A 69,973-nucleotide genomic window follows, 5' to 3' on the forward strand; every position below is an offset into this window, starting at 1 on the left:
GAGGGGTGCAGGGGAGAGGCTGTCTCCCACTCCTCCTCCCACTGTGTGACCTTGGCATTGTTTCTGAACCTCTCTGAGCCTCGGAGTCCAAACCTGCAGGATGGACATGGATGTCTGCCCACCCACCATGTTTCAGGGCCTTCGTGAGGTCTGGCAGATAAGAGATTCGTATCGGTGCCCAGTAGAGGCAGGCTATGTTTTCCAGCTGTTCTGGTTCTGCTAGTGGGAGAGGATCCCCACTTCCTCCTGTCCCTGCTCTTGGGAGCGCAGGGGAGGTGGCTGGAGGGCAGCACTCACCGTCCAGGTTGAAGGCGGGGGCTTCCTGGCTAAAACCCAGAGATGTATTCAAGATACTGCCCCGGCCACTCGAGGTCCCTGGCATTGTGCTGGCTGAATTCAGAGGGGCCAGTGCTTGGGGGCGGGGAACTGGGGGCTTTTCTCAGACGAGAGTCCTCCTCTCGGCTCCCTGCCAGGCCCTGCGGTGGCTGCCACGGCCGCGACCCTGTCCCCTTGCCTGAGCGTTGCCTCAAAGCAGGACTTCTCTCCGTACAGCCGGCATAGAGTCTGTTGGGGCGGGCCCCGCCAGCCCACCCCGGAGTGCATCAGGCCTCCTTGGAAGGTTACATCAGGCCTGGGCCCCTCTGGTGAGGGCCCCGGAGGGTCCCCCCCACCTGGCCAGTCTTCGGCTCAGCCTGGCCCCTGCCCAGCACAGCCCACACCCTGCTCCGTCCCCAGGGTCCCGTCTTCCCTCCGAGGCGCTTCCACCTTCTAAGCCCGACGTGACTCCACGGCGTCCATGTGCGTGGCTGCCTTGTCCTGCGCAGGGCAGCGGGCTGCAAGATGTCCTTCAGCCCCCACCCGGGGCAGCCGGCACCTACCCTGGAGCGCCCCCAGGCTGGTGGTCCCGCTGCATCCTGGCCACGGCCGTAAGTGACGAGGCTGCTGTAGTGGGGGCTGACGGAGCACAGGAGCCTGGGGCCGCCTCCCTGGACTGCGGGGACCCTCAGCAGGTGCCCAGCCGGCTCGCTCCTCTGCCCTGCCCCGTGGACCGCGAGACGCCACCCTGAGGACGTCTCTTCCTGCCCCTAGGGCCAGCCGTGGGCATGGCGGCCCCTGCTCCCCACCCCGCCTCCCTGCAGGACCCGGTGACCTTCAGTCCTTTGCTCACCCCCTCTCCTCTGGGAAAGACAAGAGACCTTACCTGGAGCCACCCTCCTGGCATGGTGCTGTCCTCGGTTCTGGGGTTCCTGCATCCCCCAGGTTCTTGGACCTCCTGGGCTTTGAAGGTCTCCCAGCCAGGGAAGAGGGCTGGCCCAGAGGGTGCTGGCATGGGGCGGGAGGGGCTTTGGCCCCACTCTGTCCTTGGCTGGCAGTTCCAGGTCTCAGGGTGGGGGCTGGGGCCTTGCTGTGCCGGGTCACCTGGGCTTTGAGCTGACCTTAGTCTGGCCGCTCTGTGGCCCCCTACCCAGGGGGCCTCAGTTTCTCATGGGGGGAGGGGCCATGTGCCGACAGACTCGGGGACTACGGGGCGGCCGCGTGGTGTCTATGGCTGTGACTGTCATCCGCGGTACATCCTTGCGTTCAGCACAGATCCTGGCCCCCGAGATCGATCTCCCCAGCTGCCTCACTGGGGCTGGAAACAGCCCCTCCCAGGGCTCCCTGGCCGCAGGGGCACGGGGCCGGGGTGGGGGTCGTGGCCGTCCCACAGGAGCGGGCTGTGTGTGCGTTTCCCGCTGGCCCCTACTCATAAAGCTTCGGATGTTCTGAAGTTCAGCCTTCGACTTTGAACCACGTGTCCCTCTGCTTCTGACCTCTGGCCTGTCCCTTGGGAGGCCCCGAGAGCCGCAGGGAACACGCTCACGTCCAGGGCAAGACGAGCTCCGTGTCCTCGTCTTGGGTCCAGATGGCGTGGAGAGCGAGAGCGAGTCTTGGGGGTCAGCTGGGGAGAGCAGGTGTGCATGGCTGGCTGCCAGCTGATTGGTCAGACAGCGACCTCCCACCTGCAGGTGTGTGGGCACAGGGCGGGTGAGGCTCCCTGGCCACGTGGCACCCGGAGCCCCCAGTCTTGGCTCTTGGGGTCCAGTCTCAGGGCCAAGTGCTCAGACCTTCCCCTATGAGCATGGCCGTGGATCGAGCTCAGCCAGTGTATCTGCTGGGCTCTTTAATAGGAAGCAACACCCAAGACTTAAATCCTTTCTGAAAAAGGTGCACAAGCTGAAAATTTAAATAACTCTGCTGAAACAGCGAATACATTGCTAAAGAATGGCCTCTCTGAAGGCCAAAGGGAGGGGCCCCAGGCCGGAAACAGCTAGATCTGGAAAGTACGGGGAGTAGGGGCTTTCATCCAGGCGTGGATGGGCAGGGGTGCTCCCCAGACCCCCTCCCTTCCTTCCTCCCTCCCCCTCCTCCCTCCTCAATCTGTCCCTGCTCATGCAAGTCAGAGGCACCCATGAGATTCTGAGCTGGGCACCCCACCCACATGGCTCACAGGTGGTGGTCACTGTGTTTGCCCAGCCTTAGCAGACCCAGACAGTCACAAGGCTAAGGCATCAGAGGCTAAGCCAGAAAGGGCTATAGCTGAGGCGTCTGGTTAACGTGAGGGTGGCATGTCCTGGAGAGCAGGCTTGCCCCACTGCAGGTGACTGATCGAGGATGCTAACCCGATTCACCTGTGACAGTTACAGAGGCTCTGGGTCTTCCTACATTTGCAGTTTGCTAGGTTAAGCTGCCGGCAGGTAGGGGATATCCCTGGTGGTCCAGTGGTTAAGAATCTGCCTTCCAGTCTAGGGGATGCGGGTTTGATCCCTGCTCAGGGAACAAAGATCCCACATTTAAGCCTGCACGACACAGCTATTGAGCTCATGCATTCTAGAGACTGCTCTGTGATAAGAGAAGTTCTCATACTGCAACTAGAGAGAAAGCCTGCATGCCGAACTGCAACGAACAGCCAGCACAGCCAAAAAATGAAAAAAAAATTTTAAAAATATGTATATACCTACATACACATAAAAGAAAAAAAGATGCAGGGTGGTCAAAGCAGGATGGTTGAGCCTCTGGGATGAAACTTCCCACCAGTTTTTGTCCAGTTTGGACCGATTAATTCCAGGGTGCGGTCAGATAATACTAAGTGGCCTCGGATGCCACCTAGTGGCTGTCCTGGGGACATGCAGGAGTGTCTTCCCTCTTGAGGGGCAAATAGGCCTTAAATCCAGATTAAAGAGAAAACCTTCGAGAGCTGTGTGTCTTTAGGTTCAAAAGGACCGGCTCAGTCTGGTGAACCTCAGTGTCCTGTGGGTGTCTGCCTGCTCCTAAGAGGTCATTGATCTCACTCTTTGATCAGGACGGTGGGAAGACTGTGAGCACCCTGGAGGCGGGGCCACCCCCGTGTGTCTGGTGACGCGTAGGTGAAGGCTGGCTTCCTGAAGCCCCTGAGGCCTGGGGAGGAGGCCGTCCATCGCTCTGGATGTTCAGAAGTTACGGCAGCGAAGTCACAAAATAGACCTCAGTGTTTTTAAAGATAATAAGCCTTGAAGAGCAGGCTGTCTGCAGGAGTGTGGGTCACGTGGCCCGGGAGTCCTGAAGCGGGAGGGTGTTCCCAGGTCACAGTCTACCCCCACCACCCTCTGCAGGCCGGGAAGCTCAGAGGCATAGGGGCTTTTTCTTGGAGCAGCTTTGGTAATTAAGTGGGACATAGACAGTAACACGGGCTTCCCTGGTGGAACAGTGGTAAAGAATCCACCTGCCAATGCAGGAGATGCCGGTTCAATCCCTGGGTCGGGAGGATCCCCTGGAGGAGGAAATGGCTACCCACTCCAGTATTCTTGCCTGGAGAATTCTGTGGACAGAAGGAACCTGGAGGGCTATGGTCCATAGGTCACAGAGTCAGATACGACTGAGTGACTGAGCATTCAGGTATGCATATAAATATGAGTATACACTGTTATGTGTAAATTATTCTTATTATCTAAAAAATCCCCACTTTGCTGTATACCTCTTTTCCATTCAGTTCAGTTCAGTTCAGTCGCTCAGTCTTTGTGACCCCATAAACTGCAGCACGCCAGGCCTCCCTGTCCATCACCAACTCCCGGAGTCCACCCAAACCCATGTCCATTGTGTCGGTGATGCCATCCAACCATCTCATCCTCTGTCGTCCCCTTCTCCTCCTGCCCTCAATCTTTCCCAGCATCAGGGTCTTTTCAAATGAGTCAGCTCTTCACATCAGGTGGCCAAAGCATTGGAGTTTCAGCTTCAGCATCAGTCCCTCCAATGAACACCCAGGACTGATCTCCTTTAGAATGAACTGGTTGGATCTCCTTGCTATGTGTGCAGATCAAATCTCCCAACCGTGACCTCTTTTGCCCTGCTCCTCTATCTTGGGAAATCTCTTTATTTCATTTTAGCACAGAAAAGATCAGTGCGTTTTGGGTACATGAAGCTTGACACCGACAGTAGCGGCTGGATTCATAAAAGGGCATAATTTGATCCATGAGCAACTTGAGTTTTCATATCAATATTTATTAGATTAAGAGACAGCCATTTTCCACTTTCTGTCCTTTGTCAAGTTTGGGTGTTGACTGAACACTCCAAGTTAACTGGCAGATGTCTCTGCCAAGTCCCTCCCTGGTTCCTGAAAGTTTCAAAGAGCCGCAGTGATGTGTGTGGGCCCCCAGAAGCCCCGCTGTCATCCTCTGAGCCAGACCACTCCCCACCCTGTGCCGGGCCTTCTCCACCCCCTGCCCGTTGTCCAGGAAAGACTCAGAAGGGAGAGCACAGGTTTATGCCTTTATTGCTGAAGGAGGAGCGGCCCCGAGCAGGAGGCCCCAGGAGGAGCCTGGAGGGGCCTGGGTCCCAGGAGGGGTGACTGAGGTCCTGGTCCCTCCTGGTCCCCTGATGGGGGAGGCGGGGGTGACGTCGTCTGTCCCCAGAGGGGCCAAGGCTCCCGGGCCCTGAAATGGACATGGGGCCCGCCTGTGATTCCTGGGGCACCTGGCAGACCCTTGCCAGCCTCTCCGTGGCTGGGGGTTCAGGATGGCTCCTCCTCGGGAGAAGGACCCCCCGAGCCTCCCCCTTAGGTGCCCACTTCCTGGGCCACCACCTTGGCCCTTAGCTCTGCCCAGAAGGAGCTGGAGGAGGTCAGCGCGTGAGTGAGGCCAGGTCACAGGTCACAGGTCACCCCACAAGAGTGGGCACGCGGCCAGCCGCTCTGCAGTTGGCCAGGAGGGACCTCAGCTTCTAGCCATTCCCATGGGGGGGGTCCCAGGCCTAATTGGGGGTCCCAGGCCCCACCAACAGCCCCTACCCCATGTGTGTGCCCAGGATGTGGGGCAGGGCGGGCAGCTTACCCCAGAGGCGCTGGCAGCGGCTCACCTAGACGTGGCACTGCCCTGTGGGGGAGGGAGAGTCGTGGGGGGGTCAGGATGGGACTGGACACCTCGGGAAGAGGGGCCTGGCAGGGGGTGGGGAGGGGGCCCCCACGGGGTGCTGCACCCCACCCCCTCCTCCCGGGAGGCCTGGGGAGCTGGGGGTCACCATGGGAGGAGGTCGTCCTGGGCCAGGTGGCCTCCTGCCCTGGGGAAGGGGCGGGGCCTGGGTGCTCACCCTCCAGCTGGGTCGGGTTGAAGGCGAGCCGGATGTGCATGGGCAGGGCCTTGAGGGCTTTGTCGAATTTCTCCAGGGCCTCGCTGTCCACCTCCGGGGTCCTGACTGTGGGGCAGGGACGGGGGTCAGTCCCTGCTCCCCAGGGTCGTCTGCAGGTCTGCCCTTGCCCTCCAGAGCACCTGCCCTTCCCCCTTGGCCCAGTCCCCTTCCCTTCCTCCCAGGGCAGTGCAGTGGGTCTGCAGGGTCACAGGGGGAAAGCCTGCCCCCCACCTCTGGCTGTCCGGGTCCCTTCCTCCCCCTGGGCCGGCTGACACAGCCAGGAGCCTCCACTCGCCGATGCCCGCGCCCCCCTGGCACAGGGGCCCTGAAAACGCCCAGTGGGACTGCTATAGCACAGAAAATGTCACCTGCCATTTGTTTTCAGGACGTGATAGTTGAAAGATGGCTTTGTACCTGAGTTCTTATTTTGAGAAATAATTGAAACTCCCCGGTAACAAAGGCTGTTAGATTCACAGTGACCGCCGGCCCCATCGCTATGGTCACACCAGTCATTGTTCTGCAGCCCACCCGTCTCCCAGCCTGTGTGTCTGGCCCCCATCCCCAGCCACCCACAGGCCTACAGCAGACTGGCTCCCGGTATGTGACCACTCTCTCCTGGCGGGACTCGGGGACCCCCCACCCCTCCTCCTCCTGGGGATCAAGCTCCCTGCTCCCACCCCCCACCCCCTGTTGCAGCAAGGACCACACAGCTGGTCTCCCTGGGCAGCCAGGGTTGGCACCCACCCAGGCACTGGCAGGCCAGGCTTTGCTCGGGCTCAGCACTGTTTTCCATGCAGAAGAGCAGGTACTTTTTGTAGTCGGTGTCCAGCACAAGGACTTTGTTCTCGTTCAAGGCTGGAAGCGATCAAGACGGGAGGAAAGTGAGTTCCAACGGGGGGGGGAGGGGGTTGCTGGTCAGCCCCCAGCACCCCCCACGACCAGCGGGGCTCCCCCAGGGTCACCACCTGGCGAAGACGGGGTGGGGAGCGCCTCTGGCATCCCCCACCCCCGAAATGGTGCTTCCTCTTCCCTGCTGCCACTGCCAGGCGCATGGGGCCCAGGAAGCCCTCACTGTCAACTCTGGATCCGCCAGGGACCCTCCACCACCTCCTGGACTTGGGAACACTCACCACTCAGTCTGAGGCCCCCTCCCCCAGGGACCGGAGTGGTCAAGAAATAGGGCTTCCCCCGATCTCGGGTGGGGCTGGACACTGCCCAGCAAGGGAAGTGGGGTGTGTCCTGAGGATGGGGGCATTGTGGGGGGGCAGCCCTGAGCGGGGGCAGCTGGGGCTCACCCTGACCAAGGCCAGTGGGCAGCCCCGGCTGCCCTGTGGTGTCCAGGCAGCCTGGGGGCACGACCAGCACCCAAACCCAGTGCAGCTGGATGGCACCAGAGACCCTGGGCTGGGCACCCTGGCATCAGTCAGTGCAGGGCCTCCAGTCAGAGTGAGTCCTGAGGGGGCCAAGGGCAGATGTGGCCCAGGCTGCCCAGGAAAGGGCAGCCCTGAAGGAACCCCAACCCCCCCTCGAAGCTTTCTCATCTCGGATTTAGGACGAACAAGTGAATGAGCAAGGGCGGACAGAGTTTGTCTCCAGGAGATGAAGGAGCTGTGGAGTGGGCTGGGGTCGTGGGGCCCCTGGGCCCCTGGAGTGGGCAACGGCTCTCGGTTACCCCTGGGAGGGCACAGGTACCTCCTGAGCTCAGCCTGAAGGCCCTGAGCACCGCCCGCCCCCCAGCAAAGAGAGCTCGGGTGTCACCCTGAGGGGTCAGAACCGCCCAGCCGGGACCTGCCCACGGCCACCGGCCCCAAGGCCCCGGGCAGGTGGCGGGGAGGCAAGTGAAACAGAGGTCACGGCAGTGTCTTCATCACCACCAGCCCCTTAGCATCCCAGGGCCCGATGCCAGCCCCTGAACCTGCCCACAGTCCCCGGGGGCGGGGGTGGTGGGTGTCCCCCAGGGACCCGGCACTCACCATCGATCTTGAACACCGCAGGGATCTTGGTTTTTTCTGCAATAATCTTCTTCTGAGCACACTCGCCATTCTCCCTGAAAGACAGCTGCTTTCTGAGCCATGGGCATGGACCATTTTCATCAGGATGAACTGAGGGCCAGGGGCAGAAGCTGGCCCCAGGAGGGGCTGGAGGGGGGTGGCGTGGGCATAGGAGCCAGCTGGCCAGCTAGCCTCGGCTGCACTCACTGTCACCTCTCAGGCCACAGGGGACCAGGTGGATGGGCCAGGAGAAGTCAGATGAAGCCAGAGAGAAAAGGTCGGGGAGAGCCTTGACCACAGGCACCCCCAAAAGGCAGCCCTGGGGTTCAGGACCCCATCTCTGCACCCCACACCCACCCAGCTCTCTCCTGCACCCTGACCCCCATCTGAGGGTGGACAGGGCTGGTAGTGGGAACTGCCTGAGCCCCGAAGACCCAGGTCTGCTGCCTCCCAGCAGCCTTCACACGGGCCTATCCCCACACTGCTTCGCTTCCAGGACATCTTGTTCACTTTAGACACTGGGATGTTCAGACTAGGAATGATGAAAATGTCTCTCTGTTGCTCAAATGCACTTGTAATCCTCAAACTAACAGGGAATTCAGAACACCTGCCTCATTGTATGTATCTTTCCTATGCATTTCCACTTCAGTGGATTTTATCTCCCCTTCCAAGTAAACAAAAATGATGTTTTATGTTCATTTGTTTGATGATGTTCTGAAGCATCAAATTAATAAAAGTTAAAAAAAAAAAAAGCCCTGGGTGGGCAGCCTTGGGTGGAGCGCCGGGTACCAGTAAACTCTGAGCCCTCTTCCCCAGCCCTGGGGCCCTGGTCCCTCCTGCACCCCACCCCCCGGGGGGTCCACAGCCCTGGGGAGTGGGGGTTCTATGTTGGGGAGGGACGCCCACCATTTCTGCAGCAGAATCTCCAGGTCGCCCTCGGGGGTGGGCTTCAGCTCCTCCACGTACACTCTCAGGGGGGCACTCTGGGCGTCCAGCAGGGAGATGTCGCTGGCCGCCATAGCCAAGGAGTACCAAGTCCCCGCCACCTGGAGAGGGACCTTGAGTTGCACTCCAGGGGCGGGAAGGGGCCCCCAGCCCCACAGTGGGCTCTCTGTCCCACCCCGGCCTGGGCAGCCCTGAGATACTCCCCCCAACTCTGCACCCTGGGGAATGCTCTCCCCAGACTCACTCTGAGCCCAAAGAGGGACCCAGATGAGACCCCGCACACGTGGCAACATTTGGATTTTGGGGAGACATGGCTGGAGGTGGGGAAAATTTGAGGGGCAGAGAGACTCTTTCAGGGGCTGAACTGTGTCCCACTAATCCCCAGAACTTCAACACATGACTCTGGAGACACGGCCTTTAAAGAGATGACAAAGGTCGTGTGAGGCTGCACAGGCAGGCGTGTTTCCAGCAGGCCTGGTGGCCTCACAGGAAGAGGAAATCAGGGCACGCAGAGGACATGGAGAAGACGGCCGTCTGCTCCCCGGAGAGCGGCCGCAGGAGAAGCCAGCCCGGCCAACACCTGGATCTTGGGCTTCCAGCCTCCAGAATGCAAGACAGTGAATGCCTGGTTGAAGCTGCCCCAGCGGGGGATTTGTCAGGCGGCCCTAGCTGACTGATGGGAACCCGAAGTCACAGCCTCTCTTGGTCTCTGAGGCCCAGCTCCCCTGCCCGCCCTGCAACTCACCACCCACCCAGCCACCCTCGAACCTTCTGGATGTCCAGGCCTTTCATGGTCTGGGTGACGATGATGGCCTGGATGCCACAGGCGAGGGCCAGGCCCAGGGCAAGCAGGAGGCACTTCATGGCTGCAGCTGGGGTCGTGCTTCTGAGCTCTGCAGGGAGTGGAGGGCTGAGACAGCGGGCTTGGGGCCTTATACAGGAGGTGTGCCGGCCAGCCAGCCCGGGCTGGGCCCCCAGCCACGCGGTTCCCGGAATCCCACTTGGCTCATCCTCAGGGCCCGGGGTGGCTTCCTCTACGAGGACAATAGGAGGCCTTCTTCCATCCGAGGCCAAGCAGGAAGTCCCCCTCTGGGCCTAGACGGTTCCTGGTAGACCCCAGAAGCGGGGGCACAGGTGGGTGTCTGGACTCTGGGTCAGGCTGGCTGCCAGTGCCAGGAACACTTCCGGGGTCAGCCTCTTAGACAAGGACAGGTCAGAGCCAGGACTGGGGACAGGTGTGTCCTGGACAGTGGCCTCTGCCTCGGGCACCAGCTCCTCCAATCCATGTGACCGTGGCCTTGGCTGAAGGGATCTCTGCAGTCACCCCACCCTCTGCAGGCTGGGGCAAGGGTGACATGGGGTTCAGGTTGAGCTCCGAGGGGGGACCTGGTCGGTATCGAGGGCTCTGCAAGCACCTGCTGCCCAGTTAGGGTAGCAAAAATGGCAATGACAATGACAACAGTCATAATAACCCCCAGGACGGGAAAGTGACCTGACCCCTGCGGCGGGGGCACGGCTGAGCAGCACTAGGGCTCCATGCAGGCACGTGGGATGGGCAGGCCCACAGGGCCCAACCGCCCACCTCCCACCTCCCACATTTTAAATCTCCCAGGACACTTCCCTCCACACCGCTCAGGCTACAGCAAGCTGCCTGCAGACCTCAGGAGTGGTGGGAATGCTGGTGCTGGGTGTGTTGCTGAGTACAGCGGGGGCCCGAGCAGGGAGGGCGCAGGACAGGCCTCCTGGCTGAATCCACATGGGCGTCGGTACCCAGCGGGCTGTGGGTCCCTTGTGCCTCTGGCAAAGGGGGTGCAAAAGCCTTCAGTTGACATTCTAAGTGACTAAACCGCTCATCACAGGGGTGGGGTGGGCGTATTGGGGTAGGGGAACGGGAGCAAGGTAGGAGAATCTCCTGATAGTGGGGATGTCTCCTGATAGCAGGGACCTGACGGGTCAGCCCCTCTTCCCCCCTGAACTGTAGGGTCTTTCCAGGGGGCCCGCTGGCCTGGTCAGCATCTTGGGTGGAGGTTCAGGGGTCTCCTAAACTAGCTCTGGCTTGCTCTCTGGCCTCTGGTTTCCTTCCTGGAGAGACTGTTGGTGACTGTAGCAGGAAAGAGCTCACGCATGGGAGCAGACCCCCAGCCGCCCCCAGACCCCCCTTTCCTGTGATGGAAAGAGGAGGCTTGGCCAGCTTCAGTCCTTGCCCTGATCTGTATTAGCACCTTTAATTCTTGCAACAAGCCTCGAAGCTCAGTGTTTCATGAAGAACCTGGGTTTTACGATAAACCCCAGGTTCCATGTTTTGCGATGAACTGCAAGCTGTGATGGGGTTGAAGGATGTCACCCCCAGAACTCACATCCACCGGGAACTTCAGGTTGGAATCTTGTTTGGAATCTAGGTCTTTACAAATGTGAGCTGTTCAGGTGAGGCTGGAACAGGGGCTAATCTAATGTCCGGTGTCCTTGTGAGAGAAAACGGGGACACAGAGGGGACATGGGGAGAAGGCGTGTGAACACGGAGGCAGAGACTAGACTGAGTCATCTACAAGATCAAGCTCAAGGGTGTGGCACCAGGAGCTGGAGGCAGCGGCGGGGGGCAAGGATCCCTCCCTGGAGCCTCTGGAGGGAGCTCGGCCTGTTCGACGTCCGGACTGGGACTTCTGATCTCAGAGGGGATGGGGGGCACCCCTGCAGTGAGGAGCCCTTCCCCATAGGTAGCCCCCTGAACACCAGCACGGGTGGTTTGGACACCGGCGTCAGATGCGAGGGCTGTGCCCCCCAGCACCGCTCTGCTCTCAGAACTGGGTGATGCAGGGCGGAGGGAGGTCAGCCAGGGAGAAACAAGCACCCCGTTCCCCAGCGAGCTTAGGAAATCTGGGTGCCACTAACCTCGGGACGTCTGAGCTGCAGGGTCTCCCAAGTTCCTGTGAACCGTGACCACAAACCATGCCCTTCAGGGCTAAGCTATTCATAACTTCCAGGAACCTTCAGCTTCCAGAGAATACCATCCAGAGAGAGAGACGGAAATAAAGCACCTCTGGCCTGGGGCAGCTGGGACTGACCGCTGTGGGAGGGAGACTGGGGCAATCTTTCCCAAGTGCTGCCCCAGACAGGAGGACCTGGGAGGGGACTTGGACCCCCGTCGGCTCTCAGCATCTCCCCGTCCTGCCAAAACCCCTGCTCTTCAGAAGCAGGTCAGGTCCTGGGCCTGTAAGTGCAGAAGCAAGAAATCACTTCTCAGAATGAAATTGTGGGGCTGGGCAGGGTCAGTGGGCTTTCACACACTCTAGGATGCCATGCTGCTTGGGGCCCCAGCCCTGGCCCCAGGAAGCCAGCATGAGTCTCGCTGGTCGGTACTGTGTGCTCTCATGCATGTCCAATAAAATGGACAACCTAGAAGAAACAGACACCTTCCTAGACATGTACAATCTCCCAAGACTGAACCCGGAAGAAATAGAAAACATGAACAGACCAGTTACCAGTAATGAAATTGAATCAATAATTTTAAAAAAATTCCCTCAAGCAGGAGTCCAGGACCAGATGGCTTCAGAGCTGTATTCCACCAAACTCCTTTTTTCGGTTGTACTGGGTCTTCCCTGCTGTATGTGGGCTTTCTCTGGTCGTGGCCCGTGGGCACTGCAGCGGTTGCAGCTCAGTGGTTGCAGCTTGGGGGCTTGTTGCCCTGCAGCATGTGGGATCTTATTAATGGTTCCCTGACCAGGGATCAAACCCACATCCCTGAGGCGGATTCTCAACCACCGGCTCACCAGGGAAGTCCCCAAACATTTAAAGAAGAGTTAATACCTATCCTACTCAAACTATTCCAAAAAAATCAAAGAGGAGGAAATGCTTCTAAACTCTCTCTATGAGGCCAGCATCACCCTGATACTAAAACCAGACAAAAGCTTTCTTAGGCCAATATCATTGGTGAATAGAGATGCAAAAATACCCAACAGAATATTAGCAAAGTGAATTCAAAAATACATTGAAAGCTCACGATCAAGTGAGATTTATCCCAGGGATACAAAGATATCCACAAATCAATCAATGTGATATACCACATTAACAAATTGAAGAATGGAAATCATTAACAAATTGAAGAATAAAAATCATTAATGAGTTGAAGAGTAAAAATCATCTCAATAGATGCAGGAAAAACTTTTGACAAAATTCAACATACTTTCATGATAAAAACCCTCAACAAAGTGGGTATAGAGAGAATAGACCTCCATATAATGAAGGCCACATATGACAAGCCCACAGTAAGCATTATAATTAATGGTGAAAAACTGAAAGCATTTCCTCTGAGGTCAGAAAAATAAGACAAGGATGTCCACTCTTGCCACTTTTATTCAGGATAGTATTGGGAATCCTAGTCACAGTACTCAGACAGAAAGAAATAAAAGAAATCCAGGTTGGAAGGGAAGAAGCAAAGCTGCCACTGTCTGCAGATGACGTGACACCTTGTCCTACCAAACCATGCCATTTTCTTAAGGAAGTCCTCAAGCTGTCACCAAAAAGCTAATAAGTAAATTCAGTAAAGTAGCAGGATACAAAATTAATACATAGAAATCTGTTGCAGGATACAAAATTAATACATAGAAATCTGTTGCTTTCCTATACGCTAACAATGAGCTATCAGAAAGAGAAACTAAGAAAATTATCTCATTCACAATTGTATCGAAGGAATAAAATACTGAGGAGTGACTCTAACCAAGGAGGTATAAGACCTGTACTCAGAAAACTGCAATGAAAGAAACTGATAGAAGGAATTGAAGATGATATGGAGGGGGAAAATATATCATGCTCACAGATTTGAAGAGTTAATATTGTTAAAGTGACTGTACTACCCAATGACTATATCTGTAGCTTTACAGATTCAATGCAATCCTTATCAAAATACCAGCATCATTTTTCACAGAACTAGAACAAACCATTCTAAAAATTGTGTGGAGACACTAAAGACCCAAACAGCAGAACACAATCTTGAGAAAGAAGAACAGAGCTGGAGGTACCAGGCTTTATGACTTCAGACTATAGCTCAAAGCTACAGCCACCAAAACAGTATGGTACTAACATGAAAACAGACACAGAGATCAACGGAACAGAACAGAGTCCAAAAATGAACTCAACTATGATGGTTGGTTAATTGACAACAAAGGAGGCAAGAACACACAACAAGGAAGACAGTCTCTTCAATAAACGGTGCTGGAAAACTCTTCAGTTCAGTTCAGTCACTCAGTCATGCCCGACTATTTGTGACCCCATGAACCGCAGCACGCCAGGCCTCCCTGTCCATCACCAACTCCCGGAGTTCACTCAAATTCATGTCCATTGAGTCGGTGATGCCATCCAGCCATCTCATCCTCTATCATCCCCTTCTCCTCCTGCCCTCAATCTTTCCCAGCATCAGAGTCTTTTCTAATGAGTCAGCTCTTCACATCAGGTGGCCAAAGTATTGAAGTTTCAGCTTCAGCATCAGTCCTTCCAATGAACACTCAGGACTGATCTCCTTTAGGATGGACTGGTTGGATCTCCTTGCAGTCCAAGAGACTCTCATGAGTCTTCTCCAACACCACAGTTCAAAAGCATCAATTCTTTGGCATTCAGCTTTCTTTATAGTCCAACTCTCACATCCATACATGACCACTGGAAAAACCAAAGCCTTGACTAGACGGACCTTTGTTGACAAAGTATTGTCTCTGCTTTTTAATATGCTGTCTAAGTTGGTCATAACTTTCCTTCCAAGGAGTAAGCGTCTTTTAATTTCATGGCTGCAATCACCATCTGCAGTGATTTTGGAGCCCAAAAAAATAAAGTCTGACACTGTTTCCACTGTTTCCCCATCTATTTCCCATGAAGTGATGGGACCAGATACCATGATCTTAGTTTCCTGAATGTTGAGCTTTAAGCCAACTTTTTCACTCTCCTCTTTCACTTTCATCAAGAGGCTTTTTAGTTCGTCTTCACTTTCTGCCATAAGGGTGGTGTCATCTGCATATCTGAGGTTATTGATATTTCTCCCAGTAATCTTGATTCCAGCTTGTGCTTCATCCAGCCCAGCGTTTCTCATGATGTACTCTGAAGAGAAGTTAAATAAGCAGGGTGACAATATACAGTCTTGACGTACTCCTTTTCCTATTTGGAACCATTCTGTTGTTCCATGTCCAGTTCTAACTGTTGCTTCCTGACCTGCATACAGGTTTCTCAAGTGGCAGGTCAGGTGGTCTGGTATTCCCATCTCTTGAAGAATCTTCCACAGTTTATTGTGATCCACACAGTCAAAGGCTTTGGCATAGTCAATAAAGCAGAAATAGATGTTTTTCTGGAACTCTCTTGTTTTTTCCATGATCCAGCGGATGTTGGCAATTCAATCTCTGGTTCCTCTGCCTTTTCTAAAACCAGCTTGAACACTTGGAAGTTCATGGTTCACATATTGCTGAAGCTTGGCTTGGAGAATTTTAAGCATTACTTTACTAGTGTATGATATGGGTGCAATCGTGCAGCAGTTTGAGCATTCTTTGTCATTCCCTTTCTTTGGGATTGGAATGAAAACTGACCTTTTCCGGTCCTGTGGCCACTGCTGAGTTTTCCAAATTTGTGAAATATTGAGTGCAACACTTTCACAGCATCATCTTTTAGGATTTGAAATAGCTCAACTGGAATTCCATGACCTCCACTAGCTTTGTTCATAAGGAAAACTCTTCAGCTGCATGCAAAAGGATCCAACCAGACTACTTTCTAACACTGTATACAAAAATCAACTCAAAATGGATTAAAGACTTAGATGTAAACCTGAAACTAAAACTCCTAGATGAAAATGTAGGCAGGACATTCCTTTTAAGGAAGAGGAAACGTTTGAGATAGACTTGCAGCACTGACAAGAATTTAGCAAGAGGGACTAGAATGAGCAAAGCTAGAGGCAAAAAGGATAATATGTATTAAAGAAACATGAGATAACCATGTATATGTTTTGTGTAGATTGAAAGTGAAAGTGAAGTCGCTCAGTTGTGTCCGACTCTGCGACCCGGAGGACTGTAGCCTACCAGGCTTCTCTGTCCATGGGATTCTCCAGGCAAGAATACTGGAGTGGGTTACCATTTCCTTCTCCAGGGGATCTTCCCAACTCAGGGATCGAACCCAGGTCTCCTGCACTGGAGGCAGACGCTTTAACCTCTGAGCCACCAGGGAAGCCCTTTGTGTAGGTTAGGAGTGAACAAATTAAAATTTTAACTAGGTTTACATTTTTGGAAATCTCAAAAAGTCAGATAAACATTTTACTTAATTCACTAGACAATAAGGAGCTGTTGGAGATTTTTGAGAAGATTATCTTAGTAAAGATATTTAAGATACACTAGATGAAATATTAAAAACACAATCGGGAATTAAGAGGTCATTGCCCTTGCCTCTCTGGGTCTGACTTCCAGCAGCAATGTGCATGAGGGGAGTTTGGAGCTAACGAGCCGTGACCAGGCCCACAGCAGGACTGAGATTCCGTACACAAGTGTCGGGGCTCGGGGTCCTTGTTGATGACAAAGCGCCGGGTGGTGCTGCACAGCAGGTGAGATCCTGGTCCTGAGTGTGACGGAAGAAGTAGCCAAGAGAGCGCAGATGAGACAGGTGTGTCACCTGCAAAACCTGAGTGTTTGTGGATGACTCGGTCTGAGCCTTGCTTAATGGAAGCATCCCAAACAGTGACTGTTTCCTGGGCAACTGTGCTGATTCTCAGAATGGCCTCCTGAAGGTCACCAAAACGCACGTGCCTCCACACACATGGTTTGGATTGGATCTAACAAGTTGGGACTAGACTGAGCGACTTAGAGAGTCATCACTCCTTCTCCGTCTCCTAATTTCTTAAAAGCACGGTGGGGCTGCTGAGAGGAAACACGTAGAACAAGGGAGGTGAGATGGAGTTGCTCCAGGTCAGGCTATGAGCTCGCTCCTCTCCCAGCAGGGTCCGTGTTTGTGGGAGGAGTAGGTCCAGGAGTGGATGAGTTAGGAGGACGCATGATTGAGTCTTGATGAAGGTTTGTTTATAGGACTGCAGTTCAGATAAATCAGGAGAAATATGGTCAGCCATGTCCTGGGGCAGGGAGGAGTCAACAGCCTTGCCAGTGTCCTAACGAAACTGAGCAGGACCCTATGGGGCCTCCCCAAAACAGGCTTCCCCCCACCCCCCATGTCCTCCGCCTGCCTCTTGTCTGTAAAAAAGCTTTAGCCTCCTAAGCTTTCCCGCACTTCCAAAGAGTACATTTAATCAGAGAAGTGAGAAAATACAGAAGAAAGGGAAACAGTCAAACAAGTAAATACAGTAATAGCTTAGCCATTAAGCAAAGTCCAGGACTTAATTCCTCCTCAAGGGCTATGGCAACCCACTCCAGTATTCTTGCCTGGAGAATCCGATGGACAGAGGAGCCTGGTGGGCTACAGTCCACAGGGTCACAAAGAGTGAGACACGACTTAGCGACTAAACAAGGGCTATGGAGAATATCCTGAGCCATGTCCTGTGAGTTTTTCTGCAGATACTGAGATCGCCCCCCCCCCCACCAGGTGGAAGAAGGTAAGTATATGCTGCCCACAGACCAGGTGGACCCCAGATCAGGTGGAACTAGAAGGCTGACCATGGTGACTCGCGATGACCTCAACGTTAACCGATAAGAAGAATGTCCACAAGCTGATCAGATACCCTGTAGCCCACATAGCCTGTAGCCCACCCCTGTCTTTGAAAAACCCTTCCCTGAAAGCCTTCAGGTGTTTGGGTCTTCTGACCACTAGTGGCTTGGACTCCTTGCTTGGCACCTGCAGTAAACACTGCCCTTTTTTCACCACGACCCTGGCGTCAGGAGACTGGCTTTACTGCGTGTGAGTGAGAGGATCCAAGTTTGGTTTAGTAATGCTAATAATAAAGATTCTTTTTTAAAGACTGCAAAATATGTTTCTCTGACTTTTCTACCGCTACTGGGAACAAACGTGAGCCCAGGGCCAACCCCCCCCTCAAGTCTGCCCTGCGGGGTCTATGGCCCTAACCCCAGAAACACGGCCAAGAGCAGGACGGGTATCTCAGAAGAGACAGTCCTAATGCAAGGTCTGCTCGCTGTCTCTTTCAGGGAAACACACATTCTGAAACCAGAGTCTCCGCCTTCTCCTTGGGAAATGCAGCAAAGGATAACACGAAGCTCAGAAGGGAGACTTGGGGGAAAGACTGGCGCCACAGAGCAAGAAATGTGGTTGCGAATCAGCTCTGTGTGATCAGAATTTACAAACACACCCACTTCACGGAAAGTCTTGAGTGCTGCTAAGAATATGTCTGGTTGAACAATGTGTTAAATTCTGGGAAACAGCTATATTCTAAGCCATTCTCTAGAGCAAAATTATTTTAAAGGAAAAAGCAATATGTGAACTGTGAAATTCCAGATGTTCAACAAGGTTTTAGAAAAGGCAGAGGAGCCAGAGATCAAATTGCCAACATCTGCTGGATCATCGAAAAAGCAAGAGAGTTCCAGAAAAACATCTATTTCTGCTTTATTGACTATGCCAAAGCCTTTGACTGTGTGGATCACAATAAACTGTGGAAAATTCTTCCAGAGATGGGAATACCAGACCACCTGACCTGCCTCTTGAGAAATCTGTATGCAGGTCAGGAAGCAACAGTTAGAACTGGACATGGAACAACAGACTGGTTCCAAATAGGAAAAAGAGTATGTCAAGGCTATATATTGTCACCCTGCTTATTTACCTTCTATGCAGAGTACATCATGAGAAATGCTGAGCTGGAGGAAGCACAAGCTGGAATCAAGATTGCTGGGAGAAATATCAATAACCTCAGATATGCAGATGACACCACCCTTATGGCAGAAAGTGAAGAACTAGAGAGCCTCTTGATGAAAGTGAAAGAGGAGAGTGAAAAAGCTGGCTTAAAGCTCAACATTCAGAAAACAAAGATCATGGCATTCGATCCCATCACTTCATGGCAAATAGATGGGGAAACAGTGGAAACAGTGGCAGATTTTATTTTGGGGGGCTCTAAAATCACTGAAGATGGTGATTGCAGCCATAAAATTAAAAGACGCTTACTCCTCAGATGCAAAGTTATGACCAACTTAGACAGCATATTAAAAAGCAGAGACAATACTTTGTCAACAAAGGTCCGTCTAGTCAAGGCTATGGTTTTTCCAGTGGTCATGTATGGATGTGGGAGCCGGTGGATCCAGGGTGATTCGAAGGTGGGGACGGAATCGGCGTCCTGGAAAAAACTTATTTAATTACAGATAGAGAGGGAGATTAGAAACAGATAGTGTAGGAGGAGAATTAACGGAGAAAAGAGGCTGAATAACTGGTTTACGTGGAATACTAATCACCACCTACGAAGGCCACAGGCGTCTTTCCGTTCTCCCGAGGGAGAGGAGGCACTGAGGCCTCCCCGGTCCGATCTTAGAAGCCCCGGCAAAGTCAGTAGGCTTGGTGCGTACCCTCATGCGTACCAGATGGGAACTCAGCCAGGAAAACGGGGAGCGAGAAAGAAACGACACGGGGAAATCAGTCTTTCCAGAAACTGATCCGATTTCTTTATTTTTCAAGTTTGTTTATATACCTTTTTGTTATACATAGGGATGAATACAGAGTCACGCGGGGGTCAGCAGACCTGACCCTTGTCACAATCAGGTGCTTCATATAAAATTATACAAAGGTCTTATGAGTTTCATCATCTTTTAGCCATGAGGTCTGCTGACATTTTATGGCCCTTTCTGATACTGGTCAGTTAACCAGAAAACTTATTTTTCCAGGGGTGATTTTTTCTTAAATTAGGCGCCACCCTCCAAATAAAGTTGCATTCCTATAGGGTGAGGGTGTAGTGAGTTACAATCAAGAAAGGAATTTACTTAACCTAAGGTTTAACATGATTAATCTTAAAGGTTAATATTTTTTCCTCCTATATGCTAGTTATATTCATTATAAGGGCAGGAATATGGAGATTTAGCAGCAAATATTGGCTCAACAAATGTAAACCCTTCACCAATGTTTCCCTTAAGATCTATTTAGTCTTAAGATAGTGATAAAGTTACATTTTTGCATAGCAAGGACACAGTGATTTATAACAAAGTACAGTGGTCTATAATAAAAGAGAAAATTCATTAACTCAAAAAGTCTAGTATTGCTAACATCAAAAAACTACTATATTTCCTTTTCTATATTCCAAATACATTGATTAATATATTCCCAGGTGCCTAAGGATATGGAGGCCTGATGGCAATCATTGACTCATCAATGAAAAAAGCCCTATGCTAATACTCCAAACTCTCTGTGCTGTTTATGGTTGAGAGGTTGTCACACAAGCTAGTCTGTCAGCAGAGAGGTTTGACCTGAGACATCCTTGTCACACCCAGGGCAGGGAATTAGCAGTAATTATTGGCATGACAAATGAAAAAACCCTTCACCAATATAATTCCTAACCAACCCACTAATACTATACTAATGATCTTCTAACTTCTCAAAAGAGTCTGTATTTAGAAAGTTTTAAAACATCCCATGCCTCTCACAGTCGGGAAGCTGTAAACCATCACATGCGGCCGGACGAGCCTGATCAGGCAGGCCAGAGAACATTCAGAGTTCCTAAGTTGACACACTCTTCTCAGGCCCAGGAATTTTATTAACTGGAGCTGCAAGTTAACTCCTGGGGGAGAGCTCCCCATAAAGTACTCTGGTTTTGGGGGTAGATGCTCGGGAACAGGGGGTTTCCTGAGGCTTGATCACGCCTTTGCGTATGCCAAGCTTCCTTCCTCATGACCTTTGCCGTGGGCGGAGTTCCTCACACTGGCCCCCAACATCTCCCCCTTTTTTTGTTTAGAATAATGAGGTACAGCTCAGTTGAGAGTTTCTGAATGCTTTTCCGGAGAATCCTGACAATACAAGGAAGAATGATTATAAGAAGCAAAATTAGAGCACCAGCAGCAACATAACTGAAGACATTAGACAGAATGTTTTCTCCAGAAATAAAGTTGGAGAAGGCGTGGAAAAAGTCATTAGCTGCCCCCGCAGCGGTAAAATCCAGTCGAGAGTGTTCCAAGGTCTGTATTTGATTGTGAAGTTTCCCTAAGTCCAGGCCAATATCAGAGCTGTTCCAAACACCTGAAATATGATTTTTAATTTTTTCCACTCATAATCTGTCTCGTTTACTTTCAAAGATGTCACGCATACCCACCGGTAATCAGCGTGGCACGACAGGGCCACCTTCACTTTAAGAGCTTGCAACTCAGTCCCAGTATGCGTTATTGCCTCTTCTAAGGCGTCTGCCCTCATCTCTAGCTTTCTGTCTATAATTTCCTGATATTGCTGCCACAGTAATAGTAACAGTAACAGTAGTAGTTGTTGTTATTAAAGCTGAATTCCCTAAAATTAATAAGCCCACAAACCGTCTTGATCGCCTTAAATCGTAACAAGATGAGAGCATACATTGTCTACAAGACACTACATTAGGTCCACCTGTGTAATTCATATGACCATTAAGTTTCCCAGAATCGTTAACAAAGAGAAAAACATAAGGAGAGGGTAGACAAGCTAAAACAGAATAAGTGGAATCATTTTTTCTGGTCAGAGTACGTGCTGCAGCAGCTGTCAGTCCCGCCGGGATCTTGATGCTTCTCCTGCCTCTCGCGGCGCCCTGGGTCAGGTCAGCCAGGCCGGCCCCGCCCACGGCTCCTGGCGCGTGGCGGTTCAGTGCGGCGGGGGCGGCAGGGGCAGAGCAGCGCCCTTCAAAGCAACGGGGGATCAATCTATCCGGGATCCAAATTGGCGAATCTGCGCCCTGTGGAGAAATACAAGCACATCCTCTCCCACAAGTTAGCAGTATAGCTGGCCCTTTCCACTCTCCTGTAAGGAGATATTTTCGCTTAACCAGAGGCTTTGCATTTTGTATTACAAAGAGAGCATGTTGTAAAATCTGATGGGGAGAGCTATACTTAAACTCCCCTTCTCTTAGTTTTTGAATTAACAAAGCATGATGTAAAAGTTGACCACAATAATTTCCTATAGCACTCTGCCAATCTTCATCAAACATTAGAAGAGCATCACGTTGTTCCTTATTATATGGACTTACAATCTCTGCTGGCTCTTTACCGAACAGTTTAATCCTCCGTTTCCTCCCTTTTAATATCAGCGTTGCTATCAAGCCTGGCTAAGAAGCCCCTACCTTTTTAGCTTGGGCGGGAAAGTGGATCCATTCTAAGGGACCATTCTGCCAGAGAAGTAGGTGCTGTCGGGGTTGCTCGGCAAAGGAATTGCCAGTTTACTGTTAAGTCTGTTCCTTTTACATAACTATCCGATAAAGCTGCTTCTACTTTGCCTAGGGCTTCCCAAGCCTCAGCAGTCAGTTGTCTTTTAGAAGCAGGGTTAGAATCTCCACGTAGGATGTTAAGAAGAGGCTTTAGTTCAGCAGTGGTTAATTTTAAATAAGGTCTAATCCAGTTAATATCGCCTAAAAGTTTTTGATAATCATTTAAAGTGATCTTTTCTCAATTGCAGTGGGGCATGAGTCACTGTTTTTGAGTTTATGACTCTTGCTAAGTACGTTATGGGCGGATTGATTTGAATTTTCTCTGGCAATTTTTAGACCTCTATCTGTCAATGGGTCAAATCTTGGAGGACAGTTTGCAAATGAGCTCTATTAGGATGAGCTATTAAAATAACATCTATGTAGTGAATCATATATACCTGTTCATATTTAATCCTAGTATCTTCTAGGGCAGCATTAACAAATTTCTGGCATAGGGTGGGGCTATAAATATATATATTTAAAGCATCGCTAATATATAGCTTGCTTTTATTAAATAGGGGGAAAATCAACATATTTTCCAAAGAGGCAGATGTCCCAGTAACTAATGTAACACCAGTTTGTTGGACAAGGCATTTAGACTAAGCAAGCAATTAAACTCTTCAAGTAGGGACAGAGCATCAACAAGCTTCAGATCCCAGAATCGTTACAAGCCAACAAGTTAGCCATTGTTTTGCTTAACAATTTTAACTTTAATGTAAATATATATGATTTAGAATATTAGCGTTTGAACTACATAATGACTTTATCACTATAATGAAAACCAGGATTTCTGAAACCTCCAAGTAATCTTTTAAAGTTTTCCAATATGGACATAAACTAACCCCTATTCTTATCTACATATTGAATTTGAAATAACTGCCACAATACATCAACATTTTCACAGGAAGAACTTAAAATGTGCAACATCTGTGTGACAATAATGTTATAATTATATACAGAGAATATTTAAAATTTTCCTTGAGCAACTTAAGTTTTAAAGATTAAAAAAACTTAAGTGCCTATGTTAATAAAATATTAAAATATTATGAGCTTTTTGATAAACTTGACACTGATTTTGTAATTACATAAAGAATGTGCAAGATAAGACCTACAGACTAAGTGATTCATATTGAAATTAACTGTTAAACTGAATATACTTATTGATAGCATTAGTTTTCTAGATCAAACTTTCAGCACAAACAGGCTTTAATATAACTTAAAAACACTTCCAATTAAACTTTAACATTGAGGCAGCAAATGTCAGATCTATGTTTGCCTAGCCATTTAGGTGTCACATAAATAAGTCTATGAATCCCAATTTATGCTTTTGTCTAAGTCACCCTTGTAGATAATGTGTTAATAAGTGGAAAATAAGTGAAATCAACAAAAAGTGACTATTTCTCATTTGAAAAAATGAGTTATCAACACCTTGTCTTAAAGTTCTGAAGCAGCATATTCAGTTCTTAAGGCAAAAAAGGCCAAACTTACTATTATAAATTATAAAATCTGGTAATTTTTCTTTTGCACGAAAAGTCACAGCACAAATTCTTATGCTTTAGTAGATAATATATTAGTGTATATCTCAATATACATTTGCTAATATTCTCCATCAGTATGAAGTTGGGCGGGGCTATTTTTTATCTCCTGGGGCAAAACCTTCCACTGAAACTGTAGGTAAGACTGTTTAAGATTTTCTGATGGCAGGCTAAAGGCAAATCGCTTTTTATCCTTAGGATTTAAAGGAATGGTGAAAAAGCATTCTTGTAAATCAATTACAATTATATGATATCCCTCTGGAATGGCTATTGGAGAAGGGAGCCCAGGTTGTAATGGGATCGGCAGCAAAAACAATAGCCTTCATTATCAATTTGGATACCCCAATCCAGCACGTAGCTGTCGAGTTGGGCAAATTGGCTCAATTATTTCTGTCTGTTGTTTACCCAATCCTTTTGATGGATCATAGCCCATCTGCAGCATTTGAGAGGCCACTTTATCATCAGGGCTAAACAGTAACACTCCCATCTGAGACACCACGTCCCTCCCCAACAGGGTAAAGGGGAGTGAAGGAACTACGTACGGTTGAAAAGTTCCACAGGTATCCTCAAACCGCCAATCTAATATTTTTGCACTTTTAGCTATTGTGGGGGCTTGAGGGCAAATGAAACAAAATTTGACTTCTGAAATCTATCAGGGCAACTTGTCAATCATCACTGTTTTGTAAAAGATTTACAGTTGATCCTTATTGAATGGTATTACTATATTTGTTACTTCTTTTTTAAAAATTTCCACACTTTCTTTCTTTCTTTCTTTTTTTTTTGTGCCACCAAGCTGGGATAAGATAAAACTATTTTTTGGGGGGTCACTGGTAGATGGAACCAGTGGGCCTTCTTGTCACAAGCATCCTGTAGGTGTATGCTTGTGGCAAGAATAATTTAATCTCATCTTTTGGTAATATTAATCCTAATTAACCAATCATTTAAAGCCTCATCTACTTTAACATAAGCTGAATCTGTCTCACTAGGCAACTTTCCCTTAGAACTGGGATTAGGATCCCTTTATAAACAATCAAACAAAGGCTTTAAATCTGCAGTAGTCAGTTTTAAATGTGGGCACATCCAATTAATATCACCTAATAATTTTTGGAAATCATTTAAAGTTAGTAGGCACTAACGAAATTCTCCGAAAAGAAAGCGAGCTACGCCCTAGCACAAGTCTTACAATGTCCTCAGGCAGGGGGCCAGCCACTCCCGTTGGAATCGGCATGTCAGGGGTTAATACTGTTGCCGTGATGGAACTGAGGTCTAGGCCTGATCTACCTGGGGTTAATTGGCATGGCTTGTTGTCTCTGTTTTAGCAGGACATTGCCAGCAAAAATGTTCTATTTGACCAGATCATTTAAAGCCTCATCTACTTTAACAAAAGCCGAATCTGTCTCACTAGTCAACTTTCCCTTTACGATCTATTTAGTCTTAAGACAGTGATAAAGTTACATTTTTGCATAGCAAGGACACAGTGATTTATAACAAAGTACAGTGATCTATAACAAAAGAGAAAATTCATTAACTCAAAAAGTCTAGTATTGCTAACATCAAAAAACTACTATATTTCCTTTTCTATATTCCAAATACATTGATTAATATATTCCCAGGTGCCTAAGGATATGGAGACCTGATGGCAATAAATTGACTCATCAATGAAAAAAGCCCTGTGCTAATACTCCAAACTCTCTGTGCTGTTTATGGTTGAGAGGTTGTCACACAAGCTAGTCTGTCAGCAGAGAGGTTTGACCTGAGACATCCTTGTCACACCCAGGGCAGGGAATTAGCAGTAATTATTGGCACGACAAATGAAAAAAACCCTTCACCAATATAATTCCTAACCAACCCACTAATACTATACTAATGATCTTCTAACTTCTCAAAAGAGTCTGTATTTAGAAAGTTTTAAAACAGCCCGTGCCTCTCACAGTCGGGAGGCTGTAAACCATCACATGCGGCCGGACGAGCCTGATCAGGCAGGCCAGAAAACATTCAGAGTTCCTAAGTTGACACACTCTTCTCAGGCCCAGGAATTTTATTAACTGGAGCTGCAAGTTAACTCCTTCTCTGAGAGAAATGGTTATGGGGGAGAGCTCCCCATAAAGTACTCTGGTTTTGGGGGTAGATGCTTGGGAACAGGGGGTTTCCTGAGGCTTGATCATGCCTTTGCGTATGCCAAGCTTCCTTCCTCATGACCTTTGCCATGGGCGGAGTTCCTCACGCTGGCTCCCAACATGTGAGAGTTGGACTGTGAAGAAAGCTGAGTGCCAAAGAATTGATGCTTCTGAACTGTGGTGTTGGAGAAGACTCTTGAGAGTCCCTTGGACTGCAAGCAAATCCAACCAGCCCAACCTAAAGGAGATAAGTCCTGAAAATACATTGGAGGGACTGATGTTGAAGCTGAAACTCCAATAGTTTGGCCACCTGATACAAAGAACTGACTCATTAGAAAAGACCCTGATGCTGGGAAAGATTGAAGGTGGGAGGAGAAGGGGATGACAGAAGATGAGATGGTTGGATGGCATCACTGACTCAATGGACATGAGCTTGGGTAAACTCCGAGAGTTGGTGATGGACAGAGAGGCCTGGCGTGCTGCCGTCCATGGGGTTGCAAAGAGTCGGATATGACTGAGCAACTGAACTGAACTGAATAATGCAATTATTACAAGTATAATTATTTCAATAACTATGGCACGTTTATATAGCAGTGGAGGTGTCTTTAGTTTAAAGCTCCTGCAGTAATTCCTTCTGTGGAAAGAACCAGAGGCTGGTAGTAAAGAATATGGCGCTTCTTTAAATTGACATCCATATGATATTATTTCTGATACGTTTGACTCGAGCTCTGTCACTTGGAAGGTAAATGCATCTCATTTGAGTTTGACCAGCTGGTGTTTAGAAAGAAAAGACACAACAGTATAAGAAAGCTTGCCTAGAATGTAAGTGGAAAGCGTACCCCAGGGCATGAGCAGAAACTCAAATCACCACTGGGTAACAGTCCATCGTGACTGTTTCTTCCCCAGCAATGCAAGGATCATCTGATGTTATAAAACGTATTAATGCAATTTACAACCTCAGTAGGTTAAAGAAAAACAATTTGGTTATCTCAAAGCAGAAAACATGTTGGTCAGAGTTTAACAGCAATTCTTGGTTAAAAGCAAGCCAAAACAAAACCTTTTATTTAAATAGAAACAGAAGGGGCTTTCTTTAACCTAATGGAGTGTATAAAACCACAATTTCCAGCAAAAATCATTCTTAAAAGTGCTGCCATCCTTAACTTTGTTCCTTTTTTTCCCCTGATTTTTTTCTCTGTTGCTGGTTTTGAATAATTTGCTGTTCGTGTCCTGGTGTAGTTTTCTTTAGCTTCCCAGGTGGCTCAGTGCTAAAGATTCTGCCTACCAACGTAGGAGATGAAAGAGATGTGGGTTCGATCCCTGGTTTGGGAAGATCCCCTGGAGAAGGGCATGGCAACCCTCTCCAGTATTCTTGCCTGGAGAATTCCATGGACAGAGGAGCCTGGTGGGCTACAGTCCTCAGGGTTGCACAGAGTCGGACACCGCTGAGCACGCACGCACACACAAAGAATAAACCCAAAGGACAGGGTGTGCGGTCAAGGTTGCCGAGGTGTATTGTATGCACAAGGTTGGTGAACACGTGGGAATTCAAGGAGAGTGATACACCTGGCACGGACGTTTCTCAACCCTTCCCGTTCCTTGCCCTACACAGCTCTCCCACCTGGCTCTTCCTTAGGTATAATCTTTATAAATCGCCAGTGATCGAATGAGTAAAATGTTCCTCAGAGCTCCGTGAGCTGCTCTAGCAGATTAATCAAACCCGAGGCGGGGGTCACTGGAACCTTCATCTTCAGCCTGGAGTGGAGTGGTCAGAGTGCCGGTAACAGCTCCAATTGGCATCTGCAGTGGGGCTTGGGGGCAGCCTTGGAGGATGAGGCCCTTCACCTGTGGGGTCTGGAGTATGGGCTATCTTGGTGACCGGTCCATGGCACGGGGAAGAGGTGTGTCCTGGCGTTGGGTGGAGCGTTCCGTACGAGCCAGTCAGACCCTGCCGGTTGGTTGCACAGTGCAGATCGTCACTGACAGTTCGGTTTTACCCTGTCCCCTCGGTCACTTGCTCGAAGGGGCTGGGGTGTTCAGCCCCAGCTCGAATCGTAGGTCTGTTCTCTCTCCTCTCAGCTCATCAGCTTTGCTTCTCATGCTTGGAAGCTCTGATGTTGGGTGTGTACACATCTGGGGAGAAGCAGGGAGAGATGAGTGCTTCCCCGGTGGCTCAGACAGTAAACACTCTGCCTGCAACGTGGGAGACCCAGGTTCGACCCCTGGGCTGGGAAGATCCCCTGGAGAAGGGAATGGCGACCCACTCCAGCATTCTTGACTGGAGAACCCCATGGACAGAGGAGCCTGGAGAGGTGGCAAAGAGTCGGACGTGACTGAGTGACTAGCACTTACGCTACTTTGAGAAATACCAGGGGGAGACGGGTTCACACCATCTCGTCCGGATTGAAAGTCTGGCCACCCGTGGTCTTTTGGGAAAGTTTCCTATTAAACTCTGCCAGAGTTGGCTCTGCTTGCTTTCAATTGACGATGTTCTTCTTGTTTTTTTAAATTAATTTTCAGTTGATTTACACTGTCGTGTTAGTTTCTGCTGTACAGCAGAGTGAATCAGTTATACACAGGCGTGTCTCCACTCTTTAAGATTCTTTTCCCGTCCAGGCAGCTGCATTGAGGAGAGTCCCCTGTGCTGCACAGCAGGTCCTTATTAGCTGTCTATTTCGTATATAGTAGTGTGATACGGCAGTCCCAGTTTCCCAGTTCCTCCCTCCCCTCTCCCCCGGCAACTATGTTTGTTTTTTTACATCCGTGACTCTATTTCTATCTTGTAAATAAGTTCATCTGTACTGTATTTTTTCAGATTCCACAGTTGAGCGATATCATATACTTGTCGTCTGCTGACTTCAGTTAGTATGATCATCTCTAGGTCTATACACGTCACCGTGCTACTGCTGCTAAGTCGCTTCAGTCGTGTCCGACTCCGTGCGACCCCATAGACGGCAGCCCACCAGGCTCCCCCATCCCTGGGATTCTCTAGGCAAGAACACTGGAGTGGGTTGCCATTGCCTTCTCCAATGCATGAAAGTGAAAAGAGAAAGTGAAGTCACTGAGTTGTGTCCAACTCTCAGCAACCCCATGGACTGTAGCCTACCAGGCTCCTCCATCCAGGGGATTTTCCAGGCAAGAGTACTGGAGTGGGGTGCCATTGCCATGTTGCTGTAAACGGCATTAATTTGTTATTTTTTATGGCTGCATAATATCCCAAGTGGGATATTATGTACGTACCACATTTTCTTCTTTAGACAAAGCCTTTTATTTTGTACTGGGGCACAGCCGATTAACAACACTGTTATGGTCTCAGGTGAATAGAGAAGGGCGTCAGCCATACATATACAAGTATCCACTCTCCCCCAAACTCCCCTCCCATCCGGGCTGCCACATAACACGGAGTGGAGTTCCTGGCGCTGTGCAGCAGGTCCTTGCTGGTTATCCATTTTAAACATGGCAGTGTGCACACCACAGCTTCTTCATCCATTCGACGGTCGGGGGTCGCTTGGACTACTGTGTTGCTGGCAGGAGATACCCACGGGGGAGCTGTCACACCGTCTCGGGCTGGCCCGGACGTCTGGGGAGATGGAGGCCCCGGTGGGTGGAGGTGATGGTGGAGGAGGTGATGGTGGAGAAGGCGGGGTCGCAGGACGGGGGTGGCGGGGCAGCCATGCTGGCCGCTGGTGGTCATGGAGCACTTTCTGCGTGGACGCTGCTCCGGGAGCAGGATGGCTGATTTCTCCCTCCGTCCTCACTCAGGACCCACGGGGTCGCCCCTTCTGCGCACCCCATTTTACAGGTAGGGGACAGACGAGGGGCAGTGATGGCGGGACATCAAGCAGGCTGGCCTGCAGCCCCCAGCAGCATCTGGCCAGGGTGGCCGCTGCCCTGGGCGGTCAGAGAAAGGCGCTTCCTTCCTTCTCACCGCCCGGGGCCGGGTCTTGGCCTGCCCCCTCTTTTCCTGCCTGGGAGCTTTCCTTCTGGAGGGGTTTGGTGTCCACTGAGAGCCGGGGTGTGGAGCCGAATGGCCTGCGGCCTGGTCCAGCCCTGAGCGGGCGTCAGAGCTGGGGGTTACATAGCTGGACAGTCCGCCCAACCCCGTCCTCTTGCCTCTTGCAGAGAGAAAGAAGCATCCTCAGTACCGTGCAGGGGCTTAGGAAGCCGAAACGGCGGAACGTTTCTTGCTCCCGTTTCTCTCTTGTGGGGCGTGGATCAGCCCGGCCGTGGCTCCCGTGGGGAGGGGGCCCTGAGCTCCAAGAGGGCGGGGACAGCGGCTCTGCCTCTGTGATGCTGCCCTGTGGATGCGCCCACAGAGCAGGCCGCGGCCCCTTCCTGCCCTGGAGCTCAGACACCCCCACCTCTGGGGAGGGCAGGAGGGGCCAAGAAATCTATTTTGTTAAGAAACATAAATGAAAATGTATGATTTCCAGGGTGAACAGCCCTTCGAGCAAATAAGGTTTCTGCAGCCCTGCGATAGTAGAGGTGGGTGAATAGTCAAGGAAAATTGCATCTGACAGCCCCCGGGACACCCTCTGAGCTGTCCCCGCCTCCCCCGCACCGCCTGTCATCCAGGAAAGACTCAGAAGGGAGAGCACAGGTTTACGCCTTTATTGCTGAAGGAGAAGCACCCCGAGCAGGAGGCCCTAGGAGGGGCCTGGAGGGGCCTAGGTCCCAGGAGGGGTGACCGCAGTCCCGGTCCCTCCTTGGCCCCCTGATGGGGGAGGCGGGGGTGACGTCGTCTGTCCCCAGAGGAGCCAAGGCTCCCGGGCCCTGAAATGGACATGGGGCTCCCCTGTGATTCCTGGGGCACCTGGCAGACCCTTGCCAGCCTCTCCGTGGCTGGGGGTTCAGGATGGCTCCTCCTCGGGAGAAGGACCCCCCGAGCCTCCCCCTTAGGTGCCCACTTCCTGGGCCACCACCTTGGCCCTTAGCTCTGCCCAGAAGGAGCTGGAGGAGGTCAGTGCGTGAGTGAGGCCAGGTCACAGGTCACAGGTCACCCCACAAGAGTGGGCACGCGGCCAGCCAGCTCTGCAGTTGGCCAGGAGGGACCTCAGCTTCTAGCCATTCCCATGGGGGGTCCCAGGCCTAATTGGGGATCCCAGGCCCCACCAACAGCCCCTACCCCATGTGTGTGCCCAGGACGTGAGACAGGGCGGGCAGCTTACCCCAGAGGCGCCGGCAGGGGCTCACCTAGACATGGCATTGCCCTGTGGGGGAGGGAGAGTCATGGGGGGGTCAGGATGGGACTGGACGCCCCGGGACAGAGGGAGCTGGGGAGGGGGCCCCCACGGGGGGCTGCACCCCACCCCCTCCTCCCGGGAGGCCTGGGGAGGGAAGAGGGGCTGCCGAGCTCACCTGCCCCCCGGCGCAGGTCCAGGACCATCTGCACGTCCTCCGGCAGCGACGCCAGGGCCCCGGTGAATTTCTCCATGGCCTCGTCATCCACCTCTGGGGTCCTGGCTGTGGGGCAGGGTGTCAGGCCCTGAGTCAGCCCCAGCCCTGAGAGCCCAGAGACCCCGAGGGCTCCACCCAGGTGCGAGCCCAGGAAGGAGGCACCAATGTGCTGAGACTCGAGGAGCTTGGTCCTGCCCCGCCTCCCAGGGTGGTCTCCAAGCCTTGGGCTCCTGCCCGACCCCCTCAGCCCCATTCCTCTCCGCTTCCTCCCTGGGGCTGTGCAAGGGTGTCTGCACGGTCACGGGAGGAAAGGCCCCCCCGCCCCACTAGCCTGGTTCTCCCTCCACCCCGAGCGGGTTGACTTAGGACCAGGAGCCGTGATTGCCTGGTGCCCACGGCCCCCTTGGGAGCAAAGGCAGCATCACCGCTATATTTGCTTTGGTCAGAAGGTCGCCCTTTAAAGCTGCTTTCATCTCTGAAAGTGTTCTGAAGTCATTAAAAATCTCCTCCTAGAAGACTGCTGGATTAATATTAGCCAGTTCTGCCCACTGGGCAGCGAGGCCCCTCCTCCTGGGGAGAGACCACTAAGCCTTCTGCCTCAGCCCACTCGCCTGTCCCAGACTTTGTCCCAAGCACTCCGTCCCCTACGTGTCACCTACATCTGAGCACCAGTGTCTGGTGCCAAGGCTGGGACCTTGGCTCAAGTGTCCCCTGGGGGCCGGCGAGGTGGACCCCTCCCCTTCCTGCCGCCAGGGGCCATGAAGGTTGGGGATCTCGAGTGCCCCTTATTCACAGCTCCACCAAGGGTCCCATCTCAGTGAGGCGCAGCTCCTCCGGACACGCTCTACAGGGTCCCCACGTACCCAGACACTGGCACATCACGCTGCCCTCGTCGGTGGGCGTGGGGCCCTCCATGCAGAAGGTTATGTAGCTGCTGTAGTCTGTGTCCAGCACAGAAATCTTCCTTTCCCCGTGGTCTGGAAAAGGGGCCAGACGGAGCCTGAAATCTCTTCTGATTCCCTCCACCACAACTGTCAGGGGGCCCAGAGCATCGCCTGGGAGCACCGTTTCCCACGGCAGCCACTGGGCAGGCAGTACCCTCTCCAGACACCGAGTGGACGCCCTCTCTACCGGGTGTGGAAAGCCCACCACTGTCTGCACTAGTCTGATGGACCCCCAGCCGGGACACTTCCGACAGCATCATCCGGCTGAGACCAGCCCCTCCTGCACCCGGGCCGAGACTGGAGACAGCTCTGACATGTTGACGCTACGGCAAAGCCGCTCTGTGCCCACCGCCTGCTCGGGCAGACTCTGCTTCCCGTGTCCTGCACATGGCGTCCATTCAGTCAGTTATTCGTCCACACCCCCAGGCACTAAATCCCAGGTGGGCCCCGTCCCTGGGGGTAGGTGCCCAGGTCCATGAGCAATCAACAAATAATTCAGGGTGGAACTTGAGTCTGGGGTGATACATGGGCTGCAAAGAGTGGAGACAGAGGGAGAGTATTTCAAGAGGAAGGGTGGCGATGGCTCTGTCTTTCAGAGGTGGGGGGCCTGGGGGAGCGTGGGGAGACCCTGCCTCCTTGGGGTCCTCATCCCGGCTTGGTTGGGAGCAGGACAATGACGAGTCCAGACACCTTCCCCGGCAGACCCGAGGTCCTGCAGGCGAGGAGCAGGGGGTCCCCACCACACCCACTGCCTTTCAGAAAGAGGATGGGGGGCCTTCCCTGGTGGCTCAGTAGCAAAGAATCCACCTGCCAATGCAGGAGACATGGGTTCGATCCCTGGTCCATGGAGATCCCACAGGCTGCAGAGCAACGAAGCCCGGTGCTGTAACTATTAAGCGGCGCTCTAGAGCCGAAGAGCTACAACTACCGAGCCTCTGGGCTGCTGAAGAGCCTAAGCTATTCCGTCTTGTAAAAGAACTCTGCTTTGTAAAGGTTCCGGGCAAGCAGACTTAGACTTTGGATATCGCCTAAACTTGCCCCACTGTGCGCGAGCCAATCAGCCCTTAGGTTAAACCTCCTGACTTTAAGTTCAAGAACCTTGAAAGTAACGATTTACCTTTGTGATTTACCTTGGAAGTAATGAGTTACATTTGTGATTTACCTTGGAAGTAATGAGTTACATTTGTGATTTACCTTGGAAGTAATGATTTACTGTGGAAATAAGAAAACCAATCAGAACCCAACACCTAACCCTTCCACAGAAGGTAACCAATTAGACGTCTCCCAACCCGGAAACTCCCGTTTTTTGAATTTTTCGCGCGAGAATACCCTATATAAGCAATGTAACCCAGAGTTTGGGCTCCTCTCCTTAGCTGCTGCGTTGGTAACGGTGGGAGCCCCAGCTCGAGCTTGGTAATAAAAACTCTCTTGCTTTTGCATCGGATATCGGCTCCCTGGTGGTCATTGGGAGATTCTGCGATGGGCACAACACTGCAACGATGGAAGCCGCGTGCCCTAGCGCCCGTGCTCTGCAGCGAGAGAAGCCTCCGCACCGCATCTGGAGAGCAGCCCCGGCCACGAGGAAGACCTGGCGCGTCCCAAAACAAATAAATACATGAAATGAAATATATATGAAAAAGAGGACGTGACAAACAGCAGAGGCGAGAGGCCCTGCGGATCGGAGAGAGGGCAGCTGGGCCCTGGCAGGGGGGCTGGATCTGGGGGCCCAGGGGTGTGTCCCAGGGAGGCTGCCAGGGCTGGGGTTGGGGGGGTGAGGCCTGGAATGTTCCAGAAGCAGGTTCCAGATCAGAGAGGCAAACGCACAGTGCGGCCACCCACCGGTCTGGTTTGTTTTGGAGATTTTTAAGGAGGGCAGGCCAGTTAGTGAACAGGGAGGTGGCCACGTGTCTGCCCACCGAACCCACCCCGCAGTGCACAGGACGCCTGCCCCCTGGCTTCCACCTTTGCCAAGCAGGCAGTGCCGAAGGAGAAGGTGCCTCCTTTGCAGGAGGGCGTGGGGGCCTCAGGCCTTGTCACCCCAAGAATGACCTCAATGGGGGTCAGGAGGCAGGGCCTGGCATGCAGCTCTAGGCCACAGACTCGAGCCGACTCCTGCTGCCAGGACGATGAGCACCTCAGAGCATCGGGCGGGGCTCTGTGTGGACCAGGGCTACCCAGAGGGCACGCGGGGCCCGGGCTGGGGGCACTCACAGTCGACTGTGAAGACAGCAGGGTCCTTGGTCTTCTGGGCCGTGAGGGTCTTCTCCACACACTTGTTTTCCCTGAAAAGCCAGGCGGTTGCGGGGGAAGGGGTCATTCGTGAACCCTGTAGAGGGGCAGGACCTGGGCTCCAGGACGTGTCCACAGGGCAGGCGGGCGCCTGGACTGGCCCTCCATGGACCCCAGCAGGCGACCCAGGAGATGGACAGCGGGGCAGGCAGAGCTGACCAGAACCCAGCAGGCCAGCGGCTGGGGGCCAAGAGCACAGGGCAGCTCAACACTAACCCCATCCGTGTGGGGCCTGGACACAGTGCTTTCAGGATGCTGGGCTCTCGAGGGCTCAGAATTCCTCAAGTCTCTGCCCCACCTCTCTGGGGCAGACAGGACTCCTGGCAGCAGCTGCCCAGGCCCTGATGCCCAGCATCCTGCTCACGGGCCTCTCCCCACACCAACCCCAGGGCCACTCCGTGTGATGGCCTTTTTGCCCCACGGCCCTGGGCCAGGCTCCTAGGGGACGGGGACCTCTGAGCCCTGTTCCCCATCCCTGGGGCCCTGGTCTCACCAACACCCCACCCCCGGTGGGGTCCACAGCCCTGGGGATGGGGAGTTCCACGCTGAGCGGGGGGACACCCACTGTTTCTGCAGCAGGATCTCCAGGTCGCCCTCGGGGGTGGGCTTCAGCTCCTCCACGTACACTCTCGGGGGGGCTGCTCTCGGGGGGCCACTCTCGGGGGCCGCTCTCAGCGTCCAGGAGGAGCACGTTGCTGGCCACCATGGCCACCGGGTGCCACGTCCCCGCCACCTGGGGAGGGACCTTGAGCTGCACTCCGGGGGCGGGCAGGGGGCCCCAGCCCCACAGTGGGCCCTCTGTCCCACCCCAGCAGGGCCTGGCTGTCTCCTATACGGCCAGGGTTCTCAGGAAGTGTGATACACGCGGGTTCTGGGTGCACCTGGGGACCACCTGCTGTGCGCAGACACGTGGGTGGGAGGCGGGAGGTTCTTGAATATTTGGAACAACCCCTGTCTCTGCCTGCCCCCCTGGCCCCTCATTGTCCTAAGTCAGCCCCCATTCAGGGTGTGGACTCTCTGAGGACGAGTCCACCTTGGGACGGAGGGGGAAATGGGAGAGTCTGGGGACCAGGTAGTTGGAGACAAGTCCCTCCGAAGTCTGCGGGACCAGGTGGCACCCCCAGGACCAGCCTCCTCTGGTCCCACGTTAGATTTCTGTGGTCCAGGCTTTCCTGCCCCCTCTCAGCCCTGGACTCCAGCCCCTGGTGCCCACCCTCCACCCCAGACCCCATACGTTTCTAGTGTCCAGGTCCTCCACCGTCTGGGGGATGTGGGCATCCTGGACGCCGCAGGCGAGGGCCAGGCCCAGGGCGAGCAGGAGACACTTCATGGCTGCAGCCGGGGTCACACTTCTGAGCTCAGGAGAGACGGGAAGTCCGAAGCAGCGGGCTTGGGGGCTTATACAGGAGGAGGGCCAGCCGGCCAGCCCGGGCCGGGCCCCCCACCCCCGCCTCGCGGTGCCCCGAATCACCTATGACTCATCCTTGGGGCCACAAGGGTGCTATCTTCCAGGACAGCACAAGGCCCTCCCTCTGGACTGTGTCACTGCCTTCCATCCGAGACCAAGCAGGAAGGCCCCCCATGTCCTGGGCCTCGACGGCTCCTGACAAGCCCTAATCGGGAAGGGTCTGGGCTTTGAGTCCAGGCTGGCTGCCAGCATCGGAAACACTTCCTGGGTCAGGTTCTTGGACTGTGACGGGCAAATGAGAGACAGCACCGAGGACAGGGTGTCCTGGAGGGCGGGTCCGTGGGTCAGCCAGCAACCAGAGAGCCCGTGCCCGCCAGGACCCAGGGACATGGCCCAGGAGTGGCCATCTGCACGCACAAAGGGCTCGCATTTCCGCACTCCTCACGGGTCCCCTGCGTGAGCTGTCCCCGTGGGTGTGTGCCTGGTTCGCACAGCTGCCTGAGTGTGTAAGCCCGGCCCATGCGTGCTCCCTGAGCGGGTGGCCCAAATGACCCCCACATACACCACCTTGCTCCCAGTCATCATCCGTGGGAAAGGCCAACATCCCAGTCGAGGTTCAAGCGGTCCAGGGACACATTCCAGGGGGCAGTGCCAGCTCCCGTGGTCAGAACACACAGGGTGCCCAGATGGCTCTGGCCCAGCCCCCACACTGGAACCTTGCCCCCTTCCAGTGCCACCCTCTCAGGCCGGCTCTAAGTGACCCCAGCGCGGGCAGCCGCCTCCTCCACCCCCACCCTCCGCCCATCCAGGACCCAGGCCTGCTTCCTCCTCTTCTGCAATGGCGGCACCTTGCAAGGTCTCGAGCCCCCACTTTGAGCAGGGCCTGCTTCAGGAAGCACTGGAGCGGGGGCCCACTGCCCCTAAATGAGAGCACGTCCCAGAAATGAGAAGCAGAGACTGAGGCAGGCGAGGCTGCCAGAAGATTTATGCAGGGGGGCAGGCCTGGGGGATGCGTGGGGGCAGCAGAAGTGACTGGAGGGGGCTGGCACCCCAGGGGATGCAGACAGGCTGGGCTCCCTGAGCACAGAGTGGGGCGTGGGGTCGACCAGCTGAAGTGAAAGGGAGGGGATTGAGGACCCAGGAGTCCAAGTCCCCAGGTGGAGCTCGCTCCAGGCCCTGGGAGCCTGGCGGGCAGTGAGCACCTCGCTGAGGCTGAAAGCTGCCCCCTTGAACCCCTACATCTGGGCTCCTGGAGCTATGCAGGGAGGGGCCTTTGGGACCTCAGTCCAAACGCAAGAGACGGGGGCGTGAGGGTGGAAGCAGACCAGGGGCCTCCGCCCTACAGGTGCCTCCAGGAGCCGAGAGGGACCGGGCCCAGATTCTCCGCCAGAGCCTCTGAAGGTCCTGCACGGCCCACACGTGGTCATCAGACTCCCAGCCCCCAGACTAAGAGGCGGAGTGTGCTGTCTGAGGCACTGGTCTAAGGCAGTCTGCTCCTGCAGCCCTGGGAGATTCCTGGTGGCGGGTTAAAACAACACATACATTCTTACTGTCTGGATGGATGAACAGATGAGTGGGTGTATGGACAGAGGGACTGATGGAGGGATGGATGGACAGACAGATGGACAGATGAAGAAATGAGTGAATGGAGAATTGCTGGGTGGATGGATGGATGGATAGAAGGACTGACCGATGGATAGATAGTTGGATGAATGGATGAGTGGATGTGTGAGTGGATGGATGGATAGATAGATAGATAGATAGATAGGCTGACGGAAGGATGGATGGACAGGCAGATGGAGAGATGGAGAGATGAGTGAATGGAGGATGGGTGGTTGCATGGCTGTGTAGATGGATGGGTTCGTGGATGGATGAGTCTGTAGATGGATGGATGGGTCTGTAGAGGGATGGATGGAGGGAGGGTGGGAGGGACAGTGAGTGGGTGACTGGATGGGAGGTAGGTGGATGGATAGATGTATGGGCGCGTGGATGGCTTGCTTAACTCATATCGGATGGGCCATTTGGCTTCTCTTTCTCATGATCCCTCTGACTTTCAAGGTGCTTTCAAGTCTAATGTCACTTTTGCCTCCCACACAGGCAGCAAGAATCAGACACACAGTACCAAAGACCTGGCCTAGACACACCGTTGTTAGTGACCAAGGTTGGCCTTGAGCCAGGTCAGCCAGAAGCTGGCTCAGGGACACGGCATCACTTCCTCCTTCCAGGGACCCCCAAGGCCTGGCGCAGGGCCATCCTCCTGAGCCCAGGGTGGGCCCCAGGCCTGCCAGATTCTGCAGACCCCCAGGCCATTTCTCACAATGGGTCCTTGTGTCTCTCTGGCTCAATTTTTGGCTCCATCTGGAACTTCCCAAAACCCTGAGTGAAGGCAGAGTGGTAGCTGAGTGTCCTAGTCAACCGAGGGAGGTAGGAAAGAAAGAGCCCCAGCTCCCCGGGCTGCGGGCGGTGGTTACAGCTTTGAGGTGGTGCCAATATATATTCACACACAGTCAAAAAGTGGGACTCCTGTCGTCCCCCAGCACCCCTACCCCACCAGGTGGACTCGATACACATGACGAGCCCAGCAAAGGGACACTTTCTGCCCTTGCAACTCATGTTTTAGGGTGATCAACGTCGGAGCCTCCTCCTTCACGAGTCAGAATAAGAAGATGAAGAGTGCAGTGCAACTCTTGAGTTAAAGAGAAAGTGGAAGAATATAAGAAAATCCAAAGGGCTTACTCCTTGGAAGAAAAGTTATGACCAACCTAGATAGCATATTCAAAAGCAGAGACATTACTTTGCTGACTAAGGTCCGTCTAGTCAAGGCTTTGGTTTTTCTCGTGGTTATGTATGGATGTGAGAGTTGGACTGTGAAGAAAGCTGAGCGCCGAAGAATTGATGCTTTTGAACTGTGGTGTTGAAGAAGACTCTTGAGAGTCCCTTGGACTGCAAGGAGATCCAACCAATCTGTTCTGAAGGAGATCAGCCCTGGGATTTCTTTGGAAGGACTGATGCTAAAGCTGAAATTCCAGTACTTTGGCCACCTCATGCAAAGAGTTGACTCATTGGAAAAGACTCTGATGCTGGGAGGGATTGGGGGCAGGAGGAGAAGGGGACGACCGAGGATGAGATGGCTGGATGGTGTCACTGACTCGATGGACGTGAGTCTGAGTGAACTCCGGGAGGTGGTGATGGACAGGGGGCCTGGCGTGCTGCGATTCATGGGGTCGCAAAGAGTCGGACACGACTGAGAGACTGAACTGAACTGAAAGGAGAGCACAGCCCCTCAGAACCACAGGGACCCCTTTGAAGCAGTGCTCCCAGGAGAACTTGTCCTAAAAATAACCTTAATAGACAAGAAGAATGAAAAGAAATTAATTAGCCATACTGCTGAAAAATTAGGGGGTAAACACAAAATAAACACAAGAGAGGAAGGAAGGAGAGGCAAATATAAAAGCAGGAACTCCTGAATTAGAAAACCGAAGGCTGAGACTTCCCTGGGGTCCAGTGGCTAAGACCCCCCCTGCCAGTGCAGGGGACACGGCTTCCACCCCTGGTTGGGGAGCTTCCACAGATCAAGGGGCAACTAAGCCCGGGGGCCACAACTACTGACCCCCACGAGCCGAGAGCCCACGCACCGCAACGAAGAGCAGCCCCCACACCCCACAACTAGAGAGAGCCGGCGTGCAGCAACAGAGACCCGTCAGAGCCAGAACTAAACAAGCAAACCGGACGGAAGCGCGCTATATCTGACCGAGTGGTAATTCTTCATGACTATCCATGGAATAGATATGCCTTTAGGTAGCAATCTTAAAAAGGAGAAAAACACATAAAATAATAAATGCTATTGTGAAAGTAACCACAAAAGGAGAAGAAACCTAAAAACCACTAGAAAGAAAAGGTTTGCTTAACTCCATGGGGAGAAATGAAAACGTCCACGAAGCAGGTAATTTTCTAGAAAAATGCAAATTACTCAACCTGACAGTGAAAAACCTACGTTAATGGACTAATTTTCTAGAAAATCTAGAAAAAAAAGTTATTAAAGAGTTATTCCCCCCAAAAAAAACACACCAGTTCTGGACAGTTTTACAGGGAAAATTTAGCACAACTTTAAGGACCAGTTAGTTAGAAATGCTAGAGAATTAGGGGAACTTTTCATCATTTTTATGAAGGTAAGACTTTCAAACCCTAACAAGAAATTTACAGATGTCTTTTTTTTAGGATCTAAAAATACTAAAATATTGTCAAAGAGAACAAAGCCACACTTTTAAAGGATGATACACAGAGAGTCATTCTAGGATGGTAAGAATTTTCATATTTGTAAATCTATTGATAAAAATCATAGCAATATGAGTAGATTATGAGAAAAATTATAAAATCATTTATATTGATACTATCAAGATGGATCATTTCAAAATTATTTTTAATAGTAAATTTTTATATTTATTTTAATTAGAGGATAATTACTTTACAATATTGTGATGGCTTTTGCCATACATGAGCAAGAATTAGCCACAGGTATACATGTGTCCCCCCCCAAATTTAATGTGTGGATGCTCATTCGCTCAGTTATGTCCACCTCTTTGTGGCCCCAAGGACTGTAGCCCATCAGGATCCCCTTTCCATGGGATTCTCCAGGCAAGAATACTGGAGTGGGTTGCCATTTCCTACTCCTGGGGATCTTCTCGATCAGGGATTGAGCCCACATCTCTTGTACCTCTTTGCTCTGGCAGGCAGCTTCTTTACCACTGGGCCACTTGGAAAACCCTATAATAAATTTAATAATTATTACGAAAACTCAAAATGAAAAATATTTACACTCCTGAGAACTCAACAAAAAAACATAGCAAAGGAAAGATATAATTGTGGATAAAGCATTCCAAAAAGATTTCAGTTCTCCCTGTGTCAAGCTGTAAGTGCAGTTACATCAAACTATCAACCATATTTCTTACCAGACCATTTGATTCTAAAGTATATTTGAAGATATGAATAAGGGTAACTAGTAACATTCTGATAAAAGAGGACTAGTTAGGATGAACAGATGTTAAAGTTAGCTAGTACAGTGTGACATGTGTGCGTGCTAAGACGGTTCAGTCCTGTCCAGCTCTCTGCGACTCTGTGGCTTGCTGCCTTCTGTATTCTATTGTAGTTTCACATTTTATTTTATTATTTTATTTTTGCTGCACAACGTGTGGGATCTTAGTTCCCCGACCAGTGAATAAATCCACATCCCCTGCATTGGAAACATGGAGTCTTAACCCTGGACCACCAGGGAAGTCCCTGAAAGTGAAAGTGTCCGTTGCTCGGTCGTGTCCGACTCTTTGCGACCCCGTGGACTGTAGCCCGCCAGGCTCCTCTGTCCATGGGATTCTCCAGGCAAGAATCCTGGAGTGGGTTGCCATTTCCTCCTCCAGGGGATCTTCCCGACCCAGGGATTGAACCCACGTCTCCTGCGTTGCAGGCGGATTCCCTGGAAATCGCCCCATATCCCTTTAGAGAACTGAAGGAAAGAGCTTGTAACAGACCTCATCACACACACGGAAATCGTCGCTGCTCTTGACCTTCAATATTGGAGGCAGCTTCTGGGTCTGACAGTAGCCCGGGGACTAGCTGGGGGTTGGATGCTAGGGACAACTCTGAAGGAGCCGGACCTGTGGTCCCCCCGCCATCTCCTCCACCTGCCTTTTGTCTGTAGAAAACTCCAGCCAGGAACGTTTCATCAGGACAAAATAATACAAGTTCAGTCGTTAAGCAAAGTCAAGGGCCTTTGGTTCCTCTTCAAGGGCTGGAGATGATATTCTGAGCCATATCCTGGGAGCTGTCTTGTAGATGCCGAGACCTCCGCCAGGTGCAAGCAGTTAACTACTGATGACCAGACTGCAGCCGTGGCATAAGCTGCCCCAATTCCAAGGACCGGCCTCAAGGAAGTGGGAACCAATTGACCCCAGAATTGAAGATTAATTATTCTTAAGCAAGATGACGCTGGTCAGATCACCGCATGACCAATTTCAAGACGACTGTCAGAGCTGACTGCTATTTCTGCATGTAGCCCCCTCCTTCCGTCTATAAAAGCTCTAGCCCTCTGGTCGTCAGTGGGGGGTGGAGTCAGCTTTTGGACACGAGTCTGCCCTCCCCTGCCCTGATCCCCACTCCCCCTGGTTGCCAGCCTCCAAAGTAATGCAAGTATTGCTTTCCACCACTTGGCCTCTTTACTGGCTCTGAAGCGGTGAGCAGTGAGACCCCACTTCTGGTAACAGCTAGGCATTTAGGGTTTTGTGCAGATGCACAGAATGTCTTGACCGTAAAAGCAGGAGGCGGGGTGGGCGGAACACAGACGTTGGGTCAGCTGCTGACCCAGGCAGAGCCCACCGTTGGATCTCAGTGAGCAAATGAGGCATGTGAAAGGACCAGTTGTGTGTAAGTCACACAGAACTCTCCTCCGTGCTATGCATACACTAAATGTTAGGGCTACAGCTTCCTTCACCGTGCTCTCCCATCAGGCTCGGAGGGAGGCAGACCTTCTCCCAGGGCCTAGGAGAGTGTGAAGCGCTGCCTCTGCTCCCCATCCCCGGAGCTGCTTGCTCCCTAAAGGGTCAGGGACTCCCAGAATGCCACCTTCTGGATGCTGGGGGAGGTGCTGGGGTGAGGAGCTGGGTGGGGTGCTGGGGTGGGGTGCTGGGTGGGGTGCTGGGGTGCTGGTGGGGTGCTGGGGTGAGGAGCTGGGGTGGGGTCCTGGGGGATGCTGGGGGGTGCTGGGGTGGGGTGCTGGGGGTGCTGAGGGTGCTGGGTGGGGTGCTGGGGGTGCTGGGGTGGGGTGCTGGGGGGTGCTGGGGGCTGCTGGGGGCTACTGGGGTGGGGTGCTGGGGGTGCTGGGTGGGGTGCTGGGGGTGCTGGGGGCTACTGGGGTGGGGTGCTGGTGGGCTGCTGGGGTGGGTGCTGGGGTGAGGTGCTGGGGGTGCTGGGGAGTGCTGAGGGGTGCTGGGGTGGGGTGCTGGGGGGGTGCTGGGTGGGGTGCTGTGTGGGGTGCTGGGGGGTGCTGGGTGGGGTGCTGGGGTGGGTGCTGGGGGTGCTGGGGGGGTGCTGGGTGGGGTGCTGGGGTAGGACCTCTGTCTGTCTTGATGAGGGACTTGTCTCCTTTTCTTCTAGTTGCTCTCTCCTGTTTGGGGCCCTTGTTGCTGTTGTTGACGACCCTGTGACCACAGCACTCCCGGCTTCCCTGTCCTCCACCATCTCCCAGAGCTTGCTCAAACTCATGTCCATTGAGTCAATGACGCCATCCAACCATCTCATCCTCTGTCACTCTCTTCTCATCCTGCACTCAATCTTTCCAGCATCAGGGTCTTTTCAAAAGAGTCGTCTCTTTGCATCAGGTTATATTTGCCTTGAAAATCATCCATCTGGGGCTTTAAGCACATTAGGTTACCATCAAACAGCATCATCAGTCCCTTACGATTCTTTTAAATAACTTCCCCTCGATCTGTGGCCACTGGTAGTTCCTGGGAATGTTTGACTTGTGTGTCTTGCAAGTGTTTCTGGCAGGTGAGCTGGACCCTCCACGCCTCAGCCCACCCCCACACCTGGGGCGCAGGCTCCTGGGTTTGCTGAGCTTCTCTTTTTTGTTGTTTGTTGTTTTCATCTCTATTGAAAGGTGACAGCCGTGCTGCTGGGTGTACCCTGCAGGTGACTGGATCCTTCATCCCACAGCCACCAGGGGGCAGCACCGGAGGCAGCAGCAAAGGCTCAGAGACCAGGTCCTGCAGCCCCCGCTGAAGGTGAGAGGCCAGGTGGGCAGGAGGCCAGGTGGGCAGGAGGCCAGGTGGGCAGGAGGCCAGGTGGGCAGGAGGCCAGGTGGGCAGGGCAGAGGCAGATGCTACAGATGGCACGCGAGGAGCTGGGGCTGGACTCTGGGCTCTGAACAGCGGAGCAGCACGCTGAGCACTCGGGGTCGGGGCGGAAAGAGCTGAAGGAAGGCGGGAGAGGGGGTTTGCGTGTGGGAAGGAGGAGCTGAGAGGGTAGAGACCGAGGACGCAGGCCCCGGGGAGGGACTGGACTCGGAAGAGGGTCGGGATGGCCCACAGTGAGTCTAAGTGTGAGAAACAAGACCGTTTGCAGGGGAAAGGCCACCAGCAATTTCTCTTGCATCCTTTTGTTTCTGTTTGAAGACAGTTGTCCACAAGCAGACAAGAGGCTCTGACCCTGGACATTTAGTCTCCACTTTTTTTATTTAAGTAATTCACCAGGAAGCCCCAGATGTTGCAAACGGTCGTGGAAAATTCAATAGAACAAGAGGATGCTGTGTGTGCTCTCTTGGGTGATGCCCTGGTCCCTGTATCACCAGCAAAGGGCCTGAGGGCAGAGAGACATGTGAGCAAGGGCAGGCCCGCTCTTTGTGTCAGAACCGACCCACGAGAATGGTCTTGGAGGAATTTATGCTGCCCCAGCTCCAGCGTGAGGCTGGAGGCAACCGCGCATGAAAAGCTCATGTTTGGGCCCGGACGCCCCCAAGTCCAGGCAGTGCCCCGCCCCCCGGACAAAGCGCTGCTGGCAGGTCAGAGTCAGGCGGCCCGGCCTCTCCCTGGTCAGAGCTCGGAGCAGCCCATGGGGCTGGGCGCGGTCAGTCGATGCTGAGCGTTGCGGCTCTCGTCTTCCCTGCAGAGAGCTTCCTGCTGACGCCTGCTGTCCTCACTGCCCGGCGGTGCCAGCCTAATGTGGTGATGCTTGAACTTGAGCTGCCTTCACTCACTATAATCCCTCGTCCCATTCAGGGCTCCTGCTGGGAACCCGCCAGGTGCTGAGGACCCAGGCCTGCGGCTGCCCAGTGGCCTCCACACAGGCATCTCCCCACACCGACCCCCGGGCCGTCCCGTGAGGCCTGAAGCCCTGGGCAGGGCTCCAAGGGCACCGGGACCTGTGAGCTCCATCCCCGCTCCCTGGGGCCCTGGTCCCGCCCACAGTGGAGCTGGGTCCAGCCAGGAGCCCTGCCCTTGCAGGCCCGCAGCCTGGGGAGGGGGTGATTTGTTGGGGGTGGGAGGGGCTCCCATCGTTTCTGCAGGAGGATCTCCAGGATCTCCAGTCCCTCGGGCCTCAGCTCATCTGTGTACACACCAGCGGGGGCGGGCGTGCTCTCAGTGTCCAGGAGGGAGATGTTGCTGGCTGCCACGGCCTCGGAGTGCCATGTCCCTGCCACCTGGCCTGGAGAGGGCAGAAAGGAGGTCCCCACTGCACAGCGGGCTCTCTGTCCCACCCCCGCCAGGCCAGGCCGGGTCTAACTGAAGAGGGGGACGGTGACATAGGATGACCCTCTGCTCGCTAGTGGACACTGAGCTGTGGAATTTCCCGCACCTGAAGTAACGCTTCTCTGTTAACCCAGGTGGATTTAAAGTCCACGTCATGAGCCTCACTTAGGACCGTCTGGGTCTTGGGGAACAAGCCGTGTGCACCCTGAAGAGGGTTTCCTCACATCGTGTCTTCCGTGGGTGTGCCTTCAGGCCTCTGAGGCCCAGCTCCCCTGCAGCTCGCCGCCCCCTGGGCACCCTCAGCCTCAGGCCCTGCATGGTCTGGGTGATGACGAAGATCTGGGTGCCACGGGTGAGCGCCAAGCCCAGGGCAAGCAGACGTGCTTCATGGCTGCAGCCGGGGTGGCACTTCTGAGCTCTGGAGGGAAAGGAGGGCTCAGCCAGCCAGCTCGGGGCCTTATACAGGAGGCGAGCCAGCCAGCCAGCCTGGGCCGGGCCCCCAGCCACATGGTTCCCCGAATCCCCCCTGGCCCATCCTCGGGCCCTCAGGCAGCTTCCTCCACCAGGACAATAGGAGGCCTTCTTCCATCCCAGGCGGAGCAGGAAGGTCCCTTGTGTCCTGGGCCTGGACGGTTCCTGGTAGGCCCCAGATTGGGCTAGGGGGTTCTGGCTGTGGGTCCAGGCTGGTCACCAGTGCCAGGAGCACTTCCAGGGTCAGCCTCTTGGACACGACAGCCTGACCTGGGTTCTCTCCCCCAAGCCCGTCACCTCTGTGCCCCCGAGCTCTGTGCGTTTGGCAGCAGGAAAACCTGGGGTCAGTGTGTTGTGGCCACATGTTCTGGACATCTTCACCCCCAAAACAATCTCTTAAATCCACCTTTCCTGTTGTGTTCCCCATTTCCCTCGTTCTAGACCCACAAATAAGTGTTTATGGGCAAGATGACTGAAACACCCCTCCCCTCCCCATCGCATATTCAGCTGCCGGAGGGAAGTCTCCAATGCAAATGCGACTCAATTCTTCTTTTCTCTGAGTCCCTCTTGGCATTCCCCATTGCTTAGGGAGTGGTTCTCTCCCTTTAGGGCTCCTCGGAATCACCTGGAGAATCCCTCAAGGATGATGTTTCCCCTGGGTCCACCGAGATCCACAGGGCAGGGACTGGCCTGCCACACTCGAGTGCAAGACAAGAATGCGGACTGGAGAGAGGTTATGAAGAACCGTCACGCAGCCTCATGTTAACCTCACAGCTACATCACTTAGTATCCCTGCGATCCTCAGACTATATATATACATATTTCCTTTTTGCTTAAATTTTTTTTAAGCATTATTATTTTTTGGCCATGTGGCATGTGAGATCTAGTTCTCTGACCAGGGACTGAACCCATGTCCCCCACACTGGAAGGCAGAGTCTTAACCACTGGGCCGGCAGGGAAGTCCTCAAGATTACATATATATATATTTCTGCATCTTGATTTTCTCTTGTATATAACAGTTGGGGATGATCAGTTCAGTTCAGTTGCTCAGTCATGTCCGACTCTTTGAGACCCCATGGACTGCAGCATGCCAGGCCTCCCTGTCCATCACCAACTCCCGGAGTTTACCCAAATTCATGTTGACTGAGAGGGTGATGCCATCCAACCATCTCCTCCTCTGTCATCCCTTTCTCCTCCTGTCCTCAATCTCTCCCAACATCAGGGTCTTTTCTAATGAGTCAGCTCTTCGCATCAGGTGGTCAAAGTATTGGAGTTCCAGCTTCAACATCAGTCCTTCCAATGAACACCCAGGACAGATCTCCCTTAGGACAGACTGGTTGGATCTCCTTGCAGTCCAAGGAACTCTCAAGAGTATTCTCCAACACCACAGTTCAGAAGCATCAATTCTTCAGCACTCAGCTTTCTTTATAGTCCAACTCTTACATCCAGTAAGACAGTAGGCACTGAGAGAGGCCATCAGAGGGCAGACAGACTGAAACCACACTCACAGAAAACTAGCCAATCTGATCACATGGACCACAGCCTTGTTTAACTCAATGAAACTAAGCCATGCCATGTAGGGCCACCCAAGACAAACGGGTCATGGTGGAGAGGTCTGACAGAATGTGGTCCACTGGAGAAGGGAATGGCAAACCACTTAAGCATTCTTGCCTTGAGAGCCCCATGAACAGTATGAAAAGGCAAAAAGATAGGACACTGAAAGATGAACTCCCCAGGTCAGTAGGTGCCCAATATGCTACTGGAGAAAAGTGGAGAAATAACTTCAGAAAGAATGAAGGGATGGAGCCAAAGCAAAAACAACACCCAGTTGTGGATGTGATGGGTGATAGAAGCAAGGTCCGATGCTGTAAAGAGCAATATTGCATAGGAACCTGGAAGGTTAGGTCCATGAATCAAGGCAAATTGGAAGTGGTCAAACAAGAGATGGCAAGGGTGAACGTCGACATTCTAGGAATCAGCGAACTAAAATGGACTGGAATGGATGAATTTAACTCAGATGACCATTATATCTACTACTGTGGGCAGGAATCCCTTAGAAGAGATGGAGTAGCCATCATAGTCAACAAAAGAGTCCAAAATGCAGTACTTGGATGCAATCTCAAAAACAACAGAAATAATCTCTATTTGTTTCCAAGGCAAATCATTCAATATCACGGTAATCCAAGTCTATGCCCCGACCAGTAATGCTGAAGAAGCTGAAGTTGAACAGTTCTATGAAGACTTACAAGACCTTTTAGAACTAACACCCAGAAAAGATTCATGTATGTAATCCTTTTTGTTATAGGGGACTGGAATGCAAAAGTAGGAAGTCAAGAAACACCTGGAGTAACAGGCAAATTTGACCTTGGAATACGGAATGGAGCAAGGCAAAGGCTAATAGAATTTTGCCAAGAGAACACACTGGTCATAGCAAACACCCTCTTCCAACAACACAAGAGAAGACTCTACATATGGACATCACCAGATGGTCAGCACCAAAATCAGATTGATTATATTCTTTGCAGCCAAAGATGGAGAAGCTCTATACAGTCAGAAAAAACAAGACTGGGAGCTGACTGTGGCTCAGATCATGAACTCCTTATTGCCAAATTCAGACTGAAATGGAAGAAAGTGGAGAAAACCACTAGACCATTCAGGTATGACCTAAATAAAATCCCTTATGATTATACAGTGGAAGTGAAAAATAGATTTAAGGGACTAGATCTGATAGACAGAGTGCCTGATGAACTATGGACAGAGGTTCGTGACATTGTACCGGAGACAGGGAGCAAGACCACTCCCAAGAAAAAGAAATGCAAAAAAGCAAAATGGCTATCTGAGGAGGCCTTACAAATAGACAATTTATCTCATGGGTTTAATGTAAGAATAAAAAGAAATCAAAAGAATGGAAAGAAATTGTTGTTAATGTCAGTTAAGTGTGATCACGGCACACAGCTCTGCTTGGGGTGACATCCATGAAAGGTGCATCTTATACTTCTTTTCCTAATTTAATTTTTGATTGTATTGAAGTACAGTTGATTTGGGGGGCACTTCCCTGGTGGCTCAGAGATTAAAGAATCCACCTGCCAATGCAGGAGACCTGAGTTGGTCCCCCGGGTGGGGAAGATCCCCTGGAGAAAGGGATGGCTCCCCATTTGGGTATTCTTGCCTGGAGAATTCTGTAGACAGAGGAGCCTGGTGGGCTATAGTCCATGGGATCGCAGAGAGTTGGCCACGACTGAGGGACTGACACCTTCACAGTTGATTTACAATGTTGTGTTAGCGTCAGGTGTCCAGCAAAGTGATTCAGTTATACGAATAGTCATTCCTTGTCAGATTCTTTCCCGTGCAGGGCATTACAGAATATTGAGTGTGCATAGATCCCTGTGCTATAGACCGGGTCCTTGCTGTCCGCTTCTTCTGTCTACAGTAGTTTGTGTATGCTAATCCCAAACTCCTCGTTTATCCCCCCCTTTCCCCTTTGGTAATCGAAGTTTGCATTCAAAGTCTGAATCTTTTTCTGTCTTTTCGAGAAGTTCATCTACATCAATTTTTTAGATCCCACATAGAGAGATGTGCTTTCCTGTAGTTGTCAGATATCGAGGGCTGGCTGGGTCTGACACCTTGGGAAGGAGCGCCAGGGTTGTGGGGCGCTGGTCACTGTCAAAGCTGAGTGCTGGGTCCAAAGGGCTCACCCCACCATCCTCTCCCTGCATGCTCGAGAGTTTCCATGGTTTTTGCAAAGTGAAAAACCCTGGAATCACCCATGTGTGACCTCTGGGAGGTATTGGCCGAGAGGCTGCAGTCACAGGGCCCAGCAACTTCTTATCTTGTGTTTTCCAAGCTCCCAAGCTGTTCCCGCTTCTGGCCAAACCACCGCTGCACAGCGCACGTGTGTATGTGTGTGTGTGTGTGTGTGTATACACTGGAAAACACTTCCCTCTCTGCCTTGGTTTATCAACATAATCACAGAGCAAATCCCCACCTGCATACCAGTCTGTCCCTGGACTCCTCCGTGCCCAGCACGCCCAGTAGCATCACCTGCCATCACCAGATGTGCGTGAGGTTGGTACCTGGTCAGCCAAGTTTCCCCTCACTGTTCCCTTTATCAGAAGAGATTGGTCATTCTTATGCATTTATCCTTCCATACAAATATTCAAATGCCTTGCTACTTTTCATTAAAACACCATGGAATTTTACTGTGTTTGGGGCATGCTTGTATATTTATTTGGGGACCGGTGTTGCCGTGGTGGCCGCCAGGGCCCTGTAGCTCAGGTTGTGTAGATTTCCTCCCAGGCATGAAGAATGTGGGTAGTCTTGCAAATTTGCTCTAAGGTTTACTCCTTGCTAATTTGCTAATTTAGACTTCACATCGTTCTTCTGTCAAATATCCAGCTGGATTTTGGTGTTTGGGAAAAGAAACCCCCTATACCATGTCAACCGGGAAAAAAAAAAAAACAAAACCCACAACTAAGAAGCTGAGTTGCACTTTATTTCACAGACAAAACTAAGGACTTAATCCCAGGAGGCAGCATCTCAGATAACCCTGAGAAAATATTCCAAAGAAGCAAGGAGGGGGAAGAGCCACGATATTTAGGAGGTTTTTTTTTTTGCAGTGAATACCGGATAGTGGGAACATCAAATAATTACTGTAAACTAAATGAAACCAGATAGATCAAGTTAAGGCATTCAGCGCTTTTCTATGTATGGGCAGATGCGAAGTCTGGGCTCACTGAAATCATTCCTTTGACGTGTGCCTTAGCTATTTGGGGCCCCTGTCCTGAGCTTTTCATCCTGAGTCTCCTCAGGGTGCCCCATGGGAGGGTGGCTGACTGCTAGATGGGGGCATCCTGCCTCCATCCTGAGTTCCGTCAGGGCTCACCCTCCAGCAGCTCTAATATGATGGTTCAATGGCTGCAGCGTTCTTTGTTTACTGACAAGGCAGCAATATTTCATCATGGACAACCACCATCTGGGCAGCACTTTGCACTAGCTAGGTTCAGGGATTCCCAGCTCACAATCTGTTTCTCTAAGTAGAAAATCACAGAAATGGTAGTTACCCCTTGGCGCTCACCTGATCTAGTCTCTATAAATCTCTCTTTTTTTTTTTGTCTTAATGCATTGACGACAATCACTAGCACGCTGGAGCCCACAGAGATGAAATGGGTGTTCTAGACTCATTGCCAAATTGTGGGAACACATCTACGTTTCAGAGTTAAGTGTGGTATGAACTCAGGTTTCTGAGAAACAGACTTCATGAGGCTGAGGAAACGTTCTATTTGCAGTTTGCCAGGAGGGTTTGGTCCTCTGGTTGCGTGGAGCTTTTTATCAAGTGCTTTTCCGCATCTAATGAAATAGACATAGAGTTTTCTTTCAATCTGTGCATGTGGTGACCGATACAGACAGATTTCTTAAATTTCAGGAACAACAAGAGTCTGTCATGAAAACCATCACTACCTAATATTGTACCAGCCCATTTGTTAACGCAATTAGGTAAGCAGGACAAACGGAAGTATAAAAACTGGGAAGAGGAAAGTAAACCCACCGCCACAGACAGGTGATGTGCTTGTGTTTCTAGAAAGCCCGAGAAAATCACCTAGAGGTCAACTATGAATGATAGACATCCGGTGACTCATGAGAAGACAAACACCGAGTTACTGAAAAATAAATAAATAAATTTCTAGAGTGAAAAAAGAACACAAATAAAAGTAGTTTAGGAAACAGTGTCTTTCATACATGGGTAAGCGACAAGCAGCTATAAGCCCTAAAGCAGGTAAAGAGTCAATTGGAATATGAGCAAAATAATAAAACCCTTGCAGTGTGCAACAGACAAGCACAGGGACTTTTCCAGGAGAGCTTTCAAAGCCTTTTGGGGACCGCCTACCAACTTGACTTCCCAGATGGCGTTAGTGGTAAAGAACGTGCTTGCCAGTGCAGGAGACACAAGAGCCGTGGGTTTGATCCCTGGGTTGGGAAGATCCCCTGGAGTAGGAAATGGCATCCCACTCCAGTCCTGGAAGATTCCGTGGACAGAGGAGTCTGGTAGGCTACAGGCCATGGGGTCGTAAAGAGTCAGACATGACTGAGCATGCGTGCAGCAACTCAAAAGGAAGACAGCGCCTAAGACTTGGCATAAGGAAAGCCGATGTAAAAATGTCAGTTTTCTCAAGAGCAATTATCAATGCAATATTTTAAAAAAAATTATGGGAAAACATAAGTAACACAAATGTTGTCATCTTAACCATGCTTCGGTGCTCAGCACAGGGGTATCAACACATTCCCATCGCTGGGCAGCCTCTACCACTGTCATCTCCAGAACTTTCTCATCTTCCCAAACTGACCCTAAATCGCCATGAAGCACTCAGCCCCATGCCAGTGACTGGCCCCACTGTCTAGTCCAGTCTCCACGGGGCCCCACGTGGGTGGAATCACACAAGATTTGTCCTGTGCGAACTGGAGTTGGCGGGGGGGGCGGCTGTGTGAGGGGCCCTGGGGTTTACAGGGGAAAGACCACGGTGTCACTGTCCCCTGTCCCCCTGCCCGTCGGTTAGAAACGGGTGCGCCCGCCCCTGCTGGGGGCGGCGTTGGCTGCGGGGGGACGGGGTGGCTTCCCGGGCCGGAGCGGGCGGCGCTCGGTGACGTCCTGTGGACTCCGGTGCTAAGCGCTTCTCCAACACAGGCGGCTGCACAAGCAGATGCGGCCCCGTGGACGTTTGCCTGCGGGCCTGACGGGGCACGCACACCCTCGGGCATCCCCGGGGCCGAGCCTCTGGTCCCAGCCAGGAGGGAAAAGAGGGGGGAAGCCGACTCTTACCCACATGCGAGGGGCTGACCATTTCTGCATTGTTTAGCCCTTTGCTCTCCACAGATTCCTCGAAGGTTCTCAGAGCCTCTGGGCTCTCCTCCGGGGAGCGGCCTGCAGGGGACGGGTGGAAGTGGGTCTGGGCAGCCGAGCAGGCCGGCCACAGCTCCTCAGGACTCCGGCCCGCTCTCCCTGGGGGTGCCCATGGATGGGGCCTTCCCCACCCAGAAGGCCCGAGGAGGCCAGATGGTGGGGCATGTGGTCTGAAGTGGGGCCGCTGAGGGGACATCAGGGACTGGGGGCCGCTGAGGGCCTGTGGTCTCAGTCATGGGAGGCACCCAGACAGCGTCCTCTCCCTGGGTCTTGCTGCCCAGAGCCCGGCTGCACTGGGACCTGGTGGGCACAGAGGCTGGGGGCGTGACAAGGACTGTCCCTGCTAGGCACATCGGGGGTGCTGGAAGGACAGGCGTGATGGGGGCAGCGCACAGAGGGATGGTCTGGACGCTCAGAGATCCTTGGGAGAAACGGGAAAGCTGGTTGTCAGAGCGTCGCAACTGCAAAATGGGGACGCGTCTCGGCCGGGGTCACTGCCGTGCCAAGGTCGAGGGCGGGGCTTCCCGACCCCATTCGTCCCGTGCACAGTGAGGAGCAGCATCCGCCCACCAGGTGCCTGGACCGCCTCCCTCCCTGGTCACGGCAACCACGGACGTCTCCCAGCATCATCCAGGGCCCCCGGGGGCCCTGTTTGGAACCCCTCGATCCAGGGCATGACCAGACCAGAGGCCGACTGAGGAAGGATGGGGCGGAGGGCCACGGAAGAGGTGGGTGCCTGAGTCGGACGTGGGCGCCGGACAACGGGCATGGGTACACGAGATGGTGGATAAGAGCCGTCGAGAGAGCTTGCAAATCCCTCTCCAGCAGGCAAGCTCCGCGCAACTGGGGACCAGGACCCCCGAGCCAGACCCCTGGACCTCAGAAAGCGCTGGCGCTCAGATGAGCATGGCCACGTGGCAGTAGGTCCCGTCCATCCTGCCCTGGGAGTGCAGGACCACGTACCCCTTCCCCTGCAGGAAGTCTGTAGAGGTGCTGTGCCTCCATCCTGCGGGCGACATGAGGACCCTCAGGGTCTCAGCCCCGCCCCCCACCCCCGTCTGCTTCAGGGGGAATGGGCACCGGCCACTCACAGGTGCCAAAGTAGCCAGGGTTCGACCCTCTGCTCAGGGCAGCTTGTACTGCAGGCATCCGATGGGCTCCCTGGAAGGCAGGAGTTACACACGGGTGCCCGGACACAGCGCAGCCGGGCCACCTCGCCCTCCCACCCGGCCAGCCCCTGCCAGCCCCTGTCCCGCCCAGGCTCTTGGACCCTGCCTGCCTGGCTCCCAGAGCCCCTCCCTGAAGCCCTGGAGTGAGGTCCCCACCACAGGGTTGCCTCTTTCAGACAGGGGAAGGAGGTGAGGGGGTCAGGTCGAGGTCTGGTGTGCTGGCTACGCCATGCACAGCCCAGCTGCAGACCTCGGCCAGTTCCCAAAGGCCCTCGGCCGCCCGGCCCATCCTTCCCCGTGATGGCCGGCTTCCCATGGCCGGCTCGCCCCATCCCTGTGTTCTCAGGTGGTCCCAGCCAGGAGGGAAGCCAGGTAGGGCAGGGTCAGAAGGACCCCCTCACTGACTTCCAGGACAATTTGGGGCAGTTTTGCCCCAAACGAATGAGGCTCAGAGCACTCTCTCCCAGTGCTGGGGTGGCCCCGGTAGGGGTCCGTCTCAGACCTCCCAGTCCTTCACATCGCCTGAAGCCCCAGCCTTGGATCCGCCTGGCTCCTGCCCGGTCTGCTCACTGACCCCAGAGCCCTGAGCACAGGCCTCTGTGGCTGAGTGGGAACCAGACCAGGGCCAGGCTGCGGCTTCCATGGGAAGGGGTGCATGAGGCCTGCAGGGAGTGGTGGACGGGCTCCCATGGTGCTCACGTCGGGCTGGGTGAGGTCCCCATGGTTCCATGGGTCTGGGGGAGCGAAGCCACAGGATCAGGGCTTCAGGAGGCCACTGTCCAGCAGGGAGGGACTGGGCCGAGGGCTCCAGCGGGGACTGGGCCGAGGGCTCCAGTGGGTGGCGGGCCTGTTTTCCGCATGGAGGGTCGGGGCCAGGGACCCAACAGTGGGTGAGGGAAGGTGTGGGAGAGGGGTGCTCAGCTGACGTCCTGAACTGCAGCTTGCCCAGACTGTTCATCCCAAACTGGAGGGGGGCAGGGGGTGACCCCCCTTCTCCTTGGGGATCGCCCTGTTTCTTGCCCATCGCCTGATGTACAAGTTTCCTAAAAGCCGGATTGGGGTTGGGGGGGCTGGTCCTTGAGCAAGGGTGGGGTTAACCAGGGCGTGACCTGGCCTGCCTTGGCTTTCTCAGTACAGGCTTGGCCAGCTCCCGGAGAAGAGAGACACACGGGGCATGGTGGGCAGTAGGGGGACGGGTGCCCCTGGTCAGGAGGGGATGCGAGTGCCTGATTGGTCACTAGGGGGCGTGGGGCACCTGGACCAGCTGCCTGGATGCCCAGAGGCACCGGGGATGGGGTGAAGGCAGCAAAGATGAGGAGGAGGCTACTCCGGACACCCCAACCCCGGTGACAGGGCCCTGGCGGTGGAGGGCATTTCCAGGCCCTGAGTCTCACCATAAATCTTAACTGAGCTTTTAAGAGCCACAAGCTATTGGCACAAATGCATGATTTTCACATAGACCCTCACGCACTAGCCTCTCCCTGCAAAGTGGACGGTCAGACTAGAGTCCTCTCGGATGAACAGAGAGAAGTTTCTGGGAACCACAGCCTGAGGCGGAAAGAAACAGGTCCGGGGCTGGGCAAGACCCCTCATCAGGAACTGTCTGTCTGAGGCCTCACGAAGCCCCGCTGCCCCGGGCCCTGGAGGAAGCCCTCTCCTTTGCCTGGAGACGTCCCCAAAGACGCAGACAGGGGACTCCGGCCAAGTCCGCCCGGGGCGGGAGCAGCAGGACTGGGACCCTAGCCCAGCACAGGTGCCTGACCTGGGCCATGCTCGTCCCACGACCCCATCCTCTCAGAGCCCCTCACCTCCTGAGCACTGGTGGGGGTCAGCTGGGGCCCCTGGGCCCCCAGCACGGAGAGCAGACCCAGCCCGACCGTCAGGAGGAGCAGCTGCCTGGCCGGGGTCCCCGTGTCTGCTCCAGGGGCGCCTGGCCTCGGGGTCACCCATTTATCCCTGGACCGGCGGGCCCAGCCCCTCCCCTTCACAAAGGCCCCTCAGTCCAGCGGGGTGGGAGGGGAGACATCATTTTCTTTGGATCCTGTGAATGGAGGTTCTCAATCATGTCATTAGCTCCCCTGGCTCTCAGGTCGGACAAGTCCGGAGAAGCCTTGTCTGGGAGGAGAGTGTTATCAGAACGGGAAGCAGTGCCTCTGGGTTCAGAGCCAGGAGATAAGACAGCGGCTTCCTGGTGCTCCCCGCTCCCGTCCTGTGGCCTTCACTGCACCAGTCCCGGGAAGCCTGGACCCGCCCTGGTCCCTCGAGGCCCCTGGAGAGCCGGTCCCTGTCCAGGCTCCAGCTCCCGCCTTGGAGTTGATGCCCTGATATCCCCAGACCTCCTGACCAGCTTCAGGCTGGCTCTGAGCACCTCCTCCAGGCTGCCCACTGGGCCTATCTTGCCCCTGCCCTCCAAGCAGCTCCCTTGCCCATCTCAGCCTGGATCGACTTTCCTGCGCTCTGGTCAGTACCCCAGTGGATCTGAGAGGCCTTACTGACCCTCTGGAGGCCTAGCTGACCCTTCTCAGCTCCCCTCACAGCCTGAACCCTCTTCCCTCCTCCCAAATCCACCTCCTCCCCCTCGCTGCTGCTCCTCCCTGGTTCTAGCTCCAAGCTGCTGGGGTGACTCCACTGACTAAAACACAGAGGTCTCGCTTCCCCAGCCACCATTCCTCTGCCTTTCTGCTCCCAGAACTTTCCACCCAGGTTTAAATGGCATTGTCTCACTCCCGTGCACCTGTGTGTATGCCTGTTTGTGCACATGTACACATATGTGTCTATACTATGCATGTATGTACCTGTGTGTTCACGGGTGTCCGCATGCTCACCTGCATGTGTGTAAGCTTACATGCTCAGGTGTGCATGGATATGTGTCTGTGTGAGAGGGTATATCTGTGTATGTCTGGGTGTGCATACACACATGTGTATGTACGTCTGTCCATGTGCATGTGTGTCTGTGAGTGTGCGTGAGTGTGGGTGTGTCTGCCTGTGCACAGACAGGGGAAGGCTCCAGACCGTTCCCACACTGCACAGCTCTTAACTCCAGTGGTGGGTGGTCCCATCCCACCCAGACCCCAGAACCTTCTATGACCCCTCCCCCGACCGTGCAGCCACCCTACTGGGGGCACATCACCCTGAGGTCACGAGAGGCCAGGGCTCCCCTCCTGGGAGTGGGAGGTCCCCCCTCTGCTCCCGAGGGGCTCGGCCCTTCTGTGTGTCCCCCGCTTGTGGCTCCTAACATGTAGTGGCCCCTCCTCTCTATCAGATGGCAGGAAGGAACGTCTGCTCCATGGAGTCAGCCTGGAGTGGGCACTGCCCCCTGAGAGGCCCCAGAACCATCCCTCTCACTGATCCTGGCAGTGCTGCCTACATGCCCTTCCCAGCCAGGTGACGCCCAGGTGAGGCTCGTGGTAAAGACCTGAAGGTGTGGCTGGACCAGAGCGCCGGGCAGCTCAGCGTGAGACAGAGACGATCCTGGTGTGCCCAGGCCCAGTGCCATCACCCCTGATATGGGGAGGGGGCGGGAGGGGCCGGGCAGCTCAGCGTGAGACGGAGACAATCCTGGTGATCTGGGCCCCAGTGCCATCACCCCTGATCTGGGGAGGGGGCGGGAGGGACCAGGCAGGGTGGACGTGGGTGTGGGCCATCAGAGAACTCAGCGTAGGAGCTCCACAGGATGCTGCGGGGTCTGATGGTGGACGGAGGGGCCACGGGCCGTGGGGCTGGCAGCTCTAGAGCCGGGACGGAGAGCAGACGGGCTCTGCCCGGAGCCCGAGGAGGAGCTGGTGCGCCGGTCTGTGGGCAGATGGTGTGAGCGGAGCACGTCAGCCCCTTCAGGAGGGCGTCTGGGTGCCTACTCATGAGGGGCAGGGCTCAGGAAAGGCCGGAGTGGGGTGGTCTCTGGGAGGAGCTGGCCCAGGCCTCTCGGGACTGAAGGCAGGAGCTCCAGGTGGGCTTTCAGAGCGGGTAATTCAGCCTGAAATGAGAAGCTCGCCTGTGAGCACGACAGTGGCCTGTGTGAGTGTGTCTGTGTGTCCTTGAGTGTGAGTCTACGTGCACACACACAATGTTGATGGTTTAAAATAACAGAAATATGTCCTGGCACATTTTGGAGGCCAGGCCTCTGAAACGAAGCTGTCGTCAAGATCACACAGTACGGGTCCAGAACCAGTGATGCCTGAGGCCGCAGCCCAGGGTCTGAAGGCCCAGTGTGACCAGCAGTCCAGGCTCTTCCTAAAGTGGGGGTGGGGGTGTCCCCGGCAGACCACTGCCCCCCGGTTCCCGTGCATGGATCCAGTCAGAATGTCCAGATTCCCGTGAATCTCATTGAACTGTTTTTCTGTTTAAATCAGCTGGAGTCCTATCTAGTATTTGTAGTTAAGAATCCTGACTAGTGGTCCAGTGGCTAAGACTCTGCCCTCCCAATGCAGGGGGGCTGGGCTCGATCCCTGGTCGGAAAACTAGATCCCACATGCTGTGACTAAGACCCATCAAAGCCAAATAAACGATGAATGTTGCTATGGTCTGTGCTGTCCCTGTGGTCGTGTCCGACTTCCTGTGACCCCACGGACTGTACCTCGCCAGGCTCCTCTGTCCATGGGGATTCTCCAGGCAAGAATACTGGAGTGGGTTGCCATGCCTTCCTCCAAGGGGTCTTCCCAACCCAACGATTGAACCTGCGACTCTTGTGTCTCCTGCGTTCTTTACCACCAGCGCACCTGGGAAGCTGTTATTTGGTTGCTAAATATATATATATATAGGTGCATATATATACACACACATATATATATATAAATAAATAAATAACCACTGTGGCTTCTGCACACAGAAGTCTGTGGCAGAACTAATACCCCCAGCGTCCTCGGGCTGGGTCATCAGACAGAAGGACCAAGAGACATCAAGCTTGTGAAGGGGAATAGGAATCCCAGGAGGCTGTGCTGAGAGCCTGCAGCACTTAGTTGGCTTCAGTTCAGTTCAGTTCAGTCACTCAGTTGTGTCCGACTCTTTGCGACCCCATGAATCGCAGCACACCAGGCCTCCCTGTCCATCACCAACTCCCGGGGTTTACCCAAACTCATGTGCATCAAGTCGGTGATGCCATCCAACCATCTCATCCTCTGTCGTCCTCTTCTCCTCCTGCCCTCAATCCCTCAGGCATCAGGGTCTATTCCAATGAGTCAACTTTTCACATGAGGTGGCCAAAGTATTGGAGTTTCAGCGTCAGCATCAGTCCTTCCAATGAACACCCAGGACTGATCTCCTTTAGAATGAACTGGTTGGATCTCCTTGCAGTCCAAGGGACTCTCAAGAGTCTTCTCCAACACCACAGTTCAAAAGCATAAATTCTTTGGTGCTCAGCTTTCTTTATAGTCCAACTCTCACATCCATACATGACCACGGGAAAAACCATAGCCTTGACTAGATGGCCGCCGCCCCTCGGGCATGGGGTCCTCCCGACTTCTGCCCTGACCTCGGACATGGAGTAGCCATCATGGTCAACAAAAGAGTCTGAAATGCAGTACTTGGATGCAATCTCAAAAATGACAGAATGATCTCTGTTCATTTCCAAGGAAACCATTCAATGTCACAGTTATCCAAGTCTATGCCCCAACCAGTAATGCTGAAGAAGCTGAAGTTGAACGGTTCTATGAAGACCTACAAGACCTTTTAGAACTAACACCCCCAAAAGATGTCCTTTTCATTATAGGGGACTGGAATGCAAAAGTAGGAAATCAAGAAACACCTGGAGTAACAGGCAATTTGGCCTTGGAATGCAGAATGAAGCAGGACAAAAGCTAATAGAATTTTGCCAAGAGAATGCACTGGTCATAGAAAATACCCTCTTCCAACAACACAAGAGAAGACTCTACACATGGACATCACCAGATGGTCAACACCAAAATCAGATTGATTATATTCTTTGCAGCCAAAGATGGAGAAGCTCTATACAGTCAGAAAAAACAAGACCAGGAGCTGACTGTGGCTCAGATCATGAGCTCCTTATTATCAAATTCAGACTGAAATTGAAGAAAGTAGGGAAAACCGCTAGACCATTCAGGTATGACCTAAATCAAATCCCTTGTGATTATACAGTGGAAGTGAAAAATAGATTTAAGGGCCTAGATCTGATAGATAGAGTGCCTGAGGAACTATGGACTGAGGTTCGTGACATTGTACAGGAGACAGGGATCAAGACCATCCCCATGGAAAAGAAATGCAAAAAAGCAAAATGGCTGTCTGGGGAGGCCTTACAAATAGCTGTGAAAAGAAGAGAAGCGAAAAGCAGAGGAGAAAAGGAAAGATATAAGCATCTGAATGCAGAGTTCCAAAGAAAAGCAAGAAGAGATAAGAAAGCCTTCCTCGGAAATCAATGCAAAGAAATAGAGGAAAAGAACAGAATGGGAAAGACTAGAGATCTCTTCAAGAAAATTAGAGATACCACGGGAACATTTCATGCAGAGATGGGCTCAATAAATGGTCTGGACCTAACAAAAGCAGAAGATATTAAGAAGAGGTGGCAAGAATACACAGAAGAACTGTACAAAAAAGATCTTCATGACCCAGATAATCACAATGGTGTGATCACTCACCTAGAGCCAGACATCCTGGAATGTGAAGTCAAGTGGGCCTTAGAAAGCATCACTATGAACAAAGCTAGTGGAGGTGATAGAATTCCAGTTGAGCTGTTTCAAATCCTGAAAGATGATGCTGTGAAAGTGCTGTACTCAATATGCCAGCAAATTTGGAAAACTCAACAGTGGCCACAGGACTGGAAAAGGTCAGTTTTCATTCCAATCCCAAAGAAAGGCAATGCCAAAGAATGCTCAAACTACCACACAATTGCACTCATCTCACATGCTAGTAAAGTAATGCTCAAAATTCTCCAAGCCAAGCTTCAGCAATACATGAACCGTGAACTTCCTGAGTGTTCAAGCTGGTTTTCGAAAAGGCAGAGGAACCAGAGATCAAATTGCCAACATCCGCTGGATCATCGAAAGAGCAAGAGAGTCCCAGAAAAACATCTATTTCTGCTTTATTGACTATGCCAAAGCCTTTGACTGTGTGGATCACAATAAACTGTGGACAATTCTTCCAGAGATGGGAATACCAGACCACCTGACCTGCCTCTTGAGAAACCTGTATGCAGGTCAGAAAGCAACAGTTAGAAGTGGACATGGAACAACAGACTGGTTCCAAATAGGAAAAGAAGTACGTCAAGGCTGTATATTGTCACCCTGCTTATTTAACTTTTATGCAGAGTACATCATGAGAAACGCTGGACTGGAAGAAGCACAAGCTGGAATCAAGACTGCCGGGAGAAATATCAATAACCTCAGATATGCAGATGACACCACCCTTATGGCAGAAAGTGAAGAGGAACTAAAATGTTTCTTAATGAAAGTGAAAGAGGAGAGTTAAAAAGTTGGCTTAAAGTTCAACATTCAGAAAACTAAGATGATGGCATCTGGTCCCATCACTTCATGGGAAATAGATGGGGAAACAGTGGAAACAGTGTCAGACTTTATCTTTTTGGGCTCCAAAATCACTGCAGATGGTGATGATTGCAGCCATGAAATTTAAGGACGCTTACTCCTTGGAAGGAAAGTTTATGACCAACCTAGATGGCATATTCAAAAGCAGAGACATTACTTTGCCAACAAAGGTCCATTTAGTCAAGGCTATGGTTTTTCCAGTGGTCGTGTATGGATGCGAGAGTTGGACTGTGAAGAAAGCTGAGCACCGAAGAATTGATGCTTTTGAACTGTGGTGTTGGAGAAGATTCTTGAGAGTCCCTTGGACTGCAAGGAGATCCAATTAGTTCATTCTAAAGGAGATCAGCCCTGTGTGTTCTTTGGAAGGAATGATGGTAAAGCTGAAACTCCAGTAGTTTGGCCACCCCATGCGAAGAGTTGACAAATTGGGAAAGACTCTGATGCTGGGAGGGATTGGGGGCAGGAGGAGAAGGGGACAACAGAGGATGAGATGGCTAGATGGCATCACTGACTCGATGGACATGAGTTTGAGTGAACTCTGGGAGATGGTGATGGACAGGGAGGCCTGGAGTGCTGCAATTCATGGGGTTGCAAAGAGTCAGACATGACTGAGTGACTGAACTGAAGTGAACTGACTAGACGGACCTTTGTTGGCAAAATAATGTCTCTGCTTTTCAATATGCTATCTAGGTTGGTCATAACTTTCCTTCCAAGGAGTAAGCATCTTTTAATTTCATGGCTGCAATCACCCTCTGCATTGATTTGGAGCCCCAAAAGATAAAGTCTGACACTGTTTCCACTGTTTCCCTGTCTATTTGCCATGAAGTGATGGGACCAGATACCATGATCTTAGTTTTCCGAATGTTGAGCTTTAAGCCACCTTTTTCACGCTCCTTTTTCAGAAACTTTCATCAAGAGGCTTTTTAATTCCTCTTCACTTTCTGCCGTAAGGGTGGTGTCATTTGCATGGCTTACCTGACCCAAAAGAAGTACAGACCAGGACTCAAGTCCATGGCCAAGCCTGTTCTCCGGCTTTATTCCCTGCAGCCAAACGAAGCAAAAAACCCATCCTGAAGAATGGATAGCCGTATGTGGTCCAGCCACAGCGGTGTACCTTCATCCATAAAAGGAATGTGGTTCTGCCACACCTGCCACACGGATGAGCCTGAAATGTCACGCTGGGTGAAAGAGGTGCACGAAAGGCCACGTATGATACGACTTCACTGATAAGAAACATACCGAGGAGGTGAATGCGTGGAGACAGCCTCTCCGCGGGGGATATCCAGGTGTCTCCAGGGTGGTCTCCAGGCTTCGGGGGTGGGGGAGGAGGAATGGGGGAGTGATTGCTCATAGGGTGAGGAGCATTTCCAGGGCGATGAAAATGTTCTGGAATGAGGTGGTGGAGGGGGTGAGGCGGGGAGGCTGTGCCTCCCAGAAGCAGGTGAGGGGCCACCTGGAGTGTCTGAGCTTGACGGGGAGCAAAGGTGCCATGACCCGTGCTCTCTGCTGGCTACTGTGGCCTGGGCAGCCCACTACCTATGGGCTGGGACCCCTGGAGGCTGACCCAAGAAGTAGACGGGGTGGAGGTGGGCGAACCCCTCAGGGCCAGCCCCTTGGGTGTGGGTCTTCTCCGCCTGCTGAGTGCACGGCGAGGCCTTGGACGTGCCATGGACGCTGACCCCGGTTTCCAGGGAGGAGAGCAGCGAGATCCAGGAGACTCTCCCCGACACCTTCGAACAAGAAGTGCGGGTCGGGCTGCTCCTCACATGGATGAGGTGCTGCCATGTGAGTGACCAGGAGTGGATGCAGGCTGGCCGCCCCACGCGATGTGCAGGTGGGAAGGAAAGGCTGGGTTGCCCCACCCCGGGGGGCCTCGGCGGGGGGAAGGGCAGTGGCCAGGAGACCTTGAGGGTCAGTCCAGCCCGTGGGGCCAGTTTTGTTTGGGTGCCACTCCTCAGCCTCCACGCCAGAGCCAGGTCCAGCTGGGGACAAGCCCCGTGGTTGATGGCGGGACACAAGCCCCAGGACACAAGCCCCGGGACACAGCCTCCTGAGGTCCTCCTGATCCCTCCCGTGGGACACACACTTACAGGATTCTGTTCAGACCCTGCTGCCCCCAGCTCATTTTGCCCTGACCATCCTCCCCATAGTCCCCGGCCCAGCGCAGGCCCAGGGTGGTTGAGGAACGGATGACACTGGGGCAGAGCCGGGCTTGGTTCCCAGACAGAGAAGAGCGTCTCCATGTGGCCCCTGCGGCCTCTCCCCAGGAAGACAGACCCCTAAAACAGTCTCCATAGAAGCCGGAGCTGGACCCAGGGCCCCCCTGCTCGGCCCAGGTTTCTCCAGGTGAGGTGGAGGGAGGCCTCTTGGGCAGGTCTGAGCAGGACTGTCGCCAGGCAGGTCCTCGTACCCTCACCACAAGTCTTAGCCCCGAATATCAGGACTCTGAGCCCTGGCCCTGCCAGCTCCCAGCCCCTTCTCTGCCTCCCTGGGGAGAGCCAGATCAGAGGGGCCCCATCGCTTAGGGACAGGTCAGTACCAAGTGGACAGATGGTGCCCGGCCTGGATCCCAAGACACGAGCCCGAGGACCAGGCAGCCTTCACCGTGACCCCCGGTTGGACTCCTGGCATGATGGTCTTGCACCGTTGTGGGGACAGTGGGGCCAGGAGAGTTGTCACGACAGAAAGTGGACATATGCCACCAAGGCCTGCGATGGTCTGGGCCCCGGGAGCCCCCACATTGATGAGAGGCTCACACCGAAGGGGGACCCCGGCCCGGCGTCTCCTTGTCACAAGGAACACTCCTAGTGCCCGGAACCTGGTATCTCCACATGGGGCCTGCTGTGTCCAGGAAGGCCTGGGAGAGCTGGCCGTCCCCACTGGGGACTGGGGGGGCCTGACCGACCCTGTGTGGAGGGACCCCTTGTCCCCAGTCTCCAGGGAGGCTGGGCTGGGATCCGCCTCCCACCACGAGAAAGGAGACCCTGGTCGCCATCGGCTGGCTGTCAGGCGGCACGTTGCCAGGGCCTAGGGGGATCGGGGGAAACTGCGGGGTCATCGTCAGAAGAGGCCAGAGGTCCCTGCTGACATGGGGACAGCCCAGGGGCAGCGCCTGTGTGCAGCCAGGCCTGGGTGGGGGGACCAGCAGAGTCATCCGGGTCTGGGGCCCAGTGTTGGGTCGTCCTTGTCCTGTGCGCCTGGGCCAGCCTGGCCCCCCTCACTCCCACCTCGACCTCCAGCTTGTGGGGGCCCGGGGGGCCGGGCGATCCCCACCTCACACGTGTCCCCACCTGGGCCTGGGGCTGACCCTGACACTCTCACACCTTCCCCAACCACGGGACCACACAAAGCCTGTGCTCCTGGGCATCAGACCCCTCCCCCAACTATGGGACCACCCAAACCTGCACTCCTGGGCTTCAGATCCCTTCCCCTAACCACAGGACCACCCAAAGCCTGTGCTCCTCGGAATTAGACCCCTGCTCCCAACCGCACAACCACCCAAACCTGCGCTAGTGGGCATCACATCCCTCTCCCATCCTCATGACCACCCAAACCTGAGCTTGTGGGCATCAGACCTGCAGAGACCACCCGGGACCTCGGGCAGAGCTGCCAGCACCTGCTTCTCCCGGGACCCCCAGGCCCATCGGACAGAGATACACACCGCGGGGACCCAGGACACGAGCGGGTCCTCTGGTCCCTCCTGCAAGGCTTCCACCTCCCTGTCCTCCCCTCTCACCCCCCGAGGGACCCCACAGACAGGCAGAGCCCCCGGGGACGCTGAAGCCTTTTATTTGAAGCCAGGAGAGGGGAGGGAGGGCTGGGCGAGAAAGCGGGGCAGGGGAGCAGGGGGTAGGGAGGCCCAGGTTCCAGGGGCTCCTCCCACGTCCCGCAGGATGGTGGGTCCTGATGGCGCTGCCGGGGGCTGCTGTGGAGCCTGGTGCCCCCTGCCCTGGAGAGGAGGGGAAAGGTCATGGAGGAAGGGGGCAGACGGGGCTCTCCCTGCCCCCAGGGCTGCAGTGTGGAGGGCAGAATGCACCTGCCACCGGGGGCACAGCTGGGCTGGCACAGATGTCCTGAGTTACCCAACAGTGAGCCCTGAGCACAGAGAGGGTGCCTACGTGTGGAGTGCAGCCCGGGAACAGACCCTGCAGGGCGGGGCCAGCCGGAGGGGCCCTCAGAGCAGACACCCTGCCTCCTGGCCATGTGGGGTCCCTCTTGCCTGCCCTGGGGAGCCTGGTGGACCCTGACACCCCACTAAACTGACCCTCGATTGCTTCAAGGACCACTCACCCTAGTCACTTTCAGGCTTGCAGCTTTCTGTAGAGACAAACCCAGGAGTGAGAAGATGCCCCACACAGGGGCCCAGACCCCTCACCGCCTGCAGCCCAGATGTGGGTCACGGAGACCCAGAGCAGGGCCCCCCGGGGCTCTCTGTGACCCGTCACAGAGCTGATGTCTCCCCACGGAGGGGCTGGGGAGGGGCGGGAGGGGACGGAGGGAGGGACCCAGGGCATGAAGAGGACACAGAGGGGACCCAGGGGTGCCACAGGGCTGGCCCCTCACCCGTCTGCTCAGGTGTGAAGATGTCCTCCAGGGACAAGCCCTTGCGCTGTGCGAATTTCTTAAAAGCCTCCAGAGCCTCTGGGTTCACGTCGGGATTCCTACCTGCAGGCCAGGCGCCCGGTGAGTCAGGCCTCGGGGGACACCCAGAAGCAGGGTCCGTCCCAGCTCCCGGGGAGGGCGCAGGGCCAGAGGGCTCAGTCTGGGGTGGATGCCGAGCAGGTGCGGAGGAGATGGGCCCCTCCCAGCCAACAGGTCCCGGGGAAGGAGGTGGGGAAGCCCTGGGGGACACTCGAGTCCCTGGGGGTTCCAGGGGGACCCAGGCTGGATCCCAGAGCCACCTGCAGGGTCAGACCCCTGACCTTGAAGGGCTTCTCTCCCAGAGGAACTGCGCTGCCCTGTGACCAGAGAACCCTGGCCGTCACCCCCTGTGAGGGTCCCTGCCCCGAGAAGGAGGCAGTCCTCCGTCAGCGCTTCCTACCTCCCCCACGCTGACCAAGCCCTGGCCCGAGACCCCAGGAAGCGGGTCTCTGCATGTGCAGTGACCCCTGTGGGCGGTGAAGTCCCAGAAAGAGCCTGGACTGGCTTCCCCGGGCCGTAAACTGTGCTGGGCGCACACGGACCACGTGGTCTGTATTCTGGAACCAGGAGTGGCCGGTGCGGTTCCTCTGGCTTCTGGAGGCAGAGGCCTTGGGGTGGGTCAGGACACGGGGATCCGAGGGCAGGAGGGCGGACCCTCACCTATGAGCTTCCCCACGCGGACCGATTTCCCCTGGCGCTGGCCTTCGCAGTAAAGGACGTAGTGGCCCTCGACGGGCAGTTCCAGGATGTACACGTGCTTCTTGCCGCCATCTGTGGACGGACAGAGAAAACGCGTCTTGACTGTCTCAGTCCCTGACCTGGACATTAGAGAACATCCTGGAGACCACAATAAGGAACTTTCTGGGACATTCGGACTTCTCGACACCCTAGCCGTACTCAGCTCCCTGTCATCCAGGGACCCCATGGGCCTGTGCCCAGGACATGCTGCTGCCAAGGCCCAACCTTGGGGAAGAGCCTCCTCCTAGGAAAGTCTCAACAGGAGGTGTGGAGTCAGAGAGGCTGGAGGGTTTGGATGCTTGGCTGGACCCTGCAGGCTCCAGCAGCTGCCCCGCCTGCTTCCCCATGGAGTGGACAGCCAGGACCACCCAGAGGAAGGTGAGGGGTCCCTTCATCCTGCCGTGGACACACTTGTCCCATCTGGTGTCTGGTGTCAGGACGAGACCCCTGGGAAGGGAGGGGTCAGACTCTGAGTGGGGTCAGGGTGGGGACCCCAGGCAGCGAGGCCGCCCGCGGGGAGGGCAAGGCCGGAGCTCTGCTCGCGGGGCGGGGACGGGCAGGGACTCACTGGAGCTGTATTTGCCAGGCTCCCCGGTTGGCTGCATCCTTGCTGTCTTCTCATGGCAGCGGGCCTCCTTCCTGGGACACACGAGGAGCAAAGGAGCCACGCTCCACAATCACGCCTGGGCCCACCCGAGCTCACCTGGGCCGTGGGCATCCTGCCCAGCGTCCGCCAGATGGCACCGTCGACCCCCGCCTCCTGGGACTCTTTCCCCTCGAGGTCCAGGAGATGCAAATCTTAGCAAACACTGCAACCTGGGTGGGAAGAGGTGTCCTGACGGGCGCTTACAGGGAGGGGAGGGGACCACAGCGCAGTGGCAGGGGGTGTGGCGACACGCACCGGAAGGTGAACCTGAGCTCCAGGTCCCCGCCGCCCAGGGCTGTCACCGTCACCGGGGACACCTTCCTGGATCTCGTCTCCTTAGGCAGGTCCCCGTCAGTCACTATGGCCTTCACATACCAAGTTCCTGCGATCTGAGCAAGGCGGGGCTGTGAGCCTCCTGCGTGGGGCAGGCCAGGTTCGCGTCCACGCCCACCGCCTGCCTTCCCCAGTGCAGGCTGGGCTCCAGCACGTCTGCACCCCGAGTGTCGGTCGGAACAACCCGGCGTGCGGGGCTCCCAGTGCTAGACTGAGGCAGGATGCCCATCTTCTTCGGGGAGCAGGTTCCGCACCCGACATGTCTTCTCTGCAGAGGGTGCAGCCGTGCCATCGGGGGTCCCAGGAGTCGCTTCCCTGGGCCCTGAGCTGGAGCTGCTCCCTGGGCAGCCCTGGGCTGAGCAGGGGCTTGACTGAGAGGTGAACAGAGAGCCCCCTGCTCCCCGACCCCTTCCTGTAGGGAGCCTGGGGCCAGAGCCCTCCTCCTGAGACGGGCTTGGTCACGCGGCCCCCACGGGTCACTGCCTTCCCCTCCACCAGGCTCACCTTCTGGGGCTCCAGAGGGCAGGATGGGGGGTCCTGGGCCCTCAGGGCGGCAAGCAGGCTGAGGGCAATGGGCAGGAGCAGGGCCTTCATCTCTGGGGCTTTGGGCTCCCAGCTGCCGGCGGGTCTGGGGGTCTGGGGGAAGTTGTGCCGGCTCCACACGAGGCGGCTGTTTATACCCGGAGCGCCTGACACGGACCCCGCCCCGCCCACCCCGTGCCCCGGCCCAGTCCTCGTCAGGGGTGTGTGTGTGCTCAGCACTGGAGTCTGAGGGGCGGGTGCCCCAGAGTGAAAGACACGCAGTGCTGTCCCGGGTCCGCCTCCCGAGGGTGCTGGCTCACAGACAGCCGTCTGGAGGATGGACAGCCGGGGGTGCGGGGCGAGGAGGCCGCGCATGTCTCTGCCCTGAGCCCAGAGCGGAGGTCAAGGCTTCCTCCCCTCCTCCACCGCGCCCCTCCCGGAGCCCTGGGCTAGGATCTTAGGCGCGCTCTCTGGGAGCCCGCTGAAGGGACTGAGCTTCAGAAGGGACGCGCGGGGTGTGATTGGTGGAGTCCCAGGGTCCCCAGAGCCGACTTCTCACACACCTGGCACCCGTGCCCTGGCTGGTCCCAGGCCTGGGAAGCAAACCCCAGATCCTCGTGGGGCTGGGGGCGCTGGTTTATGACCTGGGGTCAGTCTGGATATCTCCTCTTCAGAGTGTCCCACCCTGGGGCCCCAGAGGAGGAACCCAGCCTCCCAGCCCCTCACTCCGGACCCCGAGGCGAGGCTGGGTTTCCAGGTGAACGCGTGCTCTCCTCCCAGTGGGGCCGCTCGTCCCTGCACACGAGGGTCCACCGCCCATCTGCCCTGCTGCACCTGTGGTTCCCCAAGGTGGGGGCTCCAGCCACGTGGTAGGCGGTCACTGGATGTTTGTGGCTAAGAGAATAAACTAGTGACTGGGTCTCTGGGGCCTCAGAGGCTCCCTCTCTGAGGGGAACCCACACTTCTGTGGCTCTGGGTCCTGTGAGCCGTGGGAGGACCCATGAGTGCCGGCCCCTGGGCACGTAGGAGGCTCAGCAAACCTGGGCTCTGCCTTGCAGCCTCCTGCCTGGAGTGGGACCCACACTCATGCCACTCCCTGACTTCTTTCATCCTTCCAGAGCCCCGACCACCCCGGACCTTCCCCTCTCCCATCAGCTTTGACCCCTGTGTCCCCCCAGGACAGGCCTTGCAGCCTATTCTATTTGGATAAATGGGCTGAGTAAGGCGCAAACCAGCCACAAGTGGGCTGGGGGTCAGGGGTCCAGGCTGAGCCTCCCTGCGCCCGGCTCCGTTAGCCTCAGTGCCAGCTGCCCTCTTACGAGATCCTGGCTTCCCTCCTCCCTGACCATGTGGGTCCTGGGTCTGAGTCACCTGCTCTGAGACCCACGCTGACCCAGGCCCCACAGGCAGGTGCTGGGGATACACAATGGCGTCTTTGTGCCTTGTTGGCCCAAGGCTGGACACGGCTGTAGATGGTCTGCCCCAAGTACTGGCTCAATAATAATGATCAGCCTCTCCATAACCCCCAGGGGCTGCACGGAAGGTCTGGCGGGACCCAGTAATTACCGCATCTGGGAAGGAACTGCTAAGCACAAAGTCCACCCTCCCTGGGAGTGGGAAAGGGCGGGGTCCTTACTCAGGGCCTGACCTTAGTAAGCAGGCTGGTGTCTCCGGATCATGAGAGAGCTTTTCCTCTTCCCTGTTCTCCCGCACGTTCCCCAGAGAACCTGGATCTGGGTTATTACCTGAGAGTCCCTGATCTAAGCATTTATGACAGTGACAGGCTTCATTCAGGCCTTGAGGAAACCCTGGACACAGGCATGTCTCCCAGGGAGAATGGGGTGCCCGCCCCCACCCTCTGCGGGGTGCGACCCAAGCCCTCCAGGCCCTCCGGTCCTCCTCCACGGCGCTGTGCCCTGGCGGGCGGAACCCTGCCCAGGTGTCCAGCTGTGTTCTTCCTGGATCCTGGAGGGGCGTGCGCGGGGCTGGGAGAGGAGGCTGGCCATGGGGCTGCAGCCGGCTCCACTCACCACCCCTGGACAGTGTCTCAGGGCCTGTGGTCAGAGCCGCCCCGAAGCTTCAGTTCCAGAACTGACCAGAGCAGATTCCTGTGAAGCCTGAGCGCATCCGCACTGGAGCAAGGCGACCGGTGACCGTGGGGCTGAGCTGATGCAGTGCGTGGCTCCTGCACGCAGACCGGACCCCAGCTTCCCGCCTCCACTCCCAGCACCACTTCTTCTGGGCCTCCCCGATACACATGGGTCAT

At 54.1% G+C, this 69,973-nt stretch overlaps 2 protein-coding genes across 2 annotated transcripts; both read right to left on the bottom strand.

Annotated features, from left to right (window-relative positions):
• Nucleotides 1-5,367: 5,367 nt before the first annotated feature.
• Nucleotides 5,368-9,453, bottom strand: LOC138083930 (beta-lactoglobulin). The gene is made up of 6 exons (XM_068977971.1): nt 9,342-9,453; nt 8,535-8,674; nt 7,611-7,684; nt 6,382-6,492; nt 5,599-5,703; nt 5,368-5,384 (listed from the first exon to the last, which is right to left on the bottom strand). Exons 1-6 carry the CDS (start codon nt 9,435-9,437, stop codon nt 5,368-5,370), a joined length of 543 nt encoding a protein of 180 aa, XP_068834072.1. The 5' UTR covers nt 9,438-9,453.
• Nucleotides 9,454-30,426: 20,973 nt separating this feature from the next.
• LOC138084183 (beta-lactoglobulin-2-like) lies at nt 30,427-35,491 on the bottom strand. Its single transcript, XM_068978375.1, has 7 exons — nt 35,396-35,491; nt 34,831-34,894; nt 34,727-34,799; nt 34,084-34,154; nt 31,792-31,905; nt 30,890-30,994; nt 30,427-30,467 (listed from the first exon to the last, which is right to left on the bottom strand). The coding sequence occupies exons 1-7, from the start codon at nt 35,489-35,491 to the stop codon at nt 30,427-30,429; spliced, it is 564 nt and encodes a 187-aa protein (XP_068834476.1).
• Nucleotides 35,492-69,973: the final 34,482 nt, after the last annotated feature.

The sequence above is a fragment of the Capricornis sumatraensis genome, chromosome 1 (assembly GCF_032405125.1).
Source record: "Capricornis sumatraensis isolate serow.1 chromosome 1, serow.2, whole genome shotgun sequence".
NCBI classification, from domain to species: domain Eukaryota; kingdom Metazoa; phylum Chordata; class Mammalia; order Artiodactyla; family Bovidae; genus Capricornis; species Capricornis sumatraensis.

Bases quoted from the DNA above. Each gene is read 5' to 3' on its own strand.
- LOC138083930 (XM_068977971.1), bottom strand. From the start codon at position 9,437: ATGAAGTGCCTCCTGCTTGCCCTGGGCCTGGCCCTCGCCTGTGGCATC. The intron at 8,675-9,341 runs GTTCGAGGGTGG...GTCCCTCTCCAG, and splicing joins AAGGCCTGGACATCCAGAAG to GTGGCGGGGACTTGGTACTC. The intron at 7,685-8,534 runs GTGGGCGTCCCT...GCTGTCTTTCAG, and splicing joins GAGATTCTGCTGCAGAAATG to GGAGAATGGCGAGTGTGCTC.
- LOC138084183 (XM_068978375.1), bottom strand. From the start codon at position 35,491: ATGAAGTGTCTCCTGCTCGCCCTGGGCCTGGCCCTCGCCTGCGGCGTC. The intron at 34,800-34,830 runs GCGGCCCCCGAG...CCCCGAGAGCAG, and splicing joins GCTCCTCCTGGACGCTGAGA to CCCCCCCGAGAGTGTACGTG. The intron at 31,906-34,083 runs GTGAGTGCCCCC...CCCCTTTTCCAG, and splicing joins TGCTGTCTTCACAGTCGACT to ACCACGGGGAAAGGAAGATT.